General features: G+C 36.0%; 3 protein-coding genes and 3 pseudogenes across 3 annotated transcripts; 2 read left to right on the forward strand and 4 right to left on the reverse strand.

Moving 5' to 3' along the window:
- Positions 1-23901: 23901 nt before the first annotated feature.
- LOC114528310 lies at positions 23902-25479 on the reverse strand (annotated as a pseudogene).
- A 2785-nt stretch (positions 25480-28264) lies between these two features.
- Positions 28265-40131, forward strand: LOC114528311 (annotated as a pseudogene).
- A 12798-nt stretch (positions 40132-52929) lies between these two features.
- Positions 52930-55436, forward strand: LOC114528312 (annotated as a pseudogene).
- Positions 55437-64789: 9353 nt separating this feature from the next.
- LOC114528313 lies at positions 64790-65368 on the reverse strand. Its single transcript, XM_028549942.1, has one exon. The coding sequence runs from the start codon at positions 65366-65368 to the stop codon at positions 64790-64792; it is 579 nt and encodes a 192-aa protein (XP_028405743.1).
- LOC114528314 lies at positions 65365-66366 on the reverse strand. The gene has a single exon (XM_028549943.1). The coding sequence runs from the start codon at positions 66364-66366 to the stop codon at positions 65365-65367; it is 1002 nt and encodes a 333-aa protein (XP_028405744.1).
- A 1154-nt stretch (positions 66367-67520) lies between these two features.
- On the reverse strand, positions 67521-68897 carry LOC114528315. Its single transcript, XM_028549944.1, has 6 exons — positions 68877-68897; positions 68655-68740; positions 68425-68517; positions 68061-68343; positions 67772-67965; positions 67521-67668 (listed from the first exon to the last, which is right to left on the reverse strand). The coding sequence occupies exons 1-6, from the start codon at positions 68895-68897 to the stop codon at positions 67521-67523; spliced, it is 825 nt and encodes a 274-aa protein (XP_028405745.1).
- Between the last annotated feature and the right edge of the window lie 3192 nt (positions 68898-72089).

Genomic DNA, 72089 nt, shown 5'->3' on the forward strand with positions numbered 1-72089 from the left:
CAATGTTATGTGAAGGATTGCCAAGATCATACTTAATAAAGCAATGTAAAGGGGAGGTCAACAAGATGAGCCATATTGTTCGGACGCCAGGAACAGCACAAGGGGCACAACTTGATTTTCTGTCTGAACTGAAATCAGTTGTTGAAAACATGGTAAGTTATTAAAAATCAAGGCACATACAACAAAGCTTATGGCCATTATCTTTACCAACATTTCTATGCAACATGAAATTTGGGTCAAAATGTTGCAATAATTTAATCAAGTAAAATTTTCACAAAACATCACAAAATCCTTTATTAATAATTTTATACTTTTATTATATTTCTAGATAAACCAGGGCACCATCAACATCACAGATCCAGAATTTAAATTGGATGTTAAAATATCAGGGGATGGTGCAAAGATGTCTCGAATGACAAATTTTGTTGTCATATCATTTTCGATATTGAATAACAAAAAAGATGTTATGTCATCAAAAGGTATAATTAATGCAATAACACATTTACTATATTCAAAATTGAACTTTAGTGCGACTGTCATTTCCTTTATTTTTTGATAGGTAACCACACTCTTGCAATAATCAAAGGTCAAGAGTCCTACGAATTGCTCAAAACCTCCTGCTCAACTATATTTGAACAAGTCAACAAATTAGTTGAAAGTAGGGAAATTGAAATAAATGGCACAACTATTCCAGTGGAAGTTTACCTTGGGGGAGATTACAAGGTATGCAGTACAGTAGATAAGATATAATTGCAAAGGTATATTTGAAAATGTAAATTTTGAGTTTAAACATGTAATATTTTATCATATTTTGCACTTTTATTTGTAGTTCCTGCTTCTTATGATGGGCATGAAGAGTGCGACATCCGATTATGCGTGTATATGGTGCAAGATTCATAAGAAAGACAGGTATGTTAATTTTCATTTATGGATAAATATTGTAAACTTTGATTCGGTTATGGACCAGTTGAAGACTGGCTCATTCAGGTTCTTTTCAGGGGGTGAAACTTAATGTACTTGTCTGTTGAAACCCACTGACCTAGGCCTAATAATCTATTTAATATTTGGACTTTTCAGTATTTCACCGATAAAGTTCTGTCAATAGTTGCTTTTGGGGAAGATATTGTCTAACCACTTAAAACTTTCACTCTTTTAGATGCGATGTATCAAAGCACCAAAATTTTTATTTGGAAAACATGACAAGAAGTATTGAGGACATCATTCAGTGTGCAATAAAGAAAAGCTTCTCTTGTGAATACAAGCCTCTTCTGAATATCCCTCTTTGCAATGTGGTCTTGGATGAGCTTCACTTGATGCTGCGTGTTACAGGTAATAGCAACATGCTAAAGGGAAATAGCTTTACACAATATAGAAACAAATGGAGTCACCTTATAAGGCCGCAATGCCCCCATATGGGAACTACTTTACTCTTACTCTGTCTATAGTACCAGACGATTTTAGTTGTGAGGGGAGAGTCTTTAATGAGCTAATCTTACTTTTATAGACAAGTTGACAAAAAACCTAGTTATGAATGCTGTCGAGATGGACAGAAAGGCAAACTTAAGTAAACGACCAATGGACAGGTCAAACGATAATTTGGATGCCCTTGTCCAGACCATTCGAAGTTGTGGCATCACATTTAATGTCTGGGAGAAAGTTGAAGATGGCAGATCTGGCCTACATGACTTTACAAGCCTTATGGGATCAGATAAGCGTCTGCTTCTTAAAGCTTTGCCGAAAAAGCTGTCTCCCATTCTTCCAGATGACACTAGTGGGACAATTGTTAGAATCTGGCAGGTAATTAATTGGGACATCAGCAATGTTTGGACTGTCATGTTAAGGCATTGGTTGAAATATATTTACTTTGTTCTATTTTATAGGAATTTGATGAAATCTATCAGCTTTTGGGTATTTCGTCACCAACAGATGAACAAATTACTGAATACTTTGAGAAGGTATATTTGCTCAAATAATATAGAGAAAGGAAAGAGCTAGGCACAGAGCTAACAATTTTTCCTTGTAACCTTTTACCTAAATTGCAAGCAGCAGTCACACCTGTGCCACACATCAGTACAATATTTATCATTTAGGCTGTGAATTGGATTAAATTGTTCCTTTCGCTGAATGGTAAGAACTTGGGATACGAGCCTGCAAGAATAACCCCTTATATGCATTGCATGGTTTACCATGTGCCACAATTTATGCAAATGCATAAGGGGGTGAAGAAATTTACTGGTCAAGGTAAAGTACATTATTGAAAAGGTGATACTTGTGTATATGAATTTATTTTATTAAATCCTATATTATTTACTAATAGGTGTAGAGAAACTGAATGATGATTGCAGACGAGTACATCTGCAGAGGTCAAATAAATGGGATGCTCCAACAGATGTCCTTCTTGTTGGGAAACGGATTGAGCACTTGTCCAGCTGTGAGCGACTAACAAGGCCTTACCAGAAAAAGAAGAGGGATTACTGGGAAAACACAATTAAGGATACCCGTTCAAAGCGCCCCCGGGTTTCTGCACAAATCAACAAGGAAAGTCTAGAAACAGAAGTTGAGATAGACTCATTGACAACTAATGAGATCAAACAAAAACTTAAATATTTGGGAATCATGACAAGAGTTAGGAGCTTAAAGAAACTGAAGGACCTCCTTAAAGAGACCATAAAAAATAATGAGAACATACCACAAAACATTTAAATCATGAATGCGAGGCTGTGGAATCACTATACCCACTGTATATATTGTATATATTGTATAAAAAAATTGTATTAATATAATTTAGTTTAAAATTGTATAGTAAAAATATTTAAACAAGTTGTTGTATAAAGGCATAATATATGTACATGTAAGGTTTAAAGTTAAATTTGTTCTGCAATGCAAGACTTCTTAATTACAGATACACAAACTTTTTCAATTGGATAACGTTTCACCTCCAACATTTTACCCTCCTTCTTGAAAAATTTCCTTGGTGACCAAGTTAATGTTGGTTTGGCTTTCAAAGGGAAGTCTACCGAAATGCCATATCCATCTTCAGTAAGGTTGTACCACCAATCATCGGGTAGGTGTTTAAACCTACTGAAATCATTTCTTTCATACAAGTGATGCCCACGGTGCTGACAGGGAGTCCCTTTTCCAAACACTATGTATCTCCATACATCTAAGTCAATTGAGACATAGAATGGTGCCGATCGCTGGCTTCGAAGTGCACCAGTCACACCACAAGCAAATTGCAAAGATGCCGCCTGGAGTCTCTCATCCATTATTGGAGGTTCCTCATAGTTTCTGCAAATTCAAAAATAATTTGATTATTAAACAGTGATAAAATGCAATTAAGTATACTAAATATAGAATCAAATATATAAACAGTTTGCCCCCAAACAGTAGTTAAAAATTCAGTTTATATATTTTGGTCAGGATTAATTTTGGTACTGATAAATGACTGTGTTACAGCCACAGCATAATAGCATATAAAGAATCCAAAGTAAGAAATATATCTTGGGTTTCCCTTTACAAAACTGAAGCCATTTTTTAACTCTGGAAAAATTATTTAATTACAGTATATCAAACAGTATTATATTAGCTCAACTTTTGGGTTATTCATAAAACATAAACTTACCTCAACAGATCCAGTGTTAGGTTCTCTGAAGGTTCCCACGTGGAGGTTTCCAGAGGCCATCCCTTCCATTTTATTAAGTATTCGTAGCCCTGTAAACAAACATGATTCCTATAATTTAATCACATTATGTGAACCAATAAAAGCATACACTATGCATTAAAATATAAAGCATAATCTAATATTTACTATGAAACATGTAAAACGCGAAATGAAGACATTACTCACGTGGGAAACTCTGCGCCTTGTTATTATTCTTTCGACTTCAAAAAATCCACTATTCTTTCTTAGCTTCGGTCTCTTCGCAGTGTCGTATAATACGACTGATGAAAGGGCGTTGAGTTGCGTATAGTCCACGATTTTAGAGCAACGTTTTGAGGAGCGACTGGTAGCCATGTTTACTTCGACGTAGTGGTTTTAATGGATAAATTGGGATCGCGAAGGGGGATACATAAGGACACATATAGATATATGTTTTGAAAGAAGATCGCTGCGTAAAAATGCGCGGGCTCAAATGTCCGAAATTTCTGGCCATGGTTAGGAAATGAACTGGTTAATATTTTTCGGAACGCTTGTATTGCCACGTCTGCAACACAATATGTCTTTTGCTAAATGTTCCTAGCTAGAAATAGCAACACCCACTCTAAATTAATTTAACCAATACCCAAAGTTGCAACTTTCCACATATCAAACAATATCAACAGTAACAAATTATAAACTACATGACCAAAAGTAATCAATAATGAACTATAAACTATATCAACCAACCAACAGTAAAGAACTATATATAATAACTTAAATGTGAGTGGTTCAAGTGAAAATGGAATGTTTTTGTATGTCAAGGCAACTCAAAATGCACAAAGGCAATTCAAATTGACCATGTAATATAAGAATACTTCAAGCAAATAAACGAACAATACTATTACACACTACAATTTACAATGGAGACAACAGATCATGTTCATACAAACACAACAAATATTGGATTATTAGAAAGGTATTCTGTTCATATGCATTTGCATTCAGGTATTAGCACTGTATGCGCCTCTTACTGGGGGGGGAGGGGGGCGAGGGTAGTATTGTGAATAAAACATTCCATTTTTGCTCGAACCATGCACAAATGTTGCAATTTTGCCAATATCAAATTGCACTAATCATATCAGCAACAACAGAGAGAAATGTGATGCAATAATGAAGTGATGCAATAATATTGTTGTCAACTTCTTCTGAGATAGGTGAGGCAAACTCTATAAGTTTTCTTCCTAAATCCAACCTCATGGAAAATTTGGTGCTGAGGGCAGAAATTACATCATCTTCTGTAAGTTGTTCCTGAGGACCTGACCATTTGAACACATGCTGAATAACCTGTGTTTGGTTTGAACAAAGAATAGTCTAAACATATTTAACTATTTATAACTAACCAATATTGTATGTAATTATAGGACCAATACCAAAAACCCTTTGAATATGTGAATAGTGAAAAATTATTGGCATGACAAAGGCTGAAAATCTTATTAACTCATTAAGTGGCAGCACTCTCCAAAAGACATCTGGTTAGACAGAAAATTAACATACTTACACTACTATTAGCTTTAAACCATCTTCTGTCATCTAGGAGGATCATGCAGTTGTTATTTAGAGTTGCACGTTCTTTCAAGAACATTGTGGAACAGGTTGGACATGTCAATGTCACACTGCCTTTTAGTGCATCAGAATTGATCCCTTTTCTACAATTTACACAGGAATATGTGTATTGGAATTCTTTCACAGCAAGAATATAAGTCGTCTGAGACACCACATTGGATTGATCTAGTCGCCTTTTGACGTTTCTCACCGCTACTGTAATTTGGTCATCTAATTTACTTATGATGGATTCGAAAGTAGTTGTGACAGTGGTTTGACTATTAAATGTTGAGACTACGACGTTTTCTAGACTAAGGACATCTCCTTCAACGAAAGTGATATTCTCTGCTCTTTCTCGCCACAAAACAAGTGCTGCCCGCTAGAGAAATGCTTCGTCTTAACTTATTGTTTGGGTAAAAACCCACTTGATAAGCTTCGTAGATATTCATAACCTTTGCTTTTAATTTTAAAAACCTTTGGTTTTTCGCTTCCCCTCTCAGTATTTGTGCTATATTGAAGACTTTTTCTTCTATCTTCAGCTGTGTGACGTCACTGCCACTGGAAATCTTAGTTTCGTGGTCAATCAACAACTCTGGGAAATTGCTCTGTCCAAAGGACTTCTTTAATTTGAATTATTCGATGCCATAGCTTTTGTTGACTTCAAAGCGAGAGAACAATTCTTCCTGGAAACAAACAGCTCTCATTGGTGTTCAGCCATGGGTGTTAACTGAAGCCTGGCGAAATACTTGGTCTTGTATAAACGATAGGAAGAAACCTTCTCACTGATCTCAGCACTTAACTGCTGTATACTCTGTATGGTATATTAAAATATTTAGTGAATAACAGTTATACCGAGCAGGCAGATTAATCAGTATTACAACTATCATTATTAAAACATTATCTTGTCTCTATTCTAAAAAATCGCAAGAAAAATCCCAAGGTCTTATTAAAAAAATAAAAATCGCAAAAAAATCCCAACAGCCTTAAAAAATCCCAAGATCTTGGGATAAAATCCCAAGGTTGGCAACACTGCTCGTGGTTACCTTAGTTCAATGGTGGTTACTATATGCGGAAACGCTATATCACAAATCAGCCAATCATACTCAACCCGTACATCCTGGCATGTGTTCAAGGTTTGTAAAACACATGCCAGGATGTGTAAGTTCAGTATGATTGGTTAATATAGCATTTCCCTACAATCGCGCATGCGCCATTGCATGATTTTCTCAACTGACTACACGACTGAAATAGCACAGAATACCTGAGGAAATAGGTAGTGAAATTGTCGCTGAAAATAATTGTTGCGAAGCCGAAAATTCACAAACCCAGTTGCAAACAGGTATGTACAATGTACGTCTTGTTGTATTTAAACTTACCTTTGAATGCCAAGTTACATGTGTATGCCAAGTTACCTTTGTATGCCAAGTTACCTTTGAATGCTATGCTACACATGCAAGACAAACTTAACTTTGCTTTGAATGCAAATTTGCATTTTGATGAAAACTTGTATAAATTGAATGCCCAATATGTTGACTTGAATGCGAAATACATTCACTTGAGAGAGTACTGTCATTTGAATACAAAAATTAATAGTATTGAAAAAAACATTAATACCATCTACAGAAATTCCAACCAAAGTAAAAACAAAAATTTACCTACAAGGATTTAAATCACAGGGTGAATTGCTGTAAACTTAGCCTTAGTGCAGATATTGAAATTAATCCTGGACCTGTCTTTGTTAATCCTAGTAGAACTATTCATGCTCCTTATAGTCAGGGTAATGTTGGTCTCTTTGGTGAAAATGCAGGTCGACAATGTGTACCCATGAGTTTATGTTCATTGATACATGTGCACCAGAATGGTTCAATATTTGATCCCAGTGCTTTAGTTAATATTATGAACTTGGGCAATGAATTATATTCCATGCTGTCAAAATTGTCAAGACAACAATACTTATTACTCACAGAACTTCCCACAATGGTAACAGTTGAAGGTTCCAATTATTCATTTGAGTTCAGTGAGAGTTACACTGGCAATCTTCATTTTCCTACTCCAAATGGAAGCATTCCATTTGTTATGCCTTTACATTCTGCTTTACAGCAATTATTCGAAGAAAGATTTAATTTATTTCTACTCACAATTGAATGTAATACTGTATCCATCTTTTTTGATGGCAATGGTATATTGAAGGTATTTGATTCTCATGCAAGGGATGTGTTTGGTATGCCTCACCCTCAAGGAACATGTGTGTTGTTAGAGTTTGATTCAATCAACACTTTGACAGAATATTTCAAAAATATTTACAGATTTGGAGTAATGTTTGAACTTAAAGCTGTGAAAATTGTTAATGTCAGGTGTGATAAACAGTTGGAAGATGTAAATTCAAATGAAAAAGTCACTGATTTGAGCACAATTGTCAAGTGTTCCTCTTCGACAGTTGAAAATGACACATGCCATCAAACTCCTATGCTGTATACACAGGAATGTTCAGTTTATATTTATTCTATCTGTTTTTCTACCATTATGAATTGTAGATATTGGAAGTACGAAACAGAAAGTGCTATTATTGAGCATGCCATAGAGATATATTGTCGTGAAGCAGGTGAGGATAAAAATAAACTAACAATCGATTGTTATCCAAGATCCATCGAAATATGTGGTTTAAGTATTGAAGTAAACTATACCTCTAGCCATGAGGGAACACTGTGTCTTACATCAACATCTAGTAGAGTTGCATTGGCAGCAATAATTTTAGCTAATGCTATGCAAAATACAGGATTTTTAATATGGATTTCAAACTATTGTTTTGCATGTGTAATTCATAATCAAATGCACAGTAAAACACAGAAAACAAAGTATTTTATACTTTCATCCACTGAAACTCGTGAACTAAATTTACTCAAACCATTTTCTGACCCCCGACCTCTTGTTTGTAGGTTTTGTGATATAATTTATTTAAATTATCCTGGAATAGAGGAATCAAAATATGTTATTCAATTTCTATCATGTCTAAGTACACTAACAAAGTCAGACAAACAAAAAGTGCTACGAAAACATAAGTCTACTGAAGAAAGAAAAAGATTGAAGATGAAACGTAAATATCATGCCACTAATTCACCCCAAGAAGCAAAGAAAGATGTAGCACAAAAAAAAAGTAAATTAACTGAACACAATTTGGATTCTTTCATATCCAAGTTTCGTAACAAAATTAGTGAAGGGCCTTATTACATATGCTGTGTTTGCAACCGACTGTTGTATAAAAAAACAGTTAGATTGCTAGATGAAACAAGTTGCAGTCCCTCTGTGGCAAAGGCTGTCTTCACAAATATAACATCATTTGACAAGAAGAAATATATCTGTTCAACCTGCTATTCAAATGTAGTAAAAGGTAAAATTCCATGTCAAGCAGTTTACAATAATATGTCTGTTGATGAAATTCCAGTTGAACTTGCACTCCTTGAAAAACTAGAACAAATTCTTATTGCGCAAAGAATTGTCTTTGAAAAGATTATTGTTATGCCTAAAGGACAGCAGAAAAAACTGTCAGGAGCAATTTGTAATGTGCCAGTTAATTGTGATCAGACATGTACAGTTTTACCAAGACCACCTGAAAGCTCTGGTATTATAATGCTGAAACTTAAACGCAAGCTTGAGTTTAGAGGTCATGTATATTTTCAAGCAGTTCGTCCGCATCTGATTGAAAATGCCTTGAACTGGCTGAAGCAGAATAATCCATTATATTATAATATAACAACTGACATGAAAAATGTGAATCTTAAAAACTTGGGGCAAAGTGAAATGTCTGATGCATCAGCTGAACCATGTTTGAGTCAATTGCCAACAAATGAAAATGAGGAAGAAAATGATGATCCATTAAATGAGTATCGACAAGCAACAAATGAGACATGTTTGCAGTCGGTGCTTCCAGACTACCCTGTAACTGTTCAAACTTCTGAAAGGGGTTCATTGGGGAATGAGATATATAATATTGCACCTGGAGAAAATAGTCATCCAGTATCAATTATGACTGACAAGAAATGTGAAGAACTTGCATTTCCAGTATTATTTCCAAAAGGACAGTTTGGATATATGGACGAAGGAGAGATTAAACTCTCACCTGTCAAGTATTTTAATGCTCGACTTCTACATTACAGTGGACGATTCGCTATGAATTCTGAATACCTGTTTTTTGCACAATTTGTAATTGAACAGAAGAAAGTTTCGAACAGCATTAATATAGCTTTAAAAAAGATTCAAGGTCAACCTCTTACTGCTTCCCAAATAAAGTCTGATGTAAATAAATTGAAAAGTTTAGTTTGTCAAGAGCAAGTTTATTTGTTCTTGAGGCAAATACCTGGCACTCCACCATATTGGCAAAAGTTATGTATAATGTTGTAGCAATGGTAAAACAACTTGGCATTCCAACATGGTTCATGACATTATCTTGTGCTGATCTCAGATGGCCTGAGTTGTTTCAAATAGTAGCCAGGACTCAGGGTAAAAGTATGACTGAAGAACAAGTTGAAGCTTTATCTTATGTTGAAAAGTGTCAAATGCTAAATGCTAATCCAGTAGTTGTTGCAAAGCATTTTCAACACAGAGTCGAAAACCTTTTTTACTGAGGTACTTCTAAGTAGTATTAATCCCATAGGGAAAATAAGTTATTATGCTCTTCGTATTGAGTTTCAAATGAGGGGATCTCCTCATTTACATGCATTAATATGGACATCTGACTGTCCAAAACTTACATCTGACAGCAAAGATGCTTATGTAGAATATATTGATAAACATGTTCAAGTTAACCTTCCAAATGAAAACGATGAGCCAGAGTTGTACAAATTGGTGAAAATGTATCAAAAACATAACCATTCAAAACCTGTAGGAAATACAAAAATGTTAGCTGTCGTTTCAATTTTGGGCAATTTTTGCTAAACAAACTATTTGTAGCAGAACCTCTTGATGAGAACCTAGATGATGAAAGCAAGGCCAATTTATTAAATAGACGTAATCAAATACTATGTTTAGTTAAGCAGAAAATTGATGTGTTGAATCCATCAAAAGAAAACTATGATACCACATTAACAGAGAAAGACATATTAAATTCAATTGGTATAAGCAACAATGAATATTACTGGGCTCTATCAATTTCTCCAGATTCTGATTTTGACTTGCATTTTTCAAACGACCAGTAGACAGTTGTTTTGTTAACAATTACTTTGTTGCTGGTATTAAGGGATTTGCTGCCAATGTTGACTTACAACCAGTTTTTAATCACTACAAATGTATAACATATGTTTGCTCCTATTTTACAAAGGATGAAACAGAATGTTCACAGGCAATAGTTAATGCTGCAAAAGAAGCTAAGTCATCTAACTTGAATGTCAGGGATGGACTAAGGAAAATTGGTGCTGCTTTTCTTTTGAAAAGAGAAGTAAGCTCTCAAGAATGTGTGTATAGATGTATGCCTGAATTGTGGTTAAGGAAAATATTACCTAAAACGGTCTTCATCAGCACAGATCTACAGGAGAAAAGAGTACGTGTTACCAAGGCTCAAAATGAGCTTGATGAACTTGATGATGACAGCACTGATATATACAAATCCAATATAATTGAACGTTATAGCTTAAGACCAAAAGGAATTACTGCCGTTGATAAATTATGTTTGGCACAGTTTGCTGCATTCTACTATAAAGATTATAGAACAGACTATGCTGAGTCAAAGGACTCCCAACCTGATGTTCTAAATGATGATCTAATTGAGGCACATAATTTAACAGAAGATTCAGAACAATGCTTTCCTCCCAAAATAAAATTAATGAACAAAAATGAATATATGAAGTGTAGAAAGGTTAAAGCGGTTCTAAGATACCATACACCAAACAAAATAAAAGAACCTGAACTATTTTCCCACCATTTGCTGATGTTGTATTTTCCATGGCAAGACGAAGCAGACCTTCTAAGTTCCGATCAAACATACACATCAAAATTTAATGAACCTGAAGTTCAAGCTGTTATTCAGCAGAACAGGTCAGTATTTTAACCTGATGCTGATGCTATCACTTCAGCACTAGAAGCAATGAGAAATAATAAAGGAAATATTGTTCACTCATATGATTCCATAAATGATCAGGAAAACTCAGATCTCCAAGATGATGCACCAAATACTTCAGATCCTAACGAATTGTTCAATGAACAACAACCTTCGGATCTTCACCGTGCACAGTCAAATCAAAATTCTTGTGGAATAATTACTTACCATAACCAACCATCTGCAATTTCTGATCAAAAACTACTGCAGTCAGTTAGATCCTTGAATCAAGAACAACGTTGTGCATATGATACAGTTCTCTCTTGGTGCAGACAATTGATGAAAAACTTGAATAGCTTAAAACCTAAAGATATAAAACCAATTTATCTATTTCTAACTGGAGGTGGTGGTGCAGGCAAAAGTCACCTAATTAAAACAATATATATAAACAGCAGTTAAAACTTTCAGACATCCTCCATTTAACCCGAGCTACCAACTGTTCTGTTGTTAGCTCCAACAGGTGTAGCAGCAATAAATATTGATGGAACAACAGTAAATACAGGGCTTGGCATTCCTAAAGAAACTAGCAATAATTTTCCTGCAATGCCTGACCAAAGAAAGACAGTACAGAATTTCTTTAAAAGATCTAAAACTTGTAATTATAGATGAAATTTCTATGGTTGGAAATATGACACTATTGCATATCCACCAACGATTACAAGAAGTTTTTTGGTGTATCTGCAGAATTGTTTGCAGCAATTAGTATTATAGCTGTGGGTGATTTATACCAACTTCCTCCAATCAAAAAGAAAGCAATTTTTGATGATTTCAAAATTGAAACTCACAATCTTTGTCATCCATGGAGAATCTTCAAAATGACCGAACTTACTCAAATCATGAGACAAAAAGATGATAAGGCATTTACTGAACTTCTCAATAGATATATTGATATTAAGGTTCTTCAGTCAAGATCCATATCACCATCCGATCCTAACTACCCATCTGATGCTCTTCACATTTGGGCCAAAAATGCTCCCGTTAATGAACATAACCAAAAGAAACTAGAAACAATCCAAGCACCACTATTTATTCTTAAAGCAAAAGATCAGTATCCAAAAAATGTAAATAAACAAGACATGGATAGAGTTCTAGCAAGAGGACGCTCTGAAACAGGTGGACTTGATTCTAAAAATCTAATTAAAGAGAGTGCCAGAATAATGCTCACTACAAATATCAATATACAAGATCGACTTTTCAAATGGGAACAGTAGTTAGAATTCAGGTGAATGCTAATAATGAACCAACTGTTCTATACATAAAATTTGATGATCAAAATGCTGGGAAAACAATGATAAATAATAGTGTTAACTCTTTTGCTAGACAAAATAATGTTGTACCTATTGAGCCTGTTCTAGCAAAAATCAAAGTTAGACCAGGTAAACCTTCTTCACCAGAAATTCAGAGAATACAGTTTCCTGTTGCACTTTCATGGGCATGTACTGTTCACAAAGTTCAGGGACTTACTCTTGAAAATGTCGTTGTTAGCTTAGAGTTGCATAAGCAAGATCTTTCAACTATGGACAAACCTATGTGGCCTTAAGCCGTGCTACGTCTTTACAAGGTTTACACATACTTGGGGAAATACAAAGTAAACATATAAAGGCAAATCCCAAAGTTCATGACGAGTATGAGAGACTTCAACATCACTGCTTAATAAGTACCTCGACTGAGAAGGAATCTTGTAACAACTCGGTTTTAACCATATCACTGTTAAATATTAGATCCTTTACAAAGCATAGTAATGATATCAAGTTACATCAACAGTTGTTCAATTCTGATGTTGTTGCATTAACTGAAAAACAGCTTCTAGGTAATGACCCTGGAATTGGTATTACAGAGAATTTAAAACATTTTACAATTTATCGACAAGATCATAATTCAGACAAGTACTCCAGCATGGCAATGTGTATTAAAAAGACTTTGACAATGGAACACCATGAGTATTTTCCTTCGGTTAATGCACTTAAGTTTGTTCTTTTAGACACTAAATTACAAGAATCCCACTCGTTTCTATTACTGTATAGAAAGAACAACACAAATGTCTCGCAATATCTAGAAGCGTTGCACTATATCCTTAGTAACTGCAGAATTGATATGGTGTTTGGTGACTTCAATATCAATTATTTTAATTATGCTCATTGTTAACCATTAATTTCGTTAATGGAGTCTCTGAACTATATTCAAATTGTGACCGAGCCTACTTTTGTTTCTGCTGGTAGTTTATTGGACCATGTCTATGTTCAACCTACTTCGATACGAATCATCAACAATTCCGTAGTAAGCGTATATTATTCTAATCATGATGCTGTTGTTACCTCGTTACAGTTTTGAAATAACTTTTAGCAATATTCTGTTCATGCAGTATTGACATAATTCTTGTTATTTCAATTCCAAATTGATGCATATAGCTTATAACATGCAATATGAATGTCAACATTTCCTCATACAGTGATACAATTAAGATCTAGATTCTCCCAATGTAAGAAAACATCATATTCCTGCAGCATTTGCCCCCTACGCCCCAACATCGATGGCATCTTTAGTGCTTCCTTTCTCACATGACTTGGTGCATTTTCGTACCATGTAGAGGTAAGGTTCCCGTTTGGAGAAGTACAGTCCATTACATATTTACTTGGTATAGTGAAACCTGTGCGTTATGTTATCCATCAAGAACTGTTCGCGTTTTTTCTAGATTGAAGAAATCCCAGCCATGAAAGGCCAAGGTTTTTTTGGTAAGAAATTAATTATGTATATTTGATTTCTTTCTTATTACCTCTTCAGGGAAACTGATCAATACTGTACTTGCTTCACTACAGTATATTCCTTTTCTAGTACTAGATAAATTCTTACACACTGCTTGTACAATTCTTACACTGAAACTCGGTGGTAGACTGGCACTTTAATTGACTGTATCTGTATATTTCACAGATATTAATAAGTAAACATCTTATTCTATAGGTTCATTTCCTGTAAACAAGGCCACCACTAAAGGATTGCTTTACAATTCACCTGATTACTAATCAAGAATCATTATGGACAATAACGAAAGCGTGAGGACCTACTGTAATCTTCGTAGATTTAGAAACATTAATTTGATAACACCCTCGTTACCAGAACTGGTACAATTCGGGCAAAGAAAGAACCATTACGAAAGTACATTCATTTGGTCACTGACGGTGGTAATTTACAGAACATTAAACATGCAAAAACTTACACGCAAGTCATTTGTGAAATAAGTTCATTAGATGAACATATGGATTCCCTTTTGCGGCTGGACTAGAACTAAAGTCAAAAACGGGCAGTATAATCTACTATAAGCCCTTCAAATCATGGTTTTAATATGCTTGGTCATGGGTATGTGAATATTGGATCATAAAGGAGAATACTGGATAATGATAACAATGAATTGTTGAACATAATGCAGTTGTTTATAACAACAAGTATACTGCATTTTACTTCTTCCTAACAAGCAATAATCCTGACGTTGATAACGCTGAATATGACCGTATGATTTATGTGTATATTATGCACTCTACATTCGATATTAGACTAATGTCATTAAACCACTAGAGATGCCAATTGTGTCTGTGTCTTTATAATAACAAGACGCTCTGCAGAGCGTTAACTCGCTGGGGCTATAGAAATATGCACTAATTGAGGGACCAGACCTGTGTACATATTTGTTTTAACTTTTAAATCCATTTTTCTGAGATTAAGGCATGTTTGGCTTTAAGAAAGGATATATATCTTGACTGGAATTTAATCAATTGACCTAAAATTTTAAGTATAAATCCCTCTCAGAGTTCTTAAGGTAATAACCAAAGGATTTTTCAGTGTAATGTTTGCAACATCAGATACTGGGGAAAATTGTGCCAATAATATAGCTGAAAAAGTAAGTAATTGTGAAACACCCATAAAAACCAAACTATTTAAGACACTGAAAAGTTCTCAGTGGTCATTACTATAAATAATCTTTAAGCTTCAAATCAATTTAAAAATTTTTAAATTCTATCTAATCTGGCACAAGATATTTTTTCTGAACCGGACTATGGTTTGAAAGGTTACAATGATTGATAAGTATCAGATTAATATCATAAGAACCGCACACTGTCGGCACACAGTCTGGGTACCAGAGCTCTCATGATGGGCAGATGGCACACAGTCTGGGTACCAGAGCTCTCAGGATGGGCGGATATAGCGAACGCCATGCAGACTCATAGGTCATTAGCTAATTCATAGCCAACTGCTACACTAACCTGCTTAGGAAAGAAGCCAATTTTTTTTGTTTTCTTGTTCTCATGACAACAACTGAGTGTCAGTTTAATTTCCACTGAACATGTTGTTCGGTGTGATAAGGTGCAGACGTTTGGTGCTCATGTCTTGAATAGACAAGGTCACATGATTGGGACCTGAATTCAAGTAACTGAAAATCCCTAGACCGTTAGCTGACCACGCCTGCACCCAACCGTCTACACCGGCGGTAGGTATTGTGACGACAAGCATTAATAATGCATTTGACATCCGTCAGCACAATTTCTTATATGCTGGACAATGGTATTTTTATCCCTATTAATTGCGCCATTACTATTAGGCATTACAAATACTGAAATACAGTAGTCAACACCATATGCACATCACACGACACTACACTACAGTTTTCATGTTTCCACAGCTAATTATTAGCGGCTGTTGTTGCATACATTTTCTATTGATATGACATCAAATGCTTCGCATAAAATAGTTCTCCATTAAAACTACGTTTTTGTAGTTTAAGTTATAAATTTTTACCTCAAAATTGTCTTGAAATTCACGCGTTTTCAGTATTCCAAAAATTCAGTATACCAAAAATCCAAATTTCACATTTAAAGAGTCGTGCGAGTCATCAAGAATAGTACATCAACTAAAAGAATGTCCAGAGTTGACACATTGCAAAATCTACACAAAACAAGCATATTTCGTTGAAAAATTTAACGAAATTGTTTTAAACGTTTTGCCCACTCCGCGAAAGGCCTCCCATTTTGAAAAGATAAACAAAATTCCTTGTAAAATTTGGTCAATTTTCCCAAATTTTCCTCAAAACGGCAGGGTTTTTATGGATAACTTGGGTATAGATTAGCAGGAACCTTATGGATAATTTGGGTAAAAATAGCTCATTAGTATTCTATTTTGTGCCTAACTACGATTGGAGATCTGACATCCGACATCGGAGATCCGCGAACCGAAAACTATACTCGTCTGGGGCACAGGTGCCCCAGCGAGTAATTACGAGGTCATTACCCGTGAACAGTGTCGTAAGAACTGGTAGTGCTTTTGCGGCCAGTGTGAACGCCTGAGCAGGCGTCTTGTTGAATTTTAGTATCAGGTCGGTTGCGGCCTGTTGAAGTCAACAAATGATGTAATATGCCATGCTCATCTAGTAAAAACTGGTCAACTTGGTGTAAAATAGTTCTTGAAGCTTTTTCCTCGTCTGGCAGTGTTTTTGTTTCGAGGTATGTGATAAGTGGTGCCAAATTCGCGTCTTTTTGTTGCATTTCATGAATTCGTGCCATCTCGGTAGAGAGAGGTTTTAAAGCAGTTAAGGTACTAGAATAAGCACGTCGTGAAAGGCTGTCGCGTTGCCATTAGCTATACCTTGGGCGATGTTTTATTTCGAAATCAAATTGCTGGATAAATAACGACCATCGCGCTAATCTTCCAGTGACATCTTTGACACTCATAAGCCATTTTAAAGCGTTATGATCTGTGTGCATCGTGAACTTATGCCCATACAAATACGGTTGAAATTTCTTTATACCGTCAATTACCGCCAAAGCTTCTTTTTCTGTAGCAGAATACGAGAGCTCGGCCGAATTTAAACTGCGACCAGCATATGCTATCACAACCTCCCGGTTATTTTGAATTTGACCTAGGGTCATTCCTAATCCATCCAAGCTTGCATCTACATATAAATCGAATTGTTTTGTGAAGTCAGGGTAACACAAAATTGGAGCTGATATTAATGCTCTCTTCAAAATATCAAACGCCGTTTGACACGCATCCGTCCACTGAAATTTTACATTTTTGTGGAGTAATTGCGTAGGCGGATGGGCAATTTTGGAAAAATCTTTCACAAAACGTCGATAATAGTTAGCTAGGCCGAGAAAACTACGCACATCCTTAACCTTTTTTGGCACAGGAAAGTCTTTTACTGCACTAATCTTATCTGGATCTGGCTGGATTCCTTCTTGCAAAACTATGTAGCCCAAGTATTTGACTTTAGGAAATGCAAAATGGCATTTACCAGATTTAAGTTTGATGTTAGCTTGTCTAAGGCACAGAAATACCAAATTTAAATGTTGCAAATGTTCTTGAGAGGAATGGGAGAATATGATTATGTCGTCGATGTATATTAGACATATTTTCCAATTTAATCCTCGTAAGACATTTTCCATCAATTGCTGAAAGGTAGATGGTGTGTTACATAATCCGAAAGGGAGTACATTGAATTGATATAGGCCGTCATAAGTGGTAAATGCTGTTAATTCTTTTGACGATTCGTCCATTTCTACCTGCCAATATCCAGAAAACAAATCTAAGGTTGTAAAGAATTGTGTTTGGCCTAATAAGTCCAAAGATTCTTGAATATGCGGTAAAGGGTAGGAATCCTTTTTTGTTACAGCATTCAGTTTCCTGTAATCAACACAAAAACGAGTTGAACCGTCTTTTTTCTTTACGAGCACTACTGGACTCGCCCATGGGCTAACTGAAGGTTCAATAATGTTGGCCTCAAGCATTGTCTGGATGTGTTCTGTTATCGTTTCACGTTGTGTTGGTGCAGTACGATATGGTCTCTGTCGTATAGGTAGAGAACCATCCGTAAAAATTTGGTGTTTAACGTTGGATGTTCGACCTAAATCATGTGTTCTTCGTGAAACGATACCGCATTATCCAATAAAAACCCATGTAGTTTATTCAGTTGATCAGTTGTTAAATCTGGTGAAATATCGAATTCAAATTGACCTGTTTGTTCAGTCGGAAGATTAGTATTCTGTTTAGTGAATAAAGGATTACATGTTGGTTCCGCTGATAAGGACATAATATTGTTAATCTCACTTTGTTTGACAAACGTTCCCAGTGTAGTATACCTATAAATTTTAACCGGTTTTTCAGTAGGGTTTACCAACCGAAAGGGGACCAGACCTGCTGGAGATATATACACAAGCGCTGCGGCGCCACAAATATTAAATCGCTGCGGTAAATTTGCATTGGCCTCTATCAAACCTATTGTTTCAGTAATATTATTGTCCTTAAATGTCGGTGGAATAATACATTCGGAATTTGGAGGAATAACGTGAGTGTCAGCCGCATAAATGGTATATTCTGAGTTATCATGAATTTCAGGTTCTACATCTACAAACGGTAATGGATCTTCTGCTATTTCTTCAGTTTCGATTGTAGGCTCATGGTCGCTAGTCTCAGTTTGACGCGTACTAGGTGTATTAAGCATAACCAGATTATCACGATCAATTTTGAGATAACCAGATTTAAAATCTATGATACAATCAAAACGTTCAAGAAAATCCTTTCCTAAAATAGCCATATAATGAAGCTTTGGTAAAACACATGTTTTTACCATATAACTAGCGTTGCCTAAATAGAATTCCAAATTGACATCTCCTAAAACTTGAACTATTTCGCCACTTGCGGTTTGCGCTGTTTTACATTGTCCTGATGTTCCTAAAGCCAATTTCGAATTTTGTTGAATTTTCTCCCAGAAAGCTTGATTAATTACAGTAATAGCGGAACCGGTATCAATGAGAATATTTGCATCAATGCCTTCGATTTTCCCAGTTACAGTGAGGTAATGCGTTTTTCGAAGATCTGGGTGAGCAAATGTATTGTTTGGAACAGAACGTTTTTGTGCAAAGAGAAAACAAGGTTTATCGTGATATTGACTAGATGTATGTGCGCTTCCTTGCTGTATAGCGTTCAAAGGTGGTGGTGGGGGAGGAGGCGGTGGCAATGCTGGAAAACGTGTAGACCTTCCTGAATAAAGGTTTGGTCTTGGGTTATTTTGATTAAAATTATTTCTTGTAGTTTGCCCTGGTGTGTAGTGTTGCAGCTGAGGTAATGAGCTTCTAGGCATATTAAAATTTGTTCGGCTTTGTGAGAAATTTGAACGACCCAGGTTTATAAAACAACGATTTGCAATATGCCCAACTCTATTACAACGATTACAAATTGGTCGACTATCAGTGGTGCGCCGATTACGAGAAGCATTGTAAGCATTTGGAACCATTTGTGTCGGTCCTACTCTCGGTGTAATGTTGGCTGGCGTTGACTGAACTTGATTTTGCAACCTGATAAACTCTTCATGAGTGACGTAATTCGGAACCTGGTCAGAATTGCTATGAGTATTACGTGCTGTTTGGACGTGTGCTGTCGAGTGCGACGAAACAAAATCTATAGGTGTTAAGGCGCGCGAATTTGGACTTGTTAGAGCTGAGGTTACTGGGCGCGAAAGCGAATTTTTCAAACACGCGGCATCAACAGCGGCGGCATATGTATCTGGTAACTGCAAAATAACATGCTCTTTTAGGTCTTGACGTAGTCTTTGAACAAAGCATTGCATAGTTTCTGCATCTGTGAGCTGTAAGCGCGCTGCTCTAGCGTCAACATCATCAAGAAAGCTTTCGAGCGGCTCTACTGGTCGTTGCGTGCGGCTATTCAATTCTTGGCGCCAGAGGAACTGTTGATGTGGTGATACAAATACTTGTCTTAAAGCATCTTGTAACGCTTGTAAATCCGCGCAAACTTCATCAGTTTGGCGCTGACAAACGCGTAGAGCGCTACCACCAAGAAACATCATAAACCCATTTAACTGTTGCTCAGGGGTCCATGCACTAAACGTGGCATATCGCTGAAATTTGTGTAGCCATTCATCGTAATCTTCAGACGGGGAGCCGCGAAAAACTGGGGGTGGAAGGCCACTAGCTCTGGGAGGCGCCCCTACAATTTGATTTTGTTGTTCATGTAGTCTGTCGGTCATTTGTTGTAGTAAGTCAAGAAGACCCTGTGGTAGGGCTTGGGCTTCCTCTTCCATTATTGGGTCCCTGGGGAAAGCAGGAAATTCTGTTTCTGAGTAGGCCAATGAAGAAAGAGAAGTATTTGAATCAGAAGAGTTTGAAATTTCAGAAGGCTCGTTCCCTCCCCGATGTGTACAATTTCGTGTACACCAACGCGCAGGGGTCAACCCTAGAGAACCTGTGTTATGAGAGCGTGTTCGCCTAGCGATTGGTTTGTTGTTTTCAGAACTAGACTCTGCTACGCTCATTAAACTATGCAACCCTCTATTAAGCTCAAAACATATTAATATATAAACGTTCTTAAAGATAGATTACTAGATATATAGATATAGAATAATGTTAATAAGTAAAATAATTGATCGATTTAGTCAATCGATAAGTTAATTCATCGATTTAGTCAATATGCCAACTTACGACCAGTTTAGCACGGGCAACAACTCGTCATCAGATTCTTCCCCGTAGCCAGCTGGAACGCAGCGGTATTTTGGCTCACAATAGTGGGACTTGGGGGCTTCGAGTCGCAATTTTTGCATATACTCGTCAAATTCCACTGCTATCGGGCTCTCCGTTTGGGTTGCCGCGTCTTTCGTTGTCTTTACTGGCGTTTGGGTGGTTGTGGTTGTTACTGGCAGCATTTCAGTAGGCGTTGGTACGAACACTACAGGAATATATCGAACGTACGGTTCCTGCGGGGTGTTCATAAGGCCGTTCCTCTACCAAGTTGTTATATATTTTTTATTTTCTACGCGAGGTAGGAGATCTTTTACAATTGTTAACTAATGTTCATTAATGTTCAGTTTCTTTTCTGGATTCTCTGCTCTTCACTTGATCTTCTGATCTTCGTCGTTTTTGAGTTATTGTCTTGGTTGTCTGTCCTGTAAGGTTGAGCTTCCTAACGTTTCACATGCTTTTTACTCTGCTAGTCCACTGAAGGTTGGGGTGTTGTGCACGCCCTTTTATAGTAACGGTTGAGGGAAACTTGCAGACATCATCAACCAGAGTGGCTGATTCTTATCCAACCAATGAGCGTTGTAAGTTAGAAATGTGGGTTGGTCTTAGAAGCTCGTTCCAGCTCTCATGTCTTGTTTGTTTAAGGCGTTGTCGCACTAGTCGAGTTGGTCTTCTGCTCAATCGATCAATACTCAAAAATGTTCACAACTTAAAATGTTTATCATCAACAACTAGTAAAATTTACAAACAATACGTCTGTGAACAATATCTTTCAACTTAAACTATTTTCACTCTTATTTTATCGAATTGAACTTTTGATGACGTAATCTATTACATGCTTGACCGAGCAACATTTTTAACACAATTGATTGACATAAGAACTTGAATGGCCTACAGCACGCACACTTTTTTAAAGAATGCAACCATTAAGATAAGTGAAGACTTAAGACTGTTTATCCAGGTATTAGTTCTGAGAATATTTTCACCTTATTACTTATTTAATCCCACGATATGTCATACATGAAAGGGAAAGGCGATTAATGTTTGCTAATGGCCGAAAATTATATCTACTCAGGCGTCTTGTGGCAAAAATCATTCACTAATCCCTGGCATGCTATTGATATTCCTATTTTTGCAGCTATTTTTATATGCATATCTCTAAACACAATAAAGCTTTGCGTAACACCTTGTTGAGGTTCATGAGAGAATACAAGTGTCTACTAAAATCATTTTATAGGCAACATTGCATGAGCAATCAATCATAAATAACATGACAGGCCTATGGTGGCCTACGTGTGCCACATCATTTATTTCGTCAATAATATTTTTCTTTTATTTTTGCCCTTTTCCTTTAATTTATTTTCAGTTTTTCTTTTTTATTCGTTTTCTTTAAATTTGATTTCAGATTGTTTTTGTTTAAAAAATTTTTAAAAAATTAAAAAAAAATGATTTGGAAAAAATGCCGTGGCCCAGGCGTGCCATCGGCCCAGACGTGCCATACGTAACCTTTATATTCATGTATTACATGAAGTGTAGTCAATAGGCTAGCGTACAAAGTAATGCAAAGCTTTACATCCAGTGTTTGCCACTGATCCATCATTTCAAACCAACATGGGTTTTTTTATTTGGAAATATTAAAATTTATATGCAAATATTAAAATTTGCATTTGAATATGTCGAAACGAAAACAGTGGGATGATATAGAGAAAAAGCTATCAAACCGAAGAATGGGAAAAAAGGAGAGAAAAGACGAAATAGAATATTTAACAGTGCAGCAATTATCTGCTACTGTGGAAGGGAAAGCGCAAAAATATACAAGGATTGGTCCATTGACAATGGTCCCGTTTGAACACAAAGAAAAAACAATGGAAAATATTAAAAAAGCGTGCCAAGATCACTTTGAAATTGATGAAATGGAACAATGCGATATTCTTGCTGGTGAAAGGGGGCCATCATATACAAATGTTGGTCAAATCAAAAATTGGAAACTCCTTCATATTAGATTTGTTGAAAATGGGTCAGAATCAACAGCAATCCAACGATCCAAGAATAAAAAGACCAGTAATGCCATCACCATCCGTGATTCTGAGTCTCAAGCTGGTTGTAATTTACCACCGTCTTTGCCCAGTTCCAGTAAAGTTACACCATCAGCAATTCCTAAATCAGTCCCATTGAGTCAACTCATATTTATGGGAAAACTGATCCCACCAAAGAAGAATGTTGTTACCATGCATCTAGAAACTTTTGATGTGGAAAGTCAATCATGGAGAGATCCTTTTGAAGCAGTCTCGTCGATAGATGTCGAGAAATTTGCCAGAGGTGGTTGTCGCGATGCATTTTTGGCTGCCGGTTTAAAAGGGTTGTGTGGGAAGTTAGTAGTGAAAAAGTACAGGCCTGACAAAGTTCAAGAATTGTTGAATCATTTTAAATCACTTGATGATCATACAAGGAAAGTGGGACAAATGCATTCCCTAGCAAGGCACTTCTCTTATGTATGATGAGGCTCCTCCAGAATTTGGCAATACCTTTACCTATACTAAGCTGTACTACGCAAAGATTAACAATGAGTCTGTGACCGTAGAACAGTTCATTGATGGAACGTCTGTCAAGTACATTAATAACACTGGTGACATAGTGCAAGGTGATATTGATACCCAGATTTCACAGAAAGCAGAAGCATTTGCCCATTATTAATTTGTTAAGTCAGGGAATCAACTCCTAGTTTTAGATTTACAAGGAGTAGGGTATACTTTATGTGATCCTGAAATTGCAAGCAAACAGCTCTTTGATGCAGATAATAACATCTACTTTTGTGCTGGTAATTTGTCGACAATTGCAATTGACACATTCTTTTCACAACACAAATGCAACAGATTCTGCACTTTGTTATCTCTGGACAAGTGACATCACATAGAACTTTATGAATTTATGTTATTGTTTATGTAACTACTGGTCGTATGGACAAAATTAAGGGGTGGGGGAGGGGTTCAAGTTATTTCACCAATATTTTAAAAATGGATTGTTATGTTTATACAGTGATGAACTTATTACTATTCTTAAAAGTTTGAAGCGCTGGAATTTGGTTGTATTCTTGATTCATCAAAGTTCTGCTTTAAAGTCAGAAATGCATCTGATGCTTCAGAAGGTGCAATTTCATTGACTTCAGGAAAGATCCTTTCACATTTAGCATGGAATTCTGGTTCCAGATAGTCACCTGTGCCATCTAAAATATTTGACATGTCAGCAACTTCTTGCAAATCTTCAACTTCAATAGGAATACCACATTTAACACCCCCATACTGCTCTGGAAATGCATAGATGTGGTTCGGAATCCCATCAGGTAAAGCTTTATTTCGTTGTTTTCTGCCTCTGTGGTTATTCCAAACTGTTTCTTTGAAAGTATTTAATTCTTTTTGGACAACTGGTATGTAGATGTATGCAAGCATTGACCTGAAATATATAATATTTAGATTTGTTCTTTGTATCTTTGTGAATCTAAGTTCATATGGATGATCTACCTGTCATTTTCACTTGATGGGTCATAGTCCCCATTCTCTACTAGCTCTTTTAATTGATCCTTAAAAAATCTCTCCATACGTTCTAACAATTCTCACCACCACCTCTCAATTTTGTTTTGTGTTGATGGCCCATACAAAACAGTCTCAATTGCATCTTCATTTCCAACCTTTTCTTGCAAATAACAATGAATTGTAGCCATTTTTCCAGTCTCTGTCCCTTTATCGACACGGATTCTTTTAGAAAGAACTGAAAGGGACAGTATGTTGTAAATTCAGTATCTCAAGCTCAATAACTCCATAATTCTTCTATCATGTGAAAACCGAATTCAATAATTGTTTTCTTATTTATTTAAAAGAATGAACATTATAGCTTTCAATTTTTCACTTGAATTTGTGTCAATTTCACATTCCCCTTCTTTGGGACATTGATGTCTTGGCCATTGGTCTGACATCATAATGTGTGATACAACCATTTATCTCATGTTATGATATCACACGTTGGACATGACTATTTAACACATGGCTATTACTATTAGCCAATCAGAGGCTGTGAATTCTTATAAATAAATAATATTTCATAAACTTACCTTGTGTCTCGGAAAGATAGTCATAATAAAACCTGCCTATGACCTCAGGCTTGTTGTTAGTAGTCCAGATTCTCAGCAGATTTATTCTCCCACTAAATGTATCTTGCCCTCCATATATACATAAGGGGAACATGGACTTTTGAAATCCACACAACTTGTCATGCCCATCCAAAGACATGGTAAAGTCAGCACCCTAGAATGGAAAGACTCATTCAATCATAGATCTTCTAAGTTCTAACTTTTCCCTCATTAAACAAACATTTACCTCAGCTACAAACAAGTTGTTTCTTTTTGGTCGTCTTGTTTGTCCAACATTGCCCCTTTCTTCGAGCCCTTCAGGATTAATTTCACTCATTACTGCATAAACAAGGTTTCTAGGTACATTAAGTTTATGCACTTCGCACACCTTCCTATGCAATGCAAGGTAACCGAGTAAACGGCCGGGACCGTCCATCTCTTTCCTTACTGCCTCACGAACTTCATCAGCGTCAACTTCGTAATTCTTATACTTTATATTAAAGAAAGCCATTCTGCGGCAGACTACGTAAACTCCATGGATACATTGGGTATTTTTCTTTCATAAAATCTAATATCTCAAAACGCTGGTAATTTTTTCTGACATAGTCTTCTATTTCTTGCTTCAAATTTTGGTCATTCTTCCATTCTGCGGCCGCCATGTTTATTTCTAAAACAACCGCTCATCCTTGAAATACTTCATGTAATACATGAATATAAAGGTTACGTATGGCACGCCTGGGCCACAGCGTTTTTTCCAAATCAATTTTTTTTTAATTTTTTAAAAATTTTTTAAGCAAAAACAATCTGAAATCAAATTTAAAGAAAACGAATAAAAAAGAAAAACTGAAAATAAATTAAAAGAAAAGGACAAAAATAAATATATGACAGTGATATGTTTTAACTGGTTTATAGTTTTGAATAGTACATGTATCATGTAGATACCCATGCAAACTGTTCCTCACCTATAAGAAAACTCTTTGTGGTATATATTGTTTTATAAAAATATATGACAGGCACTTTATTTATTAGATAATTTGGTATATGTTTTGATGATGTCATATGCCTAATTAAAGCCTTCTGTTTACATTATTGTTGATGATGATCTTTTAATTAATATCAATGAAATTATAGGAAATACACATTGGTAAGTCAGAGATGGAAGAGAAAAAAGGTTTGTGGTTACAAAGAGTAAAATCGGCAAATGAGGTGAGTGATGGAGCATTAGATTTGCAGGTCACAAAAGTAATGGGTAACAAAGAAAGTGTAAGTATGAGGGATGGTGCTGGGGCAATCACAATTGAAGACAATAAATGGAATACAATGTAGTTAATGAAGACAGTTTAGGTATTGAGGGGGTCACTGAAGAAATTTCTAGTGATGAAGGTGTAAGTATACTTGGAAGGAAAAGAAAACTTGAGGATGAAGTGATTTTGGATGAGGTAAGCACTGCTCTGAAAAAGGCTCATATTACTAGAACATCTGGAGCAGTGAATCATGATCACACATATCACATCAGTAAATCTCGTTGTAGTTTGAAACAACAAGTCGATGATGTTGTCAGCAAATTGACAAAGTTGCAGAAGAGGTATAAAGTATCCAAACAAAAGACTCGGCGCCTGAAGAGAAAGGTTGTAACTTTGAGTTCAGTGGTAAGTGAGTTAAAAAAGAAGAGTCATAAATAGTGATTGTGCCTCAATCTTGGAAACAACCTTTTCCGGAGTTCCAAAGGAACTGATGAAAAGGTTGGTGTCGCAAAAGAAAAAGAAAAATCCTGGCGCGTATCCACCTGAGCTAAGGTCATTTGCTCTGACCTTAAAGTTTTATTCAACGAAGGCATACAATGGTGGTGAACCCGGTTTCATGAAAGATGCCTTAACAGCTTTGAAAGCTAAGGTCCTCGCTGCAAGAAGAGATGGTGAAGAAGTTGTTTGCGCTCTCACCTTGGATGAGATGTCTATACGAAAACACGTCGAGTGGGATGGTAAGAGAATGCGTGGTTATGTCGACCTCGGAACGGGCATTGAAGACGACTCTCTACCTGAAGCTACCGATGCTCTTGTGTACATGGCCGTTTGCGCAAACTCAAGTTGGAAAATACCCTGTGGATATTTTCTAGTGAATGGGCTGACTGGTGAAGAGAAGGCCAACTTAACGAAAGAATTCATTCAGAAATTGCATGATGTCGGGGTTAAGCTGATTTCTTTCACATGCGACGGTCCATCGACCCACCAGGCGATGTTAAAGGAGCTCGGTGCAATTCTTACACCTGATAGCCTGCAGGCGTATTTTCCGCATCCGTGTGACCCAGAGGCCAAGATCTACGTGTTTCTGGATGCCTCCACATGATTAAGTTGGTGCGAAACACAATGTCGGACTGGCAAGTTCTGAAGGATGAAGAAGGGAACACAATTCAGTGGCAATTCATCGAGAAATTGCATCAGTTGCAAGAATCAGAGGGTTTACATCTAGCAAATAAGCTTTGGGCAGGGCATATCAAATGGAAACCACAGAAGATGAAGGTAAACCTAGCAAAACAGGTGCTCAGTTCGAGTGTCGCTGATGCTTTAGAATACTGCGAAGGTAAGCTGAAATTGCCACAATTTCAGGGATGTGGTCCGACTGTGAAGTTTATTCGTGTTTTTGATCGCTTATTTGATGTTCTGAATTCCAGAAACTGGCTGGCGAAGAATTACAAAGCGCCAATCAGGAGATCGAATTATCAGTACACAAAGAAGTTTCTTGACCAGGCGAGTGAGTACATCCGAAATCTAAAGGGTCCTGATGGAAGATCGATTCTCAAGTCGAAAAGGAAAACTGGTTTTCTTGGTTTTCTTATTTGCATCAAAGCAGTTTTGGGATTGGTCAACGATCTGGTTATGACAAAGAAACCAGTCCTGAAGTACCTTCTGACGTACAAGATGAGTCAAGATCACTTGGAGTTGTTCTTCGGTGCTGTGCGAGCATGCGGAGGATGGAATAACAATCCAACCACACGGCAGTTTGTAGTCGCGTACAAGCAACTGCTGATGAGGCACAATATTAAAGGAGGTCATGGAAACTGCGTTGCTCAAGATGACACTCAAAGATCAGTGTGAAATTGAAGAAACACCGACTGGGATCTCGGACGTGGCGATTGCAAGGCGATACAACCTGGAGTTGAGAGAGCCAGCTGCCGTCGATCATGACTACTGTGATGTGTCTAATGCCATTGAACTGTCTGAGTACAAGGAGGCTGCAATATCGTATATTGCTGGATATGTCTCGAACATGGTGACGAAAAAGATCCATTGCACCCAATGTACAACGGTGCTGACGACGACGGAAGAGAACATACCGGACCGTTCGTAACATGGAAAACGAATGGAGGTTTGAAGCTACCGTCACATGGACTGATTAAGATTTGTGAAGAAACGGAGAAGTGCGTTATGAGAATGCTGAATGCTAACCAAGGTGGTTTACCTCTTAGCGCTGGACTATCAGGAGCAATTGCGAAGACGGTACTGGAAACATGTGTGAAGAGCGGGGTCTTTAACACGTTAAACCAACACATGTTTGACTCAATCAAGTGCAGTGGATAACCACCTGTTCACTCTGATAAAGTGCTGTTCTCAGAGTTATGTCACGATTCGAATGCATCATTTTTGTAAGTTAAGGAATGCAAGTCTGCATGAGAAGGTAATACGTAAGCAGTTTTCAAAGCTTGTGTTATTCAAACACCAGTAGAGTTGACACGTGACCTGGGCACAGCAGTGGTGCTTTCGAGGTTTGCCTGTATGCCTTTGGATGCAATGTCAATATAACTGCATGACCATAACCTTTTCAATTTTTTATAATCTAAAATCGATTAAAATTCCTCATCTTTTTTTAATACATCGATCAAATTTTTTTCAGTCTTCAATAAACCTTTGCTGGTTATATTTGTAGACAATATTGTTTATATCTGCAGCTTCATTTCAAATTTGTCAGTTATAGACATTGTATTTTCAAAAGGTTGGGCGTATCCTGGCGCAATCATTTGTGTTTCGAGGAAGTGTGCATTGTTAAGAATGCATTGTCAACGAAACCTGCACATATTATATGTGTCTAGGGGTTGACAAAAATAACGTGTGTGTATATGGTGTTTGACAAGTGGACAAACAAATTATATATTTATTGATGTCCCTAGAGGTAATATTACATTTTTGTTTTCTATTTTTTATTCAAGTGTTTTTATTCCATTCTAATGTCATTAATTGTGTGCTATTTTGTCTATCTGTTAGGGTTAAGAGAAAATGGAAAATTTCACTGCAACCATGATTGATAAATTAAAAATTAAATTATAATTTTGTGAAATACATATTGTAATAAACTAATATATGTTTTATTTATTTTTAATCAATATATAGTTTTATATTTATAATGTAAATTGTTTCTCACATATAAATTATGGGCTTAACCTAGATGGTTTAATCAATCCAAATCAAGGTTTGAACAACCAAATCAAAATTTTGTGAGTCAAACAAATGAATATAGGAACATAAAAACAATAAATGTTATACAAATACTGATGTTGAAGTTTGCCAAGCAAGTATTCCATCTTTCTTGACACTTTATATACTGAGTTGAAGACAACAATTGACACATATACTGAAGATATTGCAAGGGAAAAGTATCACTTCTACTACTTCAAAACTACTTCAATTTTACTTGATCAACATGGTAACCAAAGTTTGTGGGAATATAACATTACATCCAGTTTGTGTTATGAAAATTTTATCGACTTTATGCTTGACAAGAAAAAATGGTGTTCTCCTGGAATGAGAATTAATCTCAATCAATATACACAAGATGGATAATGAATAATTTATCCTCACAGCCCAATGGTGAAGAAAAAAGTGTCAATGTATTGACAATAATTATACTGCAACTGTTACTGTTGCCATCATGGTATTTTATATTGATGATACAATTACGATGAAGAATAAAGTGATGTGCAAGCCATAGCAAATATAATGCCAAAAATCATGGGATGATATGTAATCAAGAAAAATGGTAAATGATACTCTTGGAAGAGTGTCATTATGGTTGTGGATATCTAAGAACTTTTCCTTCTACTTTTGTGATCAATTATTATTCCAGCAAAGTGTCACAGAAAGAATGGTTTGCGTGTTTTGGCACCTTACAACAGTACATAGATTTTTACATTTGTAACATAGAGATAATTAAGAACTAACGTGTAAAATGTAGTTTGCACAAAAATACATTTATACTAAAGTGCTTAATTTTTAAATAAAGTCATCAATAAGCAGGTTGTTCAAATATCCTTTCCAATTATAACAAATACCATTATTTTTGTGGTACCTTTTTTTAAATTGTGAGCTTGAAAATTTAGAATGGCAATTGGTTAAGATATATATGTGCTTTTCATATTATTTTTATAGTTTATTAAATTTGAAAGTACCTCACAAATGGTGGATAATTGTTTTTTTGAGAGAGGCTATCACATAAATTGTAGGAATTATGTGCACTCTTTCAATGTATGATATACAAGGTAAAAAAGTTACATGAAAAAAATGTGATGGACATTTTCGAGTTTATATTTATCCAGTTATTCGTATTTTATTACCTACCCATAGCTACCTCGTAATTAATTTCAAAAAAGGCAGACAGTAATCCTATCTTTCGATCATTTGTGACTTTCTCCTTATTTAGTTTTTAAATACCATCGCCAAAATTACTTCATGTTAGCAATAATATCTTTTCTTCTATCTGAGCCAATCATATTGTCGTATTTTTTTCGCGCTCTTTTCATTTTATGTTTATTTCACACTGAGATATTGACCAGAAATTGCGAAGTTGATAATAAATAAACAAAGGTACGAGGTCTTTAAATATAATGAATTATAGGGTTTTATCAGTTTATTATTTTCAACATTTTAATTTTTGACGGAGAAAAATATTATAATATTTTAGAGCGCTGAAACCGAGTTGTCTGAAAAACATGAACGGTACATATGTGTTTCCTGATATACGTATTTCACATGCAAAGCTTAAAAGACCCTTAAAAAAAGTTTAGGATGCCTTTCGAAAAAGGCTAATTGGGTGATAGTTGTTGTAATTCCTTATTTACACTTCAGTAAATAGTAAAGTTTTATTTGAAGGGTCTAATGGAGATGATAACGGCCAGCAAGTTGAAGATGCGGGAAATGGCAAAAATGGTATGAATTTTAAGACATGTACTCTCATAATAAGATTTATACCGGGTTTTAATAACAAATATCACTTTTAGTGCATGACCGCTTCCGAGCATATAGCCAAAGCTACAACTATATGTGAATGGTGCTGTAAAAGAACATGCTAGCTTTCCTATATATCATTGAAGGCTTGGAAATAGCTTTGATATTATTAAGATGTTTGTCCTGTTATGGATAAATAATTTTATTTACACAAATATCTTTCACACAGATGGCAAAGAAGCCAAAAAATTTGAAGGTAAACCATTTAAAATTTATTGCTTCCTTTAACAAGTCATCAGGAATAAAAGTATGTTCACCACAATGTTTTTTTGTTCAGGAAAATGCTACAGCTGTGGCAAGAGGCCACAGAGCAGCAAAATGTGAAGAAAGTATGTTTTTTCAAAGTTGTTTGATATCACAAAGCAAAAGCATGAAGGGAAAATAGGAAACATTTCACCGGTCATATCACATATGTATTTGTTCTATAAATGAATTATAATTAAAATATTTATTTTAGGATACAACAGAGACCAGCACAAAAGTAAGAAACATATGCTGTTATACATTACTCTAGTGAATCTGTAGTTTCTCTGACAGGACTCTTCCATTAATGGACAAAGTCTTATCTTTTAATGCATAGAAAAAGTCACAAGCTATTTTTACTAAAAAACCAATGCACCAATTGTGAAATTAGACTGTTGGCAATTAGTCAACTTGAATTCATAAATGGAAGAGTATTGTCCATAGGATTGACTAATATACTAGTATATACATACATATATAGTAAATACATAAAAGACAGTTGTATGTATTTTATAGCTAAAAGATGCTACAAGTGTGGCAAAAAGGGCCATCTGGCCAGAAAATGCCCAACAGAAAGACTTGGGCTTACATATGTGTTGCGGGAGTGCAACAACTGCACTTTTAATGTACAAAAATAAGCCTGGTCTCTCTTAATATCGGGTTTTTTAACACCCTGTTGTATGATAAACAATTAATTATATTAATTTTAAAATGAAAGAATAAAGGTTATGTGAAAGTTTGCAATAAAATGACAAAATCCATCAGTGTTTTTGGATACCTTTCTTTTCAAAACACATTGGCAACACAGCTAGTTCATCGTAGATTGGTTGCTTCTGCAAATATGATAATGAAAATGTCTTAAAATACAAAGATGCTTCTGCATAGACAATCAATATGTAGTGAAATACCAGGATAGGTGCATTATAACCAAATGCAAAGTTTTCAACAAACCCCACACATACAACACATGTTTATTAGATGCTGCTGGCCTTTATTATAATATATCAGAGGAAAGCTAATTAGCAGTCTGGAAGTTCACAATTTCAATAGGCAAGAGAAAAATGCATTGGCCTCTTGTCCTCTTGATTATAAAGGAACTGACCTGAATTAGACAAGGACAAATGTCTCATATTCCATATGCCATTTGTCTATTCCTGAGAAATTGATTGGTTTCCCATCAACAGTAGTTATTTTTTGACAGATGGTCCATCAGGATAAATTGGGCCTTTTTTTACTTAACTTAATCAGTTTTTGCAATCCAAATTCCAAAACATTTACTGAAATACATATGATGGCAATAGTGTAATATTATACCTGTCAGCCAAGGCCAAGGATTCAAATATCATTATCACTTTTGAAGTTTTTAGATTCCTTTGTTTAAAAAAACAAAAACAATTTAGACAAATAACGCACGACTGCACATATTCAAAAAATTTAAAACAAGGTTCAAAAAAACGCTCTCGATCGCCGATCGGCAAGTACACGAGTTGCCAATCAAAACTAAACGACAGATTTTTGCATGTTTTCAAACGGGTTTATACTAAATAAAATCTGTAATCTGCAATCAGGTAAGCGAGTAAAGCGACTTCTCTTTTCAACAATCCTCAAATATATTTTTCGCCTACTACAAGATGAACGGCAACTTTGTCTCTGTTTCTTAACGTATCGAAAATAATTTCCTGTCGACCGTTGATCGTCAGTTGCCAACTTGCCAGTTACATCTCAAAGATTTGCACAAACAAATAATCAAAATATTATAGAAAACTTTGTAAATACCTCTTTAGCTTCAAAATTACCTCTTTAGCTTCGATTCCTTGTGATTTTAGTATTTGCTTAATGTCCGTTACGGCAGGATTGTTTATAAAAGTAAAATACAGGTTCAGTCGTTCAAAAAACAACGAACCAACACGGTCACTGACAAAAAGTAACCGGGGGAAAAAATCACTGGTGTGGGCTCAATATTGAGCTGTGTCAGTGGTAATTGCCATGGCCAGTTGGGCCCATATCTGGCGTCAGCACGAAAAATCCGCCATGTTTCTTGCTTCACTTTTTTGACAGGAGCCGGTCCTCCATGGATTATTATACAGGGTGTATCAAAAAAAAGGTAATCCAACTTTGGTGCGCTATTGTACGTGAACTACTTGTTCTATTAACGAATTTTTTTCACATTCCGAAAGGTTATGCTTTTAACTATCGAATGACATGTTTTTGATACCAAATGGTGAAAAAATGAGCAAATAGGAGGCTGATAAAAAGTGTTAGTCGAAATCGCATATTTTCACCTCTGAGAGTTGGGACTAAAACCATTGAAAATTAACTCTCTTTAGGACTTAATTGAAGAATTTTGCTTTTGAATAAACTACCCGCATATGCATATTAAGTAGGAATAAGGAGAACATTCCAAGCAATGCGGCATAAAACCAGTGCAAGCTGTGACATGTTCATGATTAATTGTTTTTTTCTTTTGTTATGCACTGCTTTAATTAGGCTCAAAGGTGAAAATATGCGATTGCGACTAACATTTTTTATCAGCCTCGTATGTGCTCACTTTTTCACCATTTGGTATTAAAAACATGTCATCCGATAGTTAAAAGCCTGATCTTTCTGAATGTGAAAACAATTCGCTCATAGACTGAGTAGTTCACATACAATAGCTTGTTGAAGTTGGATTACCTTTTTTTTGATACACCCTGTATAGCTCAGTGGTTTACACACTGAGTTTACATCACTGAGCTATATAATAATTCCTGGAGGACCGGCTCGTCATTTTTCGGTAACTTCGCCGCCATCTTTTTGTCCGCAAAAACATGGCGGACTTCGCCCTTCTGCGCAACCGCAGAAGCTCTGCTGACGCCACATGGTTCCTTTTGGCCATGGTATTTACCACTGACCGGGCTCAATTATGAGCCAGCTACAAGGGTGTTCTCCCCCCTGGATTTAGTAAACAACAGGTCCTCCCCCCTGGCTTTTATAAAAAAAATTTCCCATGAGAACTTGTTTTGTTTTTTTGAAATATAAAGTCATGAAAACATCATTAATTGCATTTTTTTGAAATATAAAGCCTTTTTTTAAGATGAATACAAGTCGTAGACGCTGTTATTGCCAACGCAAGAACAAATATATATTAAAACGTCAAAAAATTGTGGACAAAATTGAAGATTTTAATTCTGCCACGAACTGACAGGTGTTTTTTTTATATTTTCATTATTTCTACATTCCTATAACAAATGCTTGAACTTTTTGGCACTATTGTCGGACGTTTTGGGGACAATTGGATATTTATGGATCAATTAGACTTTTTTGAACCCTGCATGAACAGCAGAATTACTGAAAGTATCCAATTAATAATGTTTTCTTGAATGGTCTTGAATGTCTTCAGGACAATATATCTAGGTATAATCCAAAGAAACAGATGCCAAAGCTCAGGGGCAAGATGCTTGGCAGCTGACTAAGTGCAAGAATATAGTTTCAACCATGAGTCATATTTGCATAATATACTTTTCAGTAAGGTAATCAGCTTAATTGTACCTCAATGGGCTATAAAAGTTTTCAATATTATCTAATTGCACCCCTGGACCCCTGGTCTTATTAATGAATAATATTCATCCCTCCATAGACTCAATTACTCCTGATTAGCCCATTGAATTTAGCCCTCTTGAAGTTTGATACCATAAACAGAAAATTATAAAAGTGGCTGCAGATTGAAGATACACTGCTCACACAATGCATGTTTATATTTATTTCTTTTATAAATATAACAATGGTTATAAAAATAACAGCCAAAAACAAAATCAGATAACATGGTAATTAAGGATAACAATGCAGATTCATAAGAATGTGTATAATATGCTTAATACATTTCAGTTCAATGTTCCAACAAATTGCATGACAATTAATTAATAAGCCATCTCTAGCTTGCTTTATTTCATTAATGAATAAGCCATCTCTAGCTTGCTTTATTTCATAGCATCTTCATCCTGAAAAGTATAAATGGAGATCTGATCAAGATTTATTCACAAGGTGCAAGAAGTTAAAAAATCAATTAATATAAGCCATGATAATTGATTTGAATTTGACAAGGCAAACAAGATAATATATTGACTAGGTTTTAACAGTCACCATCATCAGAGGGTGAAATTTACACTGTTTGCAGCAAAAATCTTATTACTTTGTATCAGCACCCACTCAGCACTTTTGTCAGTTAGATTATGTTAATTATTGCTTAAATCTAATACACTCACTGGGGGGAAGGTTTACCTATTTACATTATTGTTTGCTATCATGAAAACAAAATAGACCAAACTCAAAGATTGACATTGCTAGGAATTTAATTCCTTCCCCACACAAGTCAAGAAAATGATAAAGTTTGAGTATATAACATTGCACATGTACCAAAGGTCTAAAATAGTATATTTGCTGTTTGTACCATAAGTTTTGATGGATTTATAAGGCTCAGAACCTTTGGTAATCAGTTTATATTCGAGTCCAAAGGCAAAAAACTGAAATTGTTATAAAAACCGGCTTACCTGGATGCCATGAAATAACAGCCAAATGAGAAAAATCATTCCTCCGATAAGTGAATTAAGCCATTCACAACGTCAGACATATAGAGCACAAAGCTACGTCTCCTTTCCATTTGTTGAACAGGAAAAAAGAGGATTTATATGAAATACAAAAAATATATACCGAAAGCCGAAAATATTTTCATAAAACCAGGAGGGAGATGGACACAGTTTTTCACCTTGTATCGCGGTATGTCAGTGGTAATCACCATGAGCAAAAGGAACTATGTGGCGTCAGCAAAGCTCAAAATCCGCCTAGTTTTTGCGGACACGATTTAGCTGCGAGCCGGTCCTCCAGGAATTTAATATAGCTCAGTGGTTTTCATAGTACACCACAGAATACCTATCAGAAGGATAAAAAATTGAGTTGTCCTTCTGATAGGTATTATTCTTTGATACAGTTCATTAGTTCAATCACAACAGAGGAAGAACTCCTGTTCTTTTTTCGTAACTGTGAGGTAGTCACCCCCCTGCCAATGTCTAAAATTGCTGCAAGAACTTGGCACTGAATATATCTTTAAATAGTTTGTGGCAATGGCGTATGTACACGCTGGATTCTCGTGTGACTATTGCAATTTCACATGCCGAAGAAACGCCAGTAAAAAGTTTTTTAAACATTTAAGCAACTTTCATTCAAACGACCCAAATTTCAAAATTATCTGCTCAAGATGCCCGCGATCATTTAGCAAAATTAACAGCCTTCAGAAACACTTTTATCGGGTTCACAAGGACGACGCAATTTTGCAAGAAGAGGGCGACCTGTCTGACGACATTCACAATTTAGACCAGAACGATTGCTTACCAGGTGTAAATAATGGTGACGAACACGAACAAGGTGAGGAAGAACAAGACCAGGGACGAAATATTTTAAAACACCATGTTGCTAAACATCTTTTGTGTGCAAAGGAGAAAGGAAAATTAACCCAAACTGCCTTGGATATGGTCACAGAGTCCACCAAGAACCTTCTCAATGAATATCTGGAAACTGTCAAACATGCTATTGTTTCTAAATTGACAAAGGACAATCAGGAATTCGAATTCAACCAAGACATTGAAAAGTTGTTTGAAGTTATAGTGTTTGTGCTGTTAAGGTTACACTAACAATAGTAAATAAGTTGAAGTTATGGACGGTGAGGGACACCTATGGATAAGGGATGAAGGGAGAACGCATGGGAGTTGGGGAGAGAAAGGAAAGGGAGGAAAAGCATGGTAGTATAAGTCAGAGTGATTGTTAGAAAATATATCTTTTATTGTTTATATTATTGGTTTTCAACGATACAATAGAAGTTGATCAAGTTTTTGAAGAATTAAGTTCCGAATACCAGCAAAGATCTTACTATGTTGAGAAGTTTAACCTTGTGGTAAGTATAATTATTGAATTGATATTGACTATTGAGGTACGTCTGTACAAGTTGTACATGCTTGGGAGAAGCAATTCACATGCTGCAACTTTTAAGGCTTAGAACACTATCACACTGGTATGTAAGGTTGTTCCAACTAAGCCGTCAGGATATGTGTATCAAGATGAGCATGATCATAAGGTTGACAACACAAGCTGTAACAATATTGTTATACAATTACATGTGTCTGATGATTCAAAAAACCTTTTTAATTGAAGACAGCCAGGTGTATTTCTTGAGGGCATGTAAACCCCTCCCCCCATGCTATTATATTATCCATGTCAATTGAATGATATATTAAATATATATTTGGGTAAGTCCAAAAAAAATGCTAACAGCTACTATAGTGAAGGCTCTTCTGAACAGCCAACTTACAAGATGTGAGATTTTTGTGTTTGTACCAAGTTACCATGTTAATTTCTTGTGTTACCAAAGATATGCCTTGTTTAATATATTGTCTGCCTGATTAATAAATTAATATAACCAGTAGGCCACTGACTGCACTTTTAATCACATATATATTAGAAATCAGTTACAGTATAAAATGCAAAACTGCTGATAAATGTAAACATTCTGTTTTACTGTTATAGGAACCAGTCAAAGAGAAAATGGGTGACAGTTTTAAGCATGTGGACTATAAGGAGAGGAGAATTCTTAAACGAGTTTCATCATATGGATATCTTTATATCTTTTGTTTAGTTTGCAACATCATATAGTGCCACAATTGCAAGTGTAGCAATAGTTAGTTTTGCATAGTAATACTGGAATAATGTTTCTTACTCTTCACAATTTACAATTCACAGGTAGGGTCAAATACTATAATTAATTAGTAGAAAATTCATTTACACTAATTGTGGTATATACATTTTGTTTCCTTTCTATATCCCACTGTAGGTGTATTTTATTATCTCCTGGGAAATATAAGACCAATGTACCGTTCTACAATTCGTAATATCCACCTTTTGTGCATTGCTAAGACTAATGACATAAAACAGTATGGCCTAGACAAGTTGTTTCATCCTATTATTAAGGAGATTAACTCTTTGGCAGAGGTAAAATGTCACCATACATTATAAAGTTTTACATAATGTTGAGATGTGGCACCTTTCTCTTCTGCTGATCAAATGCATTAAAAATAATGGACAATGATGCATTTAACTCATTTCAGCACAATGCTGTAGTATATCTATTACTTGATTGTAATGCTTCAGCATATGAGCTGCTTTGTGTTTGAAGTAATTGTTAATTGATAATACATCTTTTGATACTCCATTTCAAAGGGGACTCTTTCACTATTGGTGGACAACAAAGATATTTTCATGGTGGGCTTATTTTTTGGTCTTGTGATACTTTGGGAAGCAATTACATGGGTGGTTTCAAAGAAGGTGTTGGAGGTGCTCTCAGATTTTGTCGAAATTGTATGGCAACTCGCGATGAAAGTAATGAAAAGGTAAGTGCAAACTCCAATTAAGCCAGTCTTTGTTCTATTCACAATATCAAACTCACAATGCAATGATGTTTGTGTAAATTAATGTAAATAATTTCTAAAATTTTTCAATTTTTCAGGGTAATTAATAATTATGAAAAATCTTACAATCAACATTTATCAACCTAAATATCCACTTGTGCAGACTTTGGTCAAAATTTGTCTTCATATGTAGTTCTAACAATTGTGACTTGTAATGTTTTGTTTTAGTTTTGTTCATTGGAATTTCAACCAAGAACACTAGAGAGACATCTGCAACTTTGCGAGATGATTGGAGATGTTGATAATGCAATTCCAATTCGGGAAAATATGTCGACTACTTATGGAATAAACAGAAGAAGTGTTTTGGCAGATGCTGCGAACTTTGATGTTTGCCAATGTTTCCCGCAAGATATTATGCACATATTGTTGGAAGGTGTGGTACCATATGAGACCAAATTGTTTTTTAGGTACCTCATTGATGAGCAACATCTGCTCACACTTAAGGATTTGAATAATTTACTTGACTGTTTCAATTATGGATATATGAACAGAAAGAGTAAACCATCACCTATCACAAGGGAACACATTCATAGTAGCGACGCTAAGCTTAAACAAAGTGGTACGTTTTTTGACTGTAAGACTGTAAGTGTCAAGTTTCTCACTGTATAGCTAGCATATACAGCATCAGGTGAAAGTTAGTGAGTTTGAAAATGTTATTAAGAATTAAAACATGATAGTTAATTAATATAATGGTCATTAACCCACTGGGCCTCAATTTTCCCCAGTACACCCTACTATTTTTCTCTTGTGTTACTCCAGACAATTTTGCTAGTCATTGGAAGGTCTGTTGGAATGGGTTTATGTGAAGAATGTCTAAAACTTGATTTAATGCAATCTATATGTGGAATGTATCTAATTTAATTCCTCTCGTTATCTGTCTGTTAATGTAGCTTCCCAAATGTGGTGTCTATTTCGCTTTCTCCCAATCTTGATTGGTGATCTTGTAAGCCAAGAACTAGACCATTGGCAGTGCTTGACAAGGTTATGGAACATTGTGCAGATATGTTTTGCTCCAGCAATAAAGAGAGATGATGTCCACTCTTAAGGTTTCTCATCAAAGAGCATCATGAATTATTTAAACAACTGTACCCAACAGCATCAATTATTCCAATGATGCATTATTTGATTCATGTTCCTGATGATATTATTAGGTAAGCAATAACTACACTGCATAGGTCACACAATTTGCTTATTGTGTTCTCAAGTTATGTACATTTGAATTGAATATTGCTTGATATGGGAGAACTGTCTTGTAGATTTGGTCCCCCCAGAAATCTCTGGTCGATGCGATTTGAAGCAAAACACACATTTTTTAAATCTGTTATATCAAAAAATTTCAAAAATGTCTGCAAAACATTGGCTGAACGTCATCAATGGTACATATACATTTGTGGTCTACTATAGTATGTGGTCAGCTGCAGTGGACAACAAGTTTACTTGTACACTACAGTATATATTATGCACTTCCAGTTAGGTTGACTGAATGAATTTTACATTTGAATTGTAGGAGCATGTGCTGGAGTCTTTTGGTATCTCCTGGCCAAACAACTACAAACTATCTCTATAGTGGAGATGATGTTACAGGTTCAGGTGTGTGTTTTTTTAGTTGATTTTAATTTTAGCTAGAATAACACTATATCCAGCTAGTGCTTACAGGTATTTGTCAGACCTTATTTGTGAGATTGTATGTGTGAATTTTTTTGTGATTTTTTTGTTAATATATGTTGTTCATTAGTGCAAAATGTTGATCTTAATGAACATCCACTTCGTCCCCAGTTCTGTGAAGCTGTTAACTTGCCTGAAGCACCAGAAGTTTTCATTGGGAACAGGTGTGTTTTCATTCATCATAATGCCCCTCTCATAATGTTTCTCTTGTAGTTATTTTTAAAAGATGAGGTGCCTTCAAGGTGGAAGAATTTGCTTACTATGCCTATGCCTATGTTACTATTCCATGTTCATTCTTAAAGCAAGTCATTATAGGTAGTATATTTTTAATTGTTTACTGAATTTTATTGATATAGTGTAAAAAGTGTATCCATTCATGGTATTCAATTAAGACCAGGGTGTGCCTTACGACTAAAAGACATGGATGAGTTTGAGGGCAGAGATCACCCACTATACGCTCAAATAACTGAAATAATCGTTAGGGAAGATGAGAAATTTCTAATTGTAAATATTCTTCAGACAATTTCATTCTCCTATCAGTACATGGGTTATGAGGTTGTTCCAAAACAAGAGAATGCTGTTGTTTTGTTTGTTAATTTGCCATGGCATGGTGTACTTAACATTGTAAAGAAAGGTGAAAAGAGTTTTATTGTTGAAAAGAACTCTGCTGCTGTGGAGTTAGTATTGTAATAAAGTAATGTATATATCAATGAAATGTTTAAGACTTTAAGTGACATATTGATTTATGCTATTTTTATGTATAGCCACACTATATGGATTTATGCTATTTTTATATTATATAGCCCAGAGCTTCATTTACTGATAACATGCATGCCCTTTCTCATAAAGAAAAGGTGTTACGGCTGTTCTCGTATGATGGTTAAATTTTTTAGTCACAATTCTCCATTTGTCATTTTATTGATTTTTCCTAGCTTGCAGCCTGCTGTTGCTTATTTAGGCTTCAGATTTTTCATTATTACTGTATACTTGCCTATTTTGTTGCGGAAAAAGCTGAATATATTCAAATGATGACAAGAAGTACTGCTTGTGTCGTATCAAAATATTGCATAATAACATGGTGCTGACAATTATTGCAAATTAAGTCATTTAACGGTTTCAGACTTATCAGTCACTATAAATATAGATGCCCGGTCAGGTTCGACGTTACTACATCTCCGTGTTATTATAGAAAGATGTGTTAGTTAAACAGATGTGTTATAGTAAGGTGTCTTTATTAGCGAGAGTGTGTTTCTTCTGTAGATTGTGTTTATCTCTAAAGTGTGTTTTACTATTGAAGCCATGCTAAGAAACACACCTTCATAAGAAATGTGTGCAAAGAAAAGTGAGTTCATTTAAAATGTGTTAGCTTGAGTGTTAGCTAACACATGCATCAAAATCGTGTGTGTTAGTTAACCTAGCAATGCATGTTATTTAACAGGCAAAGGTGTGTTATGCTGAAATTATTAGCGATGATAGTTTAAAAAAACACACCTAATGAGTTATCAAACACGTTCTTGTATGCTATGTGGCACATCTATTTTTAAGAGTGTAACATTTATCCAGAGGTTAATTTTGCAGGAACTATACTGATATGGTTTATTCACCGCGTTTTTCTATGATAGGCTATGTATAAGTTTAATTTTTTGCTTGTATACATTTGTTGGTTGTGTAAAACTCTTTGAACTATATTATACGGTCATGGGGAGTTAGGTTAATTTTGCAGGAACTATACTGATTTGGTTAATTCACCGCGTTTTTCTATCATGGGCAATGTATAAGTTTAATTTTTTGCTTGTATACATTTGTTGGTTGTGTAAAACTCTTTGAACTATATTATACGGTGATACTAACTCTAACATTATCAGGAGATAGGTTAATTTTGCAGGAACTATACTGATTTGGTTAATTCACCACGTTTTTCTATGATGGGCTTCGTATAAGTTTAATTTTTTCTTGTATACATTTGTTGGTTGTGTAAAACTCTTTGAACTATATTATAGGGTGATATTAACTCTAACATTATCCGGAGATAGCTTAATTTTGCAGGAACTATACTAATTTGGTTAATTCACCGCATTTTTCTATGATGGGCTATGTATAAGTTTAATTTTTTCTTGTATATGTTGGTTGTGTAAAACTTTTTGAACTATTTAACTATATTATACGGTGATACTAACTCTAACATTATCGGGAGATAGGTTAATTATGCAGGAACTATACTAATATGGTTTATTCACCGTGTTTTTCTATGATGGGCTATGTATAAGTTTAATTTTTTGCTTGTATACATTTGTTGGTTGTGTAAAACTCTTTGAACTATATTATACGGTCATACTAACTCTAACATTATCGGGAGATAGGTTAATTTTAACAACTATACTGATTTGGTTGATTCATGGCGTTTTTCTATGATTGGTTTTGTATAAGTTTAATTTTTTGCTTGTATATATTTGTTGGTTGTGTAAAACTCTTTGAACTATATTATAGGTTGATACTAACTCTAACATTATCGGGAGATAGGTTAATTTTGCAGGAACTATACTGATTTGGTTAATTGTTATATATTTTTTATTTTCTACGCGAGGTAGGAGATCTTTTACAATTGTTAACTAATGTTCATTAATGTTCAGTTTCTTTTCTGGATTCTCTACTCTTCACTTGATCTTCTGATCTTCGTCGTTTTTGAGTTCTTGTCTTGGTTGTCTGTCCTGTAAGGTTGAGCTTCCTAACGTTTCACATGCTTTTTACTCCGCTAGTCCACTGAAGGTTGGGGTGTTGTGCACGCCCTTTTATAGTAACGGTTGAGGGAAACTTGCAGACGTCATCAACCAGAGTGGCTGATTCTTATCTAACCAATGAGCGTTGTAAGTTAGAAATGGGGGTTGGTCTTAGAAGCTTGTTCCAGCTCTCATGTCTTGTTTGTTTAAGCCGTTGTCGCACTAGTCGAGTTGGTCTTCTGCTCAATCGATCAATACTCAAAAATGTTCACAACTTAAAATGTTTATCATCAACAACTAGTAAAATTTACAAACAATACGTCTGTGAACAATATCTTTCAACTTAAACTATTTTCACTCTTATTTTATCGAATTGAACTTTTGATGACGTAATCTATTACATGCTTGACCGAGCAACATTTTTAACACAATTGATTGACATAAGAAATTGAATGGCCTACAGCACGCACACTTTTTTAAAGAATGCAACCATTAAGATAAGTGAAGACTTAAGACTGTTTATCCAGGTATTAGTTCTGAGAGGATTATAAATATTTTCACCTTATTACTTATTTAATCCCACAATATGTCATACATGAAAGGGAAAGGCGATTAATGTTTGCTAATGGCCGAAAATTATATTTACTCAGGCGTCTTGTGGCAAAAATCATTCACTAATCCCTGTCATGCTATTGATATTCCTATTTTTGCAGCTATTTTTATATGCATATCTCTAAACACAATAAAGCTTTGCGTAACATAATTCACCGCGTTTTTCTATGATGGGCAATGTATAAGTTTAATTTTTTGCTTGTATACATTTGTTGGTTGTGTAAAACTCTTTGAACTATATTATACGGTGATACTAACTCTAACATTATCGGGAGATAGGTTAACAGTAGAAATAATTTACTAACCTTTCTTAGCACGAAAAGGCAATCCTTTCAAAGTATTCCTCTCCTTCGTTTCCTGATACGTCATGCTGTATAAATATAGACAGGCAAGAAAGAGACAGTAAAGATTAATGTTGATGTTCATATAAACAATACTCCTATAAGTTCGGATAAACTATAGTCCTATAATTTGCTATGTTAACTGTATATTTGAGCATGGCTCTGTATTAGCATATATTTGCATTCGCCAGTCGTCGTTCAGTCATAAGGTTGATTATTGTATTGTTTATTTGTAACAAGTATCAACCAAGATTTACTGTATGAATTTACGTCTAACAAACAGCCTATGCATAATACTATTATATTTGTAAAATTTAAAAATTAAACAAAACTTACCTTAAGTTGAAGTTTGATTGTAATTCTACTCATCATCAGCTGGAACGAAGGAGTATCATGAGAAGCATGCGCATTGCTTGTCAACCAGTATTTAACCAGAGTGATTGCCAAAGAGGAAGGAACGAATGAGTGTGGTGGGCTATATGTTACTCCTTCGTTCCAGCTGATGACGAGTAGAATTACAATCAAACTTCAACTTAAGGTAAGTTTCGTTTAATTTTTAAATTCTATCTGGTCATCAGCAACGTCACTACGGAGCACCATGAGTAATTGATACTCTCCGTAAAATTTGGAACCAAATTTTTAATATAACAAAAATATTACAGCGTTCAATGTTATGGTTCAGCATTAACTTATTAACTGTAAACATTGTTTTATTAAATGTAAAATTTTAAACTTAATCATGCTCTTTGTCCGTCCCAAAGGTCTGCATAACATTATTTCCCAGCGTATCTGTCACAATGGGTTTTTGATAAAAAGAGACGAAAGTCTGGGCATTGGACCATTCTGCTGTTTCAAGAATTTCGGTAAGTCTGGCTCCCTTCGCAAATCCATATGATGTCGCAGGCCCTCTGCTACTGTGCAAAGAATACGTACTCGTGTCCACGCCTGCATCTTTGAGCACTTGCTTGATCCAACGCGCTACCGTATCTTTCGATACCGACTTGTGTGGTTTCATGAAACTGATCAACAATTGTGAGTTGTCTGTTCGTATTGACGCGGTCCGATGAATGTATTCATCAAGATGTTGAACAACGCATAAGTCACTGTCTGCATAGCTCGAAAATTCAATCGGTTTTTGATGAGTGCCCGGTCTAGTGTGTTTGAGTTTTTCTCGAATAGTGAATATGTATTTCCCTTGCAATTTCTGCATAAAGTGTATGTTAAGTTTGTGAATAGTTTGACATCGTTGCCCAGTTAAGAGGGCTAGTAGCATTACCAATTTATGGGTAAGCTGCTTCAGAGAAAGTTCCGAATTTAGGGTTAGTGATCTTAAGTAAGTTAGGACCTGTCCAACATCCCATATTTTCGTGTATTTCGGCAATGCTGGCCTGATTTCAAATACCCTTTTAGAAATCTGCATACTAGTCAGTGTTCGCCAAATGAAGTACAGTCTCTATGTGTTAATATCACAGATAATGCTGACCTTGCCGTGTTTATTGCGCTGTAGCTCAAATCTTGTTCAAATAACTCTGCTAAGAAATCTATGCCCTGCTCAATTGTAGCATTGGGGCAATTAATGTTTTTCTTAGCACAAAACTGTTTCCACTTAGAAATATAGATGCAGTATTGCTTCTTCTATACACATGTGCATGGCCTTGGGATACCAAGCATGTGTGTGGGCCAATCCGGGAGGACACACACACCCAAGCCCTTGTCCTCTACAATTTTGCGTAAAACAGCTGGAATGACACTAAATGGTGGAAACATGTAAAATTTAGAGTTTCCCATTGTGTTGCAAAAGCATCTATTATTTCTGCCTCTGGATCAGGTCTGAATGATGCATATCTTACAAACTGTTTATTGATTCTGGATGCAAAAAGATCAATTACTGGGGTGATATGTAATTTTGTTAAAGCATTCTGCAGGTCAGTGGGGTTGAGCATCCACTCAGCACCTGAATTGCTTTTTCTGGATTCCATATCTGCTTGCACAATCATTTTTCCTGGAATGTGTGCAGCTGAAATCCAGACAGAGCGAACAATGCACCACTCCCAGATCTCCTTACTTATGGTATTACAGATATTCCAATGACATGTACCCATATGGTTAATAGTTGATACTGCAGTTGTGTTGTCAGTCATAATTCTTATATGAATGTTGTTATCATGTTTAGCATAGCATTTTAGTCCAAAAAACACAGCTAATAATTTCAAAGCATTGATGTTGTTAGTCTTTTCAGCTGTGGACCATAAGCCCCCAGTGGATTCCTTCCCAAATATGGCACCCCATCCTGTGAGTGAGGCATCAGTAGTGATTACTTTTTCTGGGTGCCCATGTGAGATTAAGTTATAGCTTTCTTGGACATTTTCAACCCACCAATTCAATTCCTTTTTTATGCTATCACTTAAAGTCATGTATGCATCAAAGTTACCAGCATTTTCTTTTAATGCCTGAGTTTTATCGAGTTCAATATTCCTATAATGCCCCATACATGACCCCTGGAAGGCTAGAAATAATTTTTCCCACTACTTGTGCCACTGCACATATTTTGAGCCTACTCAAAACCACAAGTGCTTTGCAATGTTCGGCAAGTGCCGTTGCCTTCTCTTCGGTCAGAGAAATCGTCGGCTTGACTGAGTCTAATTGGAAACCTAGGATGATCAGTGTTTGGCTAGGTTTCATTGCTGACTTACTGGGGTGACTTATAAACCCTAAGGAGTCAAATTGTTCTATGGTGTCAAGCACATTAATTTTGCATTTGTGAAATGTTTGGCCTTGTAGATATAGGTCGTCTATATAATTGCTTGAAATATGCCCTTTCTTGTGGAGGGCTGTGAGGGGTGTTTCAAAATTTTTGTAAACAACCTAGGACAACAAACCAGACCATTTGGCATGCTGGTGAATTGGTAAAGTTTCTGGTCCCACAAAAATTTAAGGTATTTCCTGTGGCTTTTGTGCACTGGGATTGTATAATATGCATCCTTTAGGTCCACTGAGGCCATGAAACAATTTTTGGTCATGAGATTAGTAATTGTTTGTAGTGTGTCCATTTTAAAATGAATATAAGTCACAGACTTGTTGAACTCTTTCAAGTTCAGAATAAGTCTGAATCGGCCATCTTTTTTCTGTCTGACAAAAATAGGAGAGATTATCTCCCCTGATTCATGCGACACTATTTCAATTATTTCTCTGGCAAGTAGTCTTTCTATTTCAGTAGTAATAGCCAGTGTCTCAGTGTGACTAAAGTTTGGGTTAGGATTAACCCTACCTTGGTGTGGTAGTTCATCAAGAGGTATTGTAATACCTCTAATAGCGTCAAGTATTGTTTTGTCTGAGCTCAGCTTTTCCCAAACAGAAAACTTCTGAGCGGTTCTGCCTGCAATGCACATGCTTCTCATGGTACTCCGTAGTGACGTAGCTGATGACGAGATAGAATCATGTAATCCATGTTTATGTCAAAAAGTACAACGCAATCATGATTACCCACCAAATCAATATGGCAATTATGAATTATAGCGCATTATAAACAATGTTGCCCAACTGTGATATTTACTGTAAAGTGTAAGCGGCATTAAGCACATATTATATTTGGCATTTAGCATAGCTTGGAGCAATACTAGCTTTTGCTGTAACAGTTATAAATATTATTCAGTCAGTCTTATTATGGTCTTACAAATTGACCGCATTCATGTTTTTATTCTATGCCCATGTAGTCAGGCAGATAGAAGGAAAAAAACTTACCATATCGAGGGGCAATTTCATTTTAGTTTCGCCTTGCACTTTATAGGGTAGTAACAACGTTTTGATATGTCGGCAGCATTCAAATTTCTTGTGGACGATTGCCGACACGGTTTTGTTTCGCAGTTCGGCGATTTTTGTGTTTTGTTTAAAAATGGCGGCGAAGAAGAGGTGAGCCTGCAAATTTTTGACCATCAACGATTGAATTACCAAGATACTTCATTGTATCTGCTGTCTTTGAGCATGCAGAAGAAAGTGTATGAGATTACCGAAAACACAATAAAACTTCACTGTGGTACTGTTCAGTTAATAATCTTCAGAATCAAACCAGAAAATGAGATGAACGTGCCTTTGATAATACTTTGATTGGGCTGGAGAATACAACAATGTTCATTCCATGATGCTCATTCCATACACAGGAAAAAACAGGATCGATGCTCATTTGATAACCATCAACAAAATTGGACAGTACAATAGGAATAAAATTATAATGTTCGGTTATTAATCTTTAAACACAATCGGGCCATAGAAAGGACCAATGTTCAGTTGTTAATGTTTAAAGGGGATGAGATCAGAGGATAGAACCAATGGACATTGGACAATTTTGAACAAGATTAGACCGCGTAATACGACCATCTTTAAACAGTAGTGAACCAGAGAATAGGGCATTGTTCAATAGATAGTCATAGGGCATTGCTCAAACACTTTCGTAAATTTTAGAAATAACCAAGATTCTCTTCTTTTTTCTTGATCCAATTTCAATATACAGATTACAGCGAATTCGCTCCTTGTACACAGGTAAAAACGCACAAGTTGTAACAAGCCTGCAGCAAGCTTGTCGCAAGCTCATTTCAACAAGCTTGTTGCAAGATTTATTCGCACCGCTTGTCCCAAGTTGTTGTGACGGACGTGTAGCAAGTTGTTGACAGACTTGTAGCAAGTTTGTTGTGACAATGCTGTAGCAAGGTTGTTGCCAACAAGCTTGTCACAAGCTTGTTGACAGCTTGCTACGAGCTTGTTGCACTTGAATTGTACCAAGCTTGTTATATCAATGTTGTCACTAGCTTGTTTCGACAAGCTTGTCAATAATGGCAAATTTTGTGATTCACGCGTCTTTTCCAGGGGGGGGAAGTTGAAATAAAAAGAACAAAAAATTATGTTTGCAGCCTTCGTTTTTAAGAGGCTTTTAATTTAGCTTTTTTATACATAATATAAACAATATATACATTTATCTACATATTTCTTTGGTTATCCACTTACAGTTCTTACAGTTATGTACAATATCAAGTTAATATGGTAAGAATAACAACATTGATCCAACTGATCAACTCTTGAAATATACAAAGTATATCATTTTAATAATTTTAAATGGACATTTTGCTCGAGACTCGATGCATATAAAAGATATATAGCATTTTTAGTTGGTGGAAAATCGATCGGAATTTATACAAATATACAACCAAAATTTTTTTAAATTACATACAATGCAAATGCGCTTTCAGGGAAACATCAAACATATTATAAATATTATTATATGACTATATGTGTTCAACTTCATCAAAAAACATCTTCAACAAATTGCTTTGAAAATTTATGATCCTTTTTTCTCCAGTCTCGGTTAAATGAGATTGAACACAACGTTTGATATTTTACAGTGAATGTTTAATATTTGATATTGTTACCTATTGTATTGGATCAGGAATGTACTTCCATGTTTCTCCCAGGTAAAATCTATTTAGAAGGTACCTCTTGTTGTTCAGATCATGTTCAAAGGTAATCCTTTCTGTAATATTCTACCCGATTTAATGTCAGATTGTTTCAAAAACAATGGATTTTAACACACACGTTTTATTAAAGTAAACTACAAAAATACAGCCATGTTGGAAGCCACGCCACTTCCACTTGACTTCCTTAAACTTCCTTAATAAACCCTACATCTCTTCCTTTCTCGAAACTTTAACATGTATATAAAACAATTTCAATGTTATATTTGTTGTTCCCCAGTTATTGTCCCAAAACGTATGTACAAGTTCATTTCGCCTTCTCCACAACATAATCTTTAAATTTATTAGGTAGCCTAGTAACATGTTTTGGTCTGACATGTTCTATGGTCGTTTCTAAAGGTTTTTCCCCTAAACTTTCACTCGCTTGCTCACTGTCACTCGGCAAATCCACAGTCAACGGTAAACTCAACTCCTCCGGTAAGATAAATGGTTTCACAAATGGTTTCACATCTCTTTGGTATACTTCTCCATCCTTTGACTTTAGCATCAGTTCCTTTCCTTCTTTTGTTACTACGGTATACGGTTCTTTCTCATAATTAGGAGCTAACTTTCCGGTTGTTTTGGTATTCTTTAGCAAAACTTGATCACCTGGCACAACTGGATTACCAGAAGCTCTGTTCTTTTCGTCAGCATATGCTTTCTGATTCAATTTGTGGCTCCGATCTCTCTCTTTCGTTGCTTGGTTTTGTATGCTGTCTTGACGTCTCAGCTCCGGGAATTTCGTCTTCAACTCTCTTCCAAACATCAGATATGCTGGCGTAACACCAGTACTGACTTGTGGTGTACTACGATATGCTAAGAGAAATTTCGGTAACTCTTCTTACCACTTCTTTCCTTCTGCTTCTGCTACTTTTAGGGATTTTAAAAGTGTTCTATTCTGTCGCTCCACTTCTCCATTTGCTTGAGGCCACAGCGCTGGGGATTTCCTATGTTCTATTCCGTTTTCCAGCAGGTATTTTCGAAACTCTTCGGATACAAATTGAGGACCATTGTCCGACTTTAAAAGAGTGTGGAAAACCAAACCTTGCAAAGATTTGAGTTAAAGCAGCGATCACCTTTTGAGTTGTTGTTGTGCGCATAACAACGACTTCGTAATACCTGCTATAGTAATCAACCACGACTAACAAACTTTCTCCAGATGGCATTGGACCCATTAGATCTATTGCAATGTCTTGCCAGGGTCCCATGGGCGGTTCAGTTCTCATCATTGGCTCCGGAGGGCTGAATTGTCCCACAACTTGGCATCCTTGACAAGCCTTGCACATTTTCTCAGCATCCGCATCCAATTTTGGCCACCATAATTTCGTTCGTTCGCAAACAACTTTTCGTTTTTACAATACCCAGGTGCCCCTCGTGAGCTAACTTTAGGATTGTTTTTCGTAAGTTCTGCGGTATCACAATTCTGTCTCCGCGAAGCACGAGCTTACCAATTACACACAATTCATTCTTTACACAAAGATAACTTGGCATCTTACATTGTGACCAGTCTCCCGTTTGGACATAATGACGTACACTCGATAACTCCGCGTCTTTCTCCGACTCTCTTTTGATTTCTCTCGGTGTCAATGCTACTGGTGTACTTTCTTGCACCACTAGCCTGATCATCTCCTCTGTTTCCCTACTGACATCCTTTGGTTTGGGTTGGTTCAGCCTGGACAAAGCATCTGCGATATTGGAACTCCCTGGACGGTAGACTACTTTGTAGTTATGGCACTGCAATCGGAGGACCCAGCCAGCGCTCAATCCTTGCTGATGGCTTCGACGATTTTCCGAAAATGCATTGCAGCGGTTTGTGGTCTGTTTCCAATTCAAACTCTCGCCCATAAACATACAGGTTAAATCTTTCGCAGGCCCAAACAAGAGCCAGTGCCTCTTTCTCCGTCTGGGCATAGCGTCGCTCGACCTCAGTTAAATTCCTCGAAGCGTAAGAAACTACTCTCCACTCTTCTCCATGAAGTTGTAGTAAGACTGCGCCCAAACCATCGGGACCCGCATCAGCTACAATTCTGGTCTTGTACTCATTCTGAAAATAAGCGAGTGCTTTACTTGTTGACATAAGTTGCTTCAGCTTCTCAAACGCTTTTTGTTGTTCACTACCCCAGACGAAAACATGTCCCTTTCTCAACAGTTTACGTAATGGTTCCGCTTCTTGGGAGAAATTCGGTATGAATTTGGCTGAATACTGTACAAGCTGAACAAATGATCGAACTTCTGAGATGTTCTTTGGTGGTCTGGCATTCACAACTGCTGCAATCTTTTCCTCACTAGGTGCGACTCCCTTGTTACTTAGTTCGTGTCCGAAAAAGGTTAACTTATGAAGTCTAAATTGGCACTTCTCGCCATTCAAGGTCATGCCACTATCCCTCAACCGTTGTAGAACTACTCGCAGATTACTATCATGCTCTTTCAAATCACCTCCATACACAATCAAGTCATCAGCAATGTTAGCTACTCCCTTACACCCACGTATGACGTCCGATATAATCTTCTGGTACTTCTCAGGAGCGGATGTTATGCCAAACATAAGTCTTTTGTACCGGTATAACCCCCGATGAGTTACAAAGGTTGTGATATCACGCGATTGTTCCTCCAGCTCAATTTGATGAAACCCCATCTCAAATCGAGCTTGCTAAAAACGGTTGCACCGTTGAGATCGTACAAGATTTCTTCAATTGTAGGAATAGGGTGTCTTTCTCGTACTATTGCTTCGTTTGCTTTGCGCATATCAATGCACACCCGCACGTCACCGTCTGGTTTTGGTACCACCACAAGAGGTGAGACCCTGACTCGTCCCCAGTCGTCCTTAATTTTTCGTTCTGATTTCTGAAGAGAACGTAGGCAAATTGCACGAGAACATAAGAGAACACAGGCGAATTTAGGAGATCGGTGGTCAACTGGAGCGCGAGAACGAAAGCGGCGCGCGGGGAGAGAAGGGAAGGCGGGAGAAAAATAGACGACTGGCAGATCCTGTTTTAAAGATGGCGGAATCATCAATGGCGGATTGTATGCAAAACCAAAATTTTGTAGACAGACCATTCCATCGTGCCTTTTTGGAACAAAAATTGCCTTGCCCTCATTTGGCATGCAAAAACGATAATGGGAAAGTGTATCTTGAACATGGAGGACTTGCTCAACACTTCAGATCTAAACATAAAGATGTTGTGTTTCATGAAAGAAAACACATTGGAGAGGCCCGCCGGTTGTTTAAGTTCTTACACGGTGAAGAAACAAAGCATTATTTGAATGAACTTTCCACGTACGGTCACTTAAAGTAAGTCTATTCAAATAACTTTACTGTTATTATAATCAGCATATTTCACGCTTTTTAAGAAATGAATAATTCATTTCATAATAATATTTATTAGTATACGCACATGCTATATTAAAGCTAATGAATAGGCTGCAAACATACAATCATTTTAACTGCTCTTTTAATGCTAGGGTGGAGATTATGTTAGGTTTACCGTGAAGACACAATACGAAGATTGTCTGGTTCTAGAGTTAGAGGCCAAAGATCCAAAAGAATGTGTCAAGTTGGCTGGAATAATGTTGATGCATTATGGTCAGTTGAGACGGTATGACGAAGGAGCGAAACCAGAATTAATAGAAGTCTTCAAACCTGGGTTATGTGTTCAATTTAACGTTTGGTACTCTAAAAGAACCGAGAATGGCAATCTACTAACTGTTGTGGTGACAGAGGCAGTCTTTGTTAAAAGGGTATGTGTAAAAACTTTGAGTTGAAATATGCATATATTTGATATAGTTGGTAGCCATTGAAAATATGATATGTACATGTAACAGCAAATTACAGTATTGTATTAGACCGTGTATACACCTTGGTTTGAGAGATATTTAAAACTTGAAATCCAGTACTCTTTCTAAAAATTTGATGAGTATAATTAATTCATTGTATTGATAAAACGACATGAATAACTCAAAGTGTTTTCCTTTCTAGGACTTAGTTGTGGGTCAAAGTGAGGAAAATGTAATTCCTGAAGAAGTAAATGACAATGAAAGCTCTGTAAAGCTAACTGGAAATAAAGCTTTGGATATTCTCAGAGTGGTATTCCATTTTAAAGAATTCAGAGGAAAGCAGCAAGAAGTTATAGAAAGCATTTCAAAAGGAGAAAAGACTTTTGTAATAATGCCGACAGGGGGTGGAAAGTCACTATGTTATGCTGTTCCTGCCCGAAAATAACAGTTGTAATTTTTCCACTCTTATCATTATTGTTCGATCAATACCACAGGATGATAAAAAAGGGGTTAAATGTGTGTTACCTTATGACTGACATGGATGAGACTGATAGAGAGAGTGTCATGCACCAACTCAACTCTGACCCACCTGAGTTTAATTTTATGTTTGTTACACCGGAAACTATTCTCACCCCAGCAGTATTTAAGTTGATTCAAAGGCTAACATCAGCAAATCTCATCAACTTCTTTGTCATTGACAAAGCTCATTGCATTGACATGTGGGGATTTAATTTCAGGCCTTCTTATTCAGAGTTGTGGAAGATTGTTAATTTGGGATGTCCAATTTTGGCAATGACAGGCACTGCAACACAAAGGACACAAAAAGTGATCTTGGATAGCTTAAAACTTCCGAGGGAAACGAAAACAATCAGACAACCATGTAATCATGCAAATTTGTTTTATCATGTTGTAGAAAAAAAATCAAATGGAAACAATGCAATTGTCACTCTTATCCAACAACAATTTCCACAACAGTGTGGTATCGTATATTGCATTGAAAGGAAAGACACTGTTGACATTGCATACCATTTAAAAACAGCAGGAATAAATGCAGTATTCTTTCATGCTTGTATGGATGTCCATGCAAAACAAGCTGCCTTTGAAAGTTGGACATCTGGTGGATCGCATGTTATGTGTGCAACTGTAGCTTTTGGGATGGGGATTGACAAACCAAATGTCAGATTTGTCATTCATCATAGTTTTCCAAAAGATCTGGAGAGTAATGTGCAGGAGGCTGGAAGAGCAGGACGAGATGGGAATCTATCACATTGTTATATTTTTTCAGATTTGAAGACAGGTCAAAACACTTGCGAAATGTATGTTCATTGCCCAACAGTGATCGCAAGATAGTGTCAATTAATGGATTAAATGACATTGTGAAGTACTGCATTACCTCCACTTGTAGAAGACAACAAATAGTGTCTTACTTCGACAAAGATGACAGTTCAGGAGAAATATGTAACAAGTCATGTGACATATGTGCATCAAATAACTCAAGCTTGATCTATACTGATTGCAGTGAAAATGCTAGAGATGTTGTGAATTGCCTTGAGGCAATGCAGAAAATTGAGCCTAAAATTACATCTAAATTTTTAGCCTTAACCTATCGTGGATCAAAATCAAGCATGGTTATTGCTAAAGGATTCCAAAATGTGGCTGGATATGGTACAGGAAGAACCAAATTTAGTGAGAAAATACTGCAGAAATTTCTTCAGTGTTTAATCACAGAAAGGATTTTAGATGAACAGCTTCGCTCAGGAAGTGATAACTGCACCAAACCATACCTTTGCAAAGGACCAAATACCCCTAAACTAGGAAGTGGTGAACTCATATTTCATTTTTACAAGTAAGTGTACTCTACAAATAGATATACAGGTGTACCCTAAAAACCAGTCTTGATTTAGCTACTTTAAATACCACTGTGTGTGTGGACTAAAAATTTAAAGAAATGTTGACAGCTTGCATAATTAGATACATATAGATAAAAAAAAAAAAAATATATATATATATATATATATATATTTAGTATATATTTCAGTTCAATTATTGGCTGTTCTTGTCAGTGGAGAGGTCTTATCAACCTCGTACCCAGGGTCTTTACTCTACTCGTGGGGAGAAAAGACCCTGGTTGGGGCTGGTCACGTGTCACGCGGATTTCGCGTGGTAAATTTAAATTCTTATCTGGGAGGGGTGACAGAGGAGTTGTATTGAAAATTGAAATTTAGATTGGCCATCATTTTGTTTTGATTATACAGAATTCGCAAAAGTTTGGATTTCTTTTTCGCTAATATGAACTTATATAAATCTTGGATTGAAATTAAATACATCCTGTTGTCAAACGCATCACACATGTAGTAATATTAAATTACACAAGTCAAAAATTCCGGTGAAATCCGGTCAAATTTCACTCAATCGATCTCGGGTCTGGACCGCCGAAGAAACTCTACACAAAACGAAGGGAGTGACTGGGAATCGACAGCTATTTCTCGTTGTAGACGTTGTAACTGTGTCGCTGATCCAGGGCAAAGTAAAAATCTCTTTCGTGAAAGGAATAAGACAATTTTACGAAACGCGGAGGTCGTTTATGGCAACGAGTTGCGACAAGACATAAACAACCTTCCACATTTGGTTTGCGCCTCGTGTGTTTAATAGGAGATTAAACTTTATTCAGTTCAAGAATATTGTTACCGAAACACGGCGATCATTACAAGAAGATACACGTATTAAACGTTGTGTCGAAATTTCACCTTCTGTGGCAAAACCGTCAGCCAAGGCTCGAGCGAAGCATAGATTTCAATATTGCCACTGCCGGCGATCAGTCGCCTAGTTCGAAATCGGAATTGCACGTAAGTAAATTTATTAAAATTTATCTATGTTGTTTCTTACAGAATATTCTGCGTTGATAATGAGTCATGATAGACTTTAAATAAATGATGCATTTTAATCAGATTCATGTGTTTCAAAAATTGATACATAATCATAAAAACTGTGATTTGTCTAAATAGTATGAATGATATATTACTTTTTTATAGACTGCACAAGTATTGGATATGGCAAACAAAGAACTTCTTGAGGTTGCCAGAAGAACTGAGCCATCTGTTTGGGGGACAACACAAGGACATATGATGGATGTCAGAGGTGTTGGAAGAGTTGGCCACCAGATGGATCAACTGACACAAGAAAACATTCTTATACACTATACCTTAGCAGGTGAATTAGCTGAAGAAGATTCAGAAATATAAAATGTAACATTGCATGGAAAAACATTTTCAACGCAGGCAACCTCACTAATATTAGGATCATTTTCTTGAGGACTGTTCATTTATTGCTTATTAAAAATAGTGTAGATAAAATAAGTTTATTTATGTAGATAGAACTATTCCTACATATGCACATAAGATGGAAACGTTTGAACATTCCAGAAAACATAGTGAAAAAACTGCAAGTTATTGAAAAGGATTTATTTGTTAGAATTTGAATGCCCAAGGGTGTATAATGAAAACAAGATGTTTCCAAACTAATAAAATGTTGTCAAGCACAAGAGTTTATCACAACTATGTTTAATCTAATAGCCAATAAGGTCCCTTCTTTTAAAACACAATGTATATGTGATGTGCAAACATAATTAGCTTAAATAAAGAAATTAAGATATATTGTTAAAAGCACATAACTTTCTGCATGCCCTTGGAAGTCTGAAGCCTGTATATCAATCTTAACACTGCAGGGTTGTTTTCTGTCTCAAACTATCAACACCCTTGTTCTACAGCAAACTCTACAATGTCTCCTGTAAACATTTACATTTATTTTCACATGAACAAAGTTGCTTTAGGATTTCATGCTTCATCTAAGAGGTTTGTGGGACATGGAATTGTGCACTACAAATAGCCTGGTGTCAAAATTGATTGTTTAGCATAAATATATTTTCTTTTGTCATGTTTAATGTTTTGGTTCTAACTTCCAATGCTTTTCCTATTTAGAATAGTATATTTACTCAAGTTTAAATCTGTATAAAATGGGACACAGTTTGTGTCTTTACTGCAAAACTACCTTAATTGTGAACTAGAAAATCAAATTAAAATGCTCCACAATATTAAAATGAAAATAAAGTTCATTTATTAATGTGTCAGTGTATCAAGTTGAAATTTTTAAGTTTGTTGAACAGCATTCTAATTTTTTGTCTGCTTTTAACACACAAGCATTTAACTAGTGGTGGTGTGGAAGTCCAGCCATAGTATAGTTGGACTATAATCTTAACTAGTTTACTGATGATTATTTTTGATTTATTAAAAGCAAACTGCAATTATTTAGCATAAAAATTAAAAAATTTATAGCATTAATAAACTGTAAAAGTAAACTTGGGTGCAACAGGGTTATATTTAATATAAAATGCAGTTTTATATACGGTAATAGTAAACTATGCAATTTCTCTTCAACTATCACACGCTTGGATTCTGCTCATGTTTAGGCCAGATATTGGTCTTTTGTTAAATAGTTTAATTTAAGGGCGAAACGACAATAGAAATGATGTTACAGGGCAATTTTAATACTTCTCTCCAGAAAGCATTAGCATATTATTTGTCGCGCAACTTGTATTTCGCGAACACCAACATGGGCAGTAGATGAAAATTTACGGACTTTGTATATCCCTTCTCAATGCAGAAATTACATTCTTCTCTAAATAGGCACTTTCCAGACAAAAAAACATGCTTTGGATTGAGAATAACTCGTTTGTTAACAAAAAAGTGATATGGTCGAAGCAAGAACATAATAGCGATTTCGAATGAAAGAACGCTACAAGTGGAAGCATGTAATACGACACTCTGCCACACCCCCTGTGGCGATAGAATTTTAATTGCTCACGTGACCAGCCCCAACCAGGGTCTTTTCTCCCCACGAGTAGAGTAAAGACCCTGGGTACGAGGTTGAGGTCTTATATATATTTAGTATATATTTCAGTTCAATTATTGGCTGTTCTTGTCAGTGGAGAGTCTTTTTATTTAATGCATGCATTAACTGGGATCTACAGGCTGAATTCTATCACAGATACTATCTTGACCTAAGACCATGTTGGTACAATATATAGGCATAGTCAGCAAATGTTTTCATCAATTTGTTCATCATAGCTAGCGTCATGCTCTGGTAATGCATGAAACGCATTGAATAATTTTTCCCTAAAAGTTTTGTTTTATTTTGGCTTGCCCTTTTTCATAAACATCAACTAGAGAAGCAGACACTTTACTCTCACCATTGTTTGTCATTCCTGAGATAGAATTGGCTTTAGATGGCTGAAAAAATTTCTGGTTTAGACAGAACCACATTCCTTTAAGTTGATCAGGGAATGGATCTTGTCCAGAATGACGGGTTGTGGGATGGACATTGAAAGCTTCACAACCAGCAAAACATCTTCTGACAGCAGTAATGTTTTCTACATTTGCTGAGAGCAATTTCAGTATATTAACACTTGAATGTCCTTTAAAAAGAAAAAATATTCCTTTTGAATCATATTTAAGACTTGTAGTGTCACTAGCTTATATATTTTTTAGTCCGCCTAATGTGCCTTATGAGTCTATCTGTCAAGTACAGCACATTTGCATGTTTCTTGGAGGGTGGGTGGTGATGTGCGGACGTGACAGAATAATATGTTGGAGAGGGAGTGGCTTACCTGATGCATAATTCTTAAGTGGTTGAACAAGGTATGCTTCTACCCATTCGTCCAAGGCAATGTTATGTCCCATTTTCCCACTAACATTAACAGAGCAATTTTTTTCCAAGATCTTTCTAGTGGCTAAAGGCCATGCAGATATAAGGTTAACAATATGCACAAATGCCTCTATACAATAGTTGCGTTTTTGTAGCTGTGCAAACAGTGGCAGCATCAACATCCAAACAGCTTCTCGACTAACACCATTTGCAAATTTCACACTTGCCAAATACATTTCTCTCAACGGACCAAAAAGCGTGAACAGCTGACTTTGGTAGCGAAATGAAAGACTGCTGTCATTTTTCTTTATCCAATCTTTAAATGAGTTCAACAGAAGTTCGTGGTGGTTTCCATTTTTCTTCTCATGCTCATTAAGAATCTCTTGTGAAGGAAACATGTCACTATCTCTAAACTCTTGAACTGCAGCAAGTCCATAAGCCATGGATACATCTCGGATGGCTTCATCTATACGGTTAAGGTTCTGGTGCTGGAATTTCTTGTCTCCAAATGCTCAATCTGTAACTTTAAAACGTTTCATGATATGCTGTACCACGTACATAAACCCTCCAGGCCCCATTGTCTTTTTGCATACTTCATATAGATAACCTAAACAAAAAATATTAACAATATATTTTAATATTATATACTTTCATATTGATAAACAGTAGTCAGTATGCTCTTAACAAAAAGAAATTGTTATAATTGCTTAAAAACATGAACAAAATTTAAAAAAGATAAAATAATAGCCTAAAATAAACATTTAGAAAAGATTTCCCTGTGTTTGACTAGTCCCTGAAGGCTGATTCTGCATACACACATCTACAGCACATGATACAAACCACATACAGTAATGTATCTAACCTCTTGCGTGCATATCTCCAGGGACCTCAGCTGCCCAACCATATGCTGATTGAGACTTGTTTTTCACACTTCGGATAATTTTGTTGGTGCCTTGATCACCAACCACAAGAGTTCTACTTTTCTCAACCTGGCAACCATCTTTGTCATGTTCATCTACCTCCTGCAACTCTTCAGTAAGCAACACCTGTTCAGCATACGTACCATCAATGACACCAGATATATTTATGTCTTGTTCTCTCTCTACTGCCAAACAGTTTTCAATTATTGTGCTGATGTTTTTAAATCCTAACTTTTTAGCAATTGCATTGGGACTTGGAACTGATGTAAAATAGTTGTCGTCACATCTTGCAAAATTATCTATCTAAAGCTGCACTGTTTTCTCATCTCCCTTTATTACCGCAAGCGTAATGGGCGTAGCACCACACTTTTCTTTTACATTAGGATTAACTCCAGCATTAATAAGAGTCTGTACAAGAGGATAGTTTCCATTTTGTACAGCATGATGCAAGACCGTGCACCCACGATGATCTGCAGCATTTTCCCACGAGTCTCTATGACGTCGCATGTACTGTTGCAGTTCTACAGAGGCAGCCAAATCAACAGACTGCTTTGCCTGCCACATTTTATTTGTTAGTTTGTCCATAATTTTTTTGAATTTGCCATCAATCTTTTGAAATGAACTTGTGGTTGCAGTTTCGATTGTTTCATCAGTTTCTTTATCGTTGTCATCATTGGTTTTCTCTCCATGTTGGTCTTCACTACTAATTTCTAAATCTTTCTCTATGCTAGCAAGTTGTTTTTCAAGTTCATTCATTTCTTTCTTGTGCTCCTGAAGTAAGTAAAGAAATTCGTGGTGTTTCCTTGCACTTTCAATATCAAATGTTTTCAGGTTCTCATCATAATGTAGCACAACCTTGGCATGGTTACAGGGAATCTTTAAGTCTTTACCAAAATCTTCCAATACTGACGCTGTCCCTGTTATTGTAGCATTATTCTCTATTGAGAGCGGCAGAATTAATGTATTAGTTGGTACTGTTTCTTGCTGTTTATGTGCTGTTGTTTCAAAGGTATATGCTGATAAAAATGGTTTAGTTATATCTTGCTTTTTTAACCAGCTGTCAAATTCATCCTCAGTCATCGCACTAAACTTTGTTTCAGAAGGAGAAACCTTATTCAGCCCAGCATCTAGTAGATTTGCGAAGTATCGGTCTTTTGCCTCAGTCCACTTTTTAAAATGTTCTAGGTTTGATTCTAGTTGGAATAAGCAAAAAAAATTACTGAGATAAATGGGAACAACTGAAATAATGATTGGAAAAATTGAAGATTTACGGGATTGTACTGTTTAACTATCATGCTTTATGACTTTTGATAATATTGAACCACAACACCTTTTCAACTGTGTTGTATTTCCATTATATGTGGAATTGGTTTTAGTGGCCTGCAATAACAGGTGCCATACTTTTTGTAGTAATACATACCAATAAAAATGTCTTCAGCCTTTAATGATGACAGTGGTCTCTGACATTCATGGGCATGTTGTGTGTCAGCCAATAGTTGTCGTATATCATCACAGTTAGGAATAATCACACCTCTTACAGTGAAATTCCACATTTTTGGGCAAAGCGTTTTAAAAAGTCGATGATGCCTTTCATTGCCTCGATACATATTAATATTATCCATTAGCAACATGACAGGGATATCATGAGGAACACGATGCGAGATAATTTGATCAAAGTTATCCAGTCTCTTTTTCAAGTAAGTCTTGCTGAAAAATAAGAGAAGTTTACTTTACAAAGGAATATCCTTGCAAAATTTCGATATATATTGCAAAATTTTAATTACCGTAAACTCACAGGGTGTCAAAATGAAGAGAGATACCAATTGACTGCAACATGTTAATGAACTGTTTGCCTGCACCATAGGATAGACAAAGAAGCCCAAACAATAAAGGAAAGTCATTGCAACAATTAGAGTTTCGCACATTTAACAATAGGGCTAAAGCATGGTATCCACAAAGCTTTTTTTTTTTCGCTTGTCTTGTGCACATTCCTTTCACGAGCATTGCTGATAACTAAAGTCTCAATAATGTTCTTTAGGAAGGGACATCTCTCTTCTAGAGCACAACTGAATTCTTTAAACAAAGATGGATTGATTGACTCATTTTTCCCACTGCGAACTCCAGTGTTGCAAATATCCTCAAGGATCTTTAACTCTTTAACAATTGACTTGGTTTGTTCATGTGATAAAACAGTAGCAGAAACAACCTTACTATCCACCTCATTTTTGTAAAGTGTAACAAGTGTTTTCATGAGGTGGTCTCTTTCACTCGATTCCTTCATAAATTCATTTACTATTCGCTGTATCTCATCATTTCTCTCGCCAGCTGTTATTAAACGTTCCAATATCTGCTGCATAACATGTTCAACTGCAATAATTTGGTTCTGGATATTATCTATTTCACCTAAAAGTAATTTTCACATTGTGATTATTGTAACACCACACCAACTTCAACATCAATTAAACTGTCAAAAAATATTCATAATCAAAATGGATCACTAAGAACTAAAAATCTACCTTTCAAAGGCAATTCACACTCTGGACTTGTACAAGAGAAAACAGTTTTGCTTTTAACATTCACATAAAAAGTTCTGGTAGTATATAATCAAGGATATATATAACGCTAATAAAAAGCAGTTAACTAAATATGCAATTTAAAATCAATTATGATAATCACACTTAGCAATGAATACCTAATGAAGTTGACTTCTAACAACCTAGGCAATGACTTTTGACAAACAAATTGATTTATGGCTGGCTAACTGGCTCATAATTATACTTCATTATGCACAGGGCATGGAACTTGAAAGTGTCAAGGATACATGCCATTCACTCTATCTCTCCTGGTTCTAGACATAGGGAATACTTGTTTCATTGTGCGAGTAAGCAATGAACTTGAATCAGATGAAAGGTCAAGAGCAGATAAAACTAGATCTTTATTGACCTCACATCCCTCTTGCTGAACAAAGTAATCTTCCAACTGATCTTTCAACATTGATCTTCTATCTTTTATTTCTTTGCCCGATGGTTTTCCACCTTAAACATAAATTGAAATATTAAAATACTGGTAGTAAATGGAAAGACTCTCCCTTGACTGGAAAATAATTTCATACACTAAACAGAGAGAAAAGATACATTGAGTGCATGAATTTGCTAGTTAATAAATTAAGACATTGAATTCATAATGTAGATAGATTCAATACTCTTTCTTTTGGTACAATATGTGACAAGTAGGTAAAAAGTGGCAATTACCATTAGGTGAGGGATAGGACTAGGTAAAGGTTAGGATAAAAAGCTTTGACTCACTTGAATACATTCCTTGTCTTAAAAACCTACTTCTCACATAAACATTGTACCCTTACCTTACTAATATAGATGGGATGACAGCCTTGTAGATATCATAAATATAATATTTTTGGTGGCAACACTGCAAGTTAATGTAATAATCTTGACAAAAACAAACTATATTTCACTTAGCAATTAAGCTGAGGCCTGTTATAAACATTGCATTTTACATGTGTATGTACGCACTTTACAATTGCATTCAAAATAATGGCATTGAGCTAAAATTTCTCATTATCTATTATTGTTTTAAATGTTTTCGGACATGTAAACATGTGATGTTTTGAACACCTGAGGGCTCCGGTATGAAATATATAATTTTAAAGGTCATCTTGTTTACTGTCTCAATATTACTATTTACACTGTAACATTGAATTCTGGAGTTGACTGAGTATTCCATAATTGCTCAAAACATTTATCTCCAAATAATTCCAATATTGAATGTCACTTACCAACAAGGAAACGTTTAGATTTTGGTTGACTTAAATTCTTAGAGTCTGGTGTCAGGTCGTGCTTGATGCCTTGTTGTGAAATAGCATTACCTAATACATTGATACTGCTGTCGTCTCGTTGATCAGTTGGAAGCATCTGATGGTACAAGTTTCTTCGGACTCTTTTAGGTGTGCTGGTCATTTCTGGCGATTTGCTTATAAATATGTTCTCATGATCATCAATATTCTCGTCTATATTTGTTCAGATATGTCAAAAAATTAAACGTTCAATATTCGAGTCTATAAATGTCAGTAAAATATTAGGGAACAAGATACTTACAATTAAGACTCAGCTCTTCGATTGATTTATTTAGATCATCAATACTTTCTTCCAAACCAGCCATTTTCATTGATGTTCTCGTGTACTAGTTGAACTAAGTATGGCTGCTTCAAGTTGGATATAAAAACACTTAAAACTACATTTCGTTGTCGATGAGGTTGACTAAACTCTTGTATACAACATTCGAAACAAATATAAATCAGTGCAAACAGGAAAAACGGATTAAAACAGCCTCTACCAACTTTTCGAATGATTTACCAACTTTTTGACTCAGGATCTGCCAGTCATCTCTCCCCCTTCGTCCCGCCTTCCCTTCTCTCCCCGCGCACCGCCTTTTCTCGCGCTCCAGTTGACTACCGATCTCTTAATACCGATCTCCTAAATTCGCCTGCATTCTCTTATGTTCTCGCGCAATTCGCCTACGTTCTCTTCAGAAATCAGAACGAAAAATTAAAGACGACTAGGGACGAGTCAGGGTGAGACCCACTCTGTCGGGCTGTTCGGTACTTCCTCAATAATATCTTTTGCCAGTAGATCATCCAATTTCTGGTCCACTTTGTCTCGTAAACCAAATGGAAGTCTGCGAACCCCTTGTGCAACTGGCTTCACCTCCTTGTTGATGTGCAATTTTAACTGATAATCCTTCAGTTTTCCCACTCCTTCAAATACATCTGAATACTCTTTATGGATATCTTTATCACTCCCTTCTGCTGCAATCGAACAAACTTGCACTTCATATAAAGGACCCACATGCAACACTTTAAGCTTTTCCGCTGTACACTTCCCAAGTAAAGGTTTCCCCGCACCTTTTATCACCGTGAATTCATCTGTGCATTTCTCACCGCTAGCTTCACATACAATTTCAGATACAAATGTCCCAGCAACTTCAATGGGGTCTTTCTGACCATAGGCGAATAACTTCTTCTCCGATTTTGTTGACTGACACTCAATGTTATTTTCCTTCAGTTTACTCCATGTTCCATAATCAATCAAATTACATGATGCCCCCGAGTCAATTAGTACACCGTCCAATTGAACTCCACCAATCATAAGAGTAATCTCGCCAACACATGCTTGGCCTTTTCCAACGACGATCCATAGTCCTCCCTGGCTCTTGGTTTTTCCTCTTCATCAACACGATACACTTTCTTCTTTCCGGCTTCATTTTCTTTCTTATGCCATCCTTTTGGATTTTTAGTGTCCCGCTTTCTGCAGCATGCAGCAAAATGCCCAGTAACACCACATTCATTACACTTTTGATCCCTAGCGGGGCAAGTTCTATCCCTAGCGAAATGACCGGTGTGGTTACAGTTGAAACATCTTTGCTCAGTCCCAGTTCCCTTGCGTTGACCACTAACGTTGTTTCCATCTTTGTTTCCCTTCTTGCCTTTTTTTATAAAACCACGTCCCACTGAGTTTACCTGACCCTCCCCTGGTTTGTGTTGCGAACCAGGCTGTTCCAAGGATTTCATCTGAATTTCTACTGCTTCAAATGCTCTTGCAATCTCCTGCAAATCCTTCAAACTTACGTTAGCTCTCTCCAAGAACTTCCGACGAAGTCTAGCATTTCCGCATTTCTCAATAAGCTGGTCCCTTATTGTCTCATCAACCTTCGCAAAATCACATGTGATAGCTTTTTGTCTCAACTGACACACAAACTGATCCACCGTCTCTCCTGCAGCTTGGCTCATTTGTCGAAACAAATGTCTTTCAAAAGACATGTTTACTTTCGGTATAAAATAATTATCTAGCACCTCAAAACTCTCCTCCAAGCTCTTTTCTTCTTCTTCAGGTATCAAAGTGTAGTATAACTCTTGAAAATCGGCCCCACCAGTATGCAATAGTAACGCTACCTTTTGCAAATCCATGGTGATCCCTTTTGCGCTTACGTATAAGTTGAAAGATCGCTTCCAGCGCTTCCAACGAATGGACAATGTATTCGGGTCATCCTTGGGGTTGAAGCAGGGAAGACCCTTAATTTCTGTTGCCAACAATTGAGCCGATTCTTGGCTAGAACTAGCTTGACTAGCCTCTTTGTTCACCGACATATTCCGTCAAGGAAATTACTCCAAAGAAAACAAACGTTACAAAATATACTCCACCAACATCAGAAAGTCACCATCCTCGTCGCCAATGTAATATTCTACCCGATTTAATGTCAGATTGTTTCAAAAACAATGGATTTTAACACACACGTTTTATTAAAGTAAACTACAAAAATACAGCCATGTTGGAAGCCACGCCACTTCCACTTAACTTCCTTAAACTTCCTCAATAAACACTACACTTTCTGATGCTATTGTCTCCCTCTCTTCCACAACTTGCTTTTCTCCATTTCTGTAGATGCAATTTCCATTGCAGTCATGAACCAGACTCACTTTTTCCATAATAGAGCTGGAGTCCACCAAATGTTGCTCTCCACTCTCTTCAAGAACAGGGGACAGGAGTTTACCATGTACAATATCTCCAAGTTCATCTTCTATTGGATAGAATGGTGTTGTCAGGACCCACTTTCTGTCAATTCCATCACCAGAAAGCTGCACTGCTGTGCGAAACATTCCAAAACAGGTCTGTAATGATGCAAAAATTATGGAAATGAACTGCTTACCAATGTTCTCTGTGATCAACCTTATTAATCTATAAAGTTAATAGATCACATACCTCATGATTTGAATTCACATATACAAATGTATCCCCAGTTTTAACAAGTGTCTTGTCTTGTGCAATACATCCTTTGAATTTCTTGCACTTGGGATGTAGGTTGACAGTGACATTTTGAAGAGCATCCATGGGTATTAGATCCTGTGTAGGAAATTCCTTCATTCTTCCATTTTCATAGAATCCCTTGATTGGTAAGAAATTTATTATGTTGACATTATTTAATCTGCTGACTGAGTTGTACCTGAGATTTAATGTTTTGTCAATACTTACAAGCCTTAGAGTTCCTGGCTGATAGATGTCCTTGTCTGATTGACTGCACTTAGACTCAACTTGGTACATGAACTTTTGCACCACAGGTTGTTGGCTTATTTTAATTAGTCCCTGCGAGGCAGTCAACCTATATTTAAATTACATTATTTTTATGACTGTTAAATGTGTAACCAATCTATGCAATGTTTACAGTAATAATAAATCTAGGGCTTATATTTGTTAATTTAATGACTGCCTCAAACTTTTAAGAACTAAAATTCTTTAGTTTCATTTACTTGTTGTTAGTGCCCCAACGTCCACCATTTATCGAAAACTTCAGGATGTGATGCTTGACAAACTTCTCACCAATGTCTTTGCTACTTGCATGACAATTTGAATATATGTTGAGCTGTCTTATAACAGAATTAAAAGCTTCAAACCTAAAATATATGTAATAAAAATGTAATATCATAACTGTCAATAGCTATAGTTATTCAAATATGATTACCTGTAATGTTTCGCACATATGTATAATGAATGTACCGTTCAGTGCAGAAGCCAAGTGGTGGACCAAAATTCAAAATATCGTCAGGAAGGTGAAGAAGCATGTGGAACTTTTGTTTCTGCAACATCTCTGGATGGACTTCACTCATGCATTCTATCATTTGCTCCACGAGGTTGGTTATGTTGTCACCATCTTGAACATCCACTTCTGACCCATATGCCATTGCAAATGCCTTTAAAACATGTATACAAAAACAAAAGTTTGTAAAATGTTGCAAAGAATTGATGTCGCACAGTCAAAGGATTGGGTTTTGTTTGTTAAACATACCTCGCAGAGATAATACCAGACTTGAAGTTTGTCATCTGTGATAAATCCATCGAGAATGAATACAGCAATCAGAGCCCAAATCTTGAAGTCTCTCCCAACGCAAGACGCATAGTTTTTGACAAAACTGCTTGGCAAACGTCGGGAGAATGCGGAAAAATCAAACGCTTCCATCTTGGCTTTAACAAGTTTCTTCTGTGCAGCAGGGAAGCATTTCATCGTTTTCTTTACTAAGTACTTAACAGGGCCAAGGAGGATAGTATGAAGAATCTCCACAGGTACCTGTCTTCAGTGGTTAATTGGAAATCACATTAATTTTAGCAAGCTTAATTCACACTGTATTGACTTTATTGTATATTGTACTTACTTGGTTGGTTCGAAACTAGATAATATATCAAACTGTCCTCCTTTTTCTGTTGTTCCTGTCGACTTACGTATCTTCTTCTTTGCATTTTCAGTACTATTTTGGGAAGATTAGTGAATATTGTTATTCATTCACTATAATATATAAGGCATTTTTCACTTCCAGTTTAAAAGAGAAGACTCTACTGCTTATAATAGGTTAACATTTCAAATCCATTATACACACAGTCTTACATTGCGTTGTTTATTCTTTGAATTGTTGTTTTTATCCCCTGCGTTGTTCTTAAATTGCCAACTTCAGTTGCAGTTTCTTTCGTTGCCTACATTTGCAGATAAAATGCAACTATTATGAGTTAACTTCAGCATGATTTTACCCAATAACTTAAATGTTAGTTTAAAATACAAACCAAAAGAATAACAATATATTATATCATATATATTATATTTCTAATAGACTGAAAAGAATGATGTGCACATTCGACAGAAATAGTTAGCAGAACTACCCATATGATGAGCAAACTCCGACACTCTTGGGTTGTCGCATGCTACAAACAGTATTGGACATTGGACAAACACCTTGCAACCGTTCATGGCATCGTACATCACCATTCCTTCTTCCAGATCTGCATAATACAACAATAATTCTTGTAAGAAACATGTTAATCTCTATAACATTGCAATAGCCTTGCCAAGTTTGGCCGGACGACATGCACCATAATTTCTGATAGAGATTGATTCCGTACCCTTTAAATCCTTTGCGATTTCTTTTCCTAACAAGATTGAATCTACCAAGTTAGAAGCACAAATGAAGTGTATATTACTAGAGAGAGAGAGAGAGAGAGAGAGAGAGAGAGAGAGAGAGAGAGAGAGAGAGAGAGAGAGAGAGAGAGAGAGAGAGAGAGAGCAAGAAGTATCTGCGCTTTTGTAACCTTATTAGGGCATTTTTGTAACCATGTAGGGCACTTTTGTAACTTTATAGGGCACTTTTGTAACTTAGGGCACTTTTGTAACCAGGGCATTTTTGTAACCAGGGCATTTTTGTAACCCTGGCATTTTGGTAACCTTTGTGAGGCATTTTGGTAACCTTTGTGAGGCATTTTCGTAACTTCGTGTGGCATTTTCGTAACCTTTTTTGTTTTCATCAAAAATTGCATGTCAAAAATTATTAAAACACCCTCGAAAGTTTAACTAAGAAAATTGTTGCACATTTCCTGTTAAGTTCTTTATCCTTTACGAAAAAAACACACTTTTAATTTAAAAGAACACATTTGCATAGTACACTGAAACAAAATGTGTACGGACACGCTAAAGCGCATGCTATTTTAATTCCTGAAACAAACACACACACACCAAGCTCACCTGTAAGATACATTTATTGATTCTTTGATGATCATTTCCATAAATGTAATTATGAATTAACAAATTAAACTTTCTACATATGAGATTTACTACCTATTATGAAAATTAAATCAACTATAACACTGTAAGTATGTACATAATACCATAAAAGGTGTTCCAAAAAACCCAAACTACCGAAATCACCTATTGTCAAAAAGTTTGCTGTCATCATTCAATTAGCCCTATGTCAGGCATTTATACACTTGTGGGTCCCAACAGTGTGTTTAGGCATTCAAACTATTGCATTGCTACGAGTGATTTCAACAGTTTTAGGTCTTTTAGGACACCATGTGCAGTACGAATACATTTGCGCACCTTCGCGAAATTTTCTTCCGCCATATTTATCAAACTTTTACATTTCGAAGTTTACGTTTCGAAGTTACGTTTCAACTTTTTATTTATCAAACTTGATGGTTGATTTCGCATCACTTGGCCATGTCTCCACCGAATCCAGTGCCTTTTTCGACCAAAAGGAATGTTTTTTGCGGTTGACTCATTGTGAGCCATCAGCTTTTCCAACTTCTCACTTAATTCTGGATTCCTCTGGTGTATGTTTGTTACTGCGTCTTGCGAAATGAGGTGGTTGTCACTTTTACTTCAACGCCAGCTTTCCGAAACACCGACTGGACAGCCGTGTTTATCTGGCTAGAAGACATCCTCTTTCCATTCCAGGACTAGAATACGGTACACTGGTAGATGTAGTCACTTGGGGCCTCATTCTCTCCAGAAAAATTGACAACCAAGCCTCTAATTTCTTACTCAGAACAATGTAGGCTGGACCATGGACATGTCTGGTCTTGTGGTTCTTGACTGCGATCACATGATTACCACCTTGGGTTCGCATGTTCTGGTATTCAGCCATAGCCATGTATGTTATCACACCGGTCAATATCATAAAGAATCATGTAGCACAAACAGTCAATATAGAACCATATAAGCCAACAGTCAATATTATAGAACCATATAAGCAAACAGTCAATATTATAGAATCATTTAAGCAAACAAGTCAATATTATAGAATCATGTACGTAAGCAAACAGTCAATATTATAGAATCATGTACGTAAGCAAACAGTCAATACTATGGAATCATGTAAGCAAACAGTCAATATTATAGAATCATGTAAGCAAGCAGTCAATATTATAGAATCATGTAAGCAAACAAGTCAATATTATAGAATCATGTAAGCAAGCAGTCAATATTATAAGAATCATGTAAGCAAACAGTCAATATTATAGAATCATGTAAGCAAACAGTCAATATTATAGAATCATGTAAGCAAACAGTCAATATTGTAGAATCATGTAAGCAAACAGTTAATATTATAGAATCATGTAAGCAAACAAATCAATATTATAGAATCGTGTAAGCAAGCAGTCAATATTATAGAATCATATAAGCAAACAGTCAATATTATAAGAATCATGTAAGCAAGCAGTCAATATTATAGGAATCATGTAAGCAAACAGTCAATATTATAGAATCATGTAAGCAAACAGTCAATGTTATAAGGATTATGTAAGCAAACAGTCAATATTATAAGAATCATGTAAGCAAACAGTCAATATTATAGAATCATGTAAGGAAACAGTCAATATTATAAGAATCATGTGTAAGCAAACGGTCAATATGGTAAGCAAACAGTCAATATTATAGAATCATGTAAGCAAGCAGTCAATATTATAAGAATCATGTAAGCAAACAGTAAATATAGAATCATGTAAGCAAGCAGTCAGTTATATTATAAAATCATGTAAGCAAACAGTTAATATTATAGAATCATGTAAGCAAACAGTTAATATTATAGAATCATGTAAGCAAACAAATCAATATTATAGAATCATGCAAGCAAACAGTCAATATTATAGAATCATGTAAGCAAACAGTCAATACTATGGAATCATGTACGCAAACAGTCAATATTATAGAATCATGTAAGCAAACAAGTCAATATTATAGAATCATGTACGTAAGCAAACAGTCAATATTATAGAATCATGTAAGCAAACAGTCAATACTATGTAATCATGTACGCAAACAGTCAATATTATAGAATCATGTAAGCAAACAAGTCAATATTATTGAATCATGTAAGCAAACAGTCAATATTATAAGAATCATGTAAGCAAACAGTCAATATTATAGAATCATGTAAGCAAACAGTCAATATTATAGAATCATGTAAGCAAACAGTCAATATTGTAGAATCATGTAAGCAAACAGTTAATATTATAGAATCATGTAAGCAAACAAATCAATATTATAGAATCA

The sequence above is a fragment of the Dendronephthya gigantea genome, unplaced genomic scaffold, assembly GCF_004324835.1.
Source record: "Dendronephthya gigantea isolate DGI-Jeju-01 unplaced genomic scaffold, DenGig_1.0 000049F, whole genome shotgun sequence".
Classification (NCBI taxonomy): domain Eukaryota; kingdom Metazoa; phylum Cnidaria; class Anthozoa; order Malacalcyonacea; family Nephtheidae; genus Dendronephthya; species Dendronephthya gigantea.

What these genes read in the sequence shown, in the direction of transcription:
- LOC114528313 (XM_028549942.1), bottom strand. Translation starts at nt 65,368, where the DNA reads ATGATTGGTGGAGTTCAATTGGACGGTGTACTAATTGACTCGGGGGCA.
- LOC114528315 (XM_028549944.1), bottom strand. Translation starts at nt 68,897, where the DNA reads ATGTGCACATCATTCTTTTCA. An exon ending in CAAAGAATAAACAACGCAAT is followed by an intron (nt 68,518 to 68,654) that starts GTAAGACTGTGT and finishes TTCCCAAAATAG; the next exon opens with TACTGAAAATGCAAAGAAGA. An exon ending in CTTGGCTTCTGCACTGAACG is followed by an intron (nt 67,669 to 67,771) that starts GTACATTCATTA and finishes CATATATTTTAG; the next exon opens with GTTTGAAGCTTTTAATTCTG.
- LOC114528314 (XM_028549943.1), bottom strand. Translation starts at nt 66,366, where the DNA reads ATGTCGGTGAACAAAGAGGCTAGTCAAGCTAGTTCTAGCCAAGAATCG.